We start from the raw sequence: 71,783 nt of genomic DNA, 5'->3' as shown, positions 1-71,783 counted from the left end.
AAGCTGAAAGAACCTGACTAGGACTGTCCAAGACGTGCGGTATTTGTGAGCCATGCGAAATAGCCTTAACACCACCACTTGCACTGGAGTGATTGTGTTTGTTGAAAATTGAAATTATTTTAATCAATGCTCACGGGCCACTCGAAACATTACAGTGCAGTGATGTTGACATTGTAATTCACACCTCAGTTGAGTGTAGTTCAGGATGTCGTGCAACTGTAAGTTTCAAAGAAACTTGTCAGAATCACAGATGGAAAAAAATAGCAAGCGTTCACTTCCTTGCATAAAAATGCAAATTCCGTAGTTAAATCAATCATATTTTACTTCAACAGTAGCTATACTTCTAGAAAATCTAGCAAAATAGGCTGTGATAAAACACTGCTCATGCTGGTTGTTTTGTGGCATATATGCGCAAGCAAGAAATGTGTCCTTCGTTTCTAGCTGGTATCTGAAATTTCTCTTTCGTTGCCCTTTTTGTCGCGGTAAAAGATGAACCCGGGGAATGTTAGGAATATTTTGCATGGCTCATGCAAACTGCAGGTCTTGGACAGTCCTAGGCAGGTTCTTTCTCTTTGTGGTGGGTGCAGTCTTGCAACATTACGCCTTTTCCCCACTTGTGCTGTGCTGTCGAGAGATGCCATCAATTTTGCATGAGGGCCATCTGTGAAATGTTTGACTACTGGAAGTGTTTTAAAATCTTGCATATTTTCACTGCAGTGTCCACCTAAACATTCTAAATGCAGATATCATTCTGATGTTTAGTACAACTGATGCTTTGCCGGCAGGCACAATGAAGTACCCTTTCAACAGCCAGAATGCACCTGACAGGACACACAGTGGTGGGCTCAAAGGAATGGTTCAAGCAGCTCAGCTTAAGGAACCTGTTTGTGGCATCAAGGAACCATCAACTCTTATCAAGTTGCAAGGCCTTGATCTTGTTTGAGGGCTGCCACCTGACTACATGCATTGTGTTTGGGAAGGCATGACAAAGAAAGTGACTGAATTGCGGCTATCATGTACTGGTTTTCGTGGTACATAGGCAGGCACTTGAAGTTTAATTGTGGATGCAAGATTACGTTCAGTAAGGCCACCCATAATTTTGTCAAGGTCGGGACAGCCCTTGTCAGATCGGTCATATTGGAAGGCTGCTGAATGGCGCTCTCGGCTTTTATTTTAGTATTGTCTGTCATGATGCATACTTCCTCGAGCATACATGGCACATTTTGTGCTACTTACACAAGCAGTCTTTTTTTTTGTTGAAAAATATTGTCACAGAAGCTCAAATCTGTGCCACTGAAAAGTGGCTCTTAGCATTTGTTCAGCAGACTGCAAAGCTGTACGGAGAAAGTGCAATGACATTTAGCATGCATTAGTTGTTGCATCTTTCAAAGTGCGCACAGATGTTTTATCCCTCTTTGGGGTACCTCAAGATTTCCATTTGAAGATGGCATTGGTAAGGCACTCCAGCTTGTAACAGCTGCCAAGCATGTGCCTGTTCAAATTGCTGAACAGTGCATCATGCACCAGGCCCACCGGACTGCTTCAGCACAAGTGGAACTTTCGTCTTGTCTGTTGTCTGCAAAGAAAGAGCTGGCGCACACGTATAAGAGGTGCTTTCAAACATGTGCTCTTGGACAAGCACGACCAATTCATGATATTCCACAAAATCTGAAAAGGTTTTTCGTATCATGATTTGGTACCCTCCCACAAATTTGCAAGTGCTTGAGGTGCCAGGTTGGCCCGATTGTCTTCACAGTTTTGAGTACTCTGTTCCAAGAGAAACATGCTCTTCCTATGTAAAAATGTCTCATGGCATGTACTGTTATATCTTAGCCATTTATGTTGTTTCGGGTACCATGTACTTTCACTGCCAGCAGCTGCTCACTGCACCCGGTGCATTTGATGTGCCGCCGTCATCCGCCTCCATCCGAGAACCACGTCTTGTATTGTGTTGGCGACATAACATTGCAGTGTGTTTTCTTAAATGTTGGCAACATATCATATTTGTGTGAGTTACTTATAATAATAAGGTGGAAAAGAACTAATCGGATTTTGAATGTTTATTTCATATTTCAAGATTGTAGGTACAATTGACTCTGGAAAGTGAGTTATAGAGTCAATATTAAGGTAGAGTAGTTGTATTTATGAATTCCGAATTGTGTCATCCGTCGAACTGTGTAGCAGGCTGCTATAATTGAACCGTATGTACTTTCTTCAAAATATAGGCTTGTAACTGAAAAATTATGATCCATCTTTCTGGGGCAACTGCTTTATGTCTGAGCAAAGTGCATGGCTATCACCAAAAGTGTTGCAGTGGACTGAAGCTCAAACTCATTCATCAAGTCACGAAGACTAATGCATCAGTTGATCTAATTCTGTTGTTGAGCGCATGAGAGGTGCTCAAGTCAAGCTTGGATTTTTTATTTTTTAGGATTATGAAACATGTTTACATGCATGGAAGTGATCTCATTTTTCGAGGTAATCCCTTTTCATTTTGGCAGTACAAGGATGCCAGCAGCGTAGAAAGATTTCTTTTACGTTGCAGCCATGCATGGACAGCCTACTGTATCTCATTATCCTAGTGGCAAAAAGAAATGAGTCTTGGAGTGAAGTTGGGCTTTTATAGCAAATGCTGCAGCACCTCTCATCCAAGATTATTTGTAAAGTGCCCATTGTGTGGTGCACTGTATGTGCACGCATATTTTCCTGGATGAAGAGAACCCCCATGGTCCCATGGTATTTAAGCAGGGCCGTTTCTTCCTAAGTGCACTATCTACACGTTGGAGAACCTCACAGCTGTACTTGCTCACTACTCGTGTACTTGCTCAGCTAGTCTCGCTACTAGGGAGGAAATCAAAATGATGCTACATCTATCCGCGCAAAAATTAACCCATGACCATGAGTTCACCTGCCGACTGAGTTGCTCGAAACTTCTTGTGTTGGGAAGCTTCCATATGTGTTCATTGTTTAGGCAAGTGTAACTTTTATAAATGATTCACCCACATCTTGTCATAGGTGATGACCTGGGAAATAAACCTGTCACAAAACCTTTCCTGTCACAACATTCTTCAAGCTTTATGCTAGTTTGCAGTCTACTGTGCCAATCAAAGACTGCCAGTTGTCTTGAAATCCAGTATGCACTGACATTGCGGAACATCAGGTCTTTGTGAATGATAGTATTCAGTGTCCCTTAAGAGAGATACATCTGTTCCCCAGTTGAAGCATCAGTTGGTGGTTTTCAAGGATTTGAGACTTCACAGATCCTCACAGGATTCTTGGAACTTGACTCGGGTTGGGGTCGCTTCCCGTTTCTGCTGCACTGGTGAAAGTTCCTCCAGCTGAGGAGCAGTGGTGCGTTGCTTGTACACACTTCCCTCCCTTCTAGGATGGAGTCGCGGTAGTGATTTCGAGGGTGTCATTCCCACTGTGCTCATGATGCTGCAGTCGTGTTCCGCTCTGTATCCACAAATGCAGGATAAGGGACAGTACCGCGATGTCTAGCTTGATCACTGGTGTTCCAGCTTCCTGAGAGGCTCCAGTGTTCCTGAGCGGCTTCCAATGACGTGGGGTTATCTGCTCGTATCCCAAATGTACATGGGAGTGGCACGCTGCTCATGATTAGCGTACAGCTGTTATCCTATATCGCTCAATCTTCTATGTTGTGTCTCAAAGTGCTGGGCTTGATGTGATCGCAATGTTGTCGTACTAACTTGTTAGGACCTTTAATGAGCCGCAATCTGTGCCCTAGCTTTCTCAAAACTGTTCCCTCCGTCCAGATAGGGTTCCCTCCGAAGTTTCAAAAGAAAACTGCTTGTCCGACAGTGAGTGCTCTCTACACTGTGTCCCTGTGGCAGTTTGTATAAGTTTTTGTTCTTGCTTTGGGCTGAATGTGCAGCTGGTGTTTGGCCACGGTGTGAAAGGAACAGTGTGAAAGGGTTAAGTGGCCTTACCTCTTGCTTTATGTCTACTGGTTGTTCTACTCATTGGTTGCTAACCACGTGCCACTTGTGCTCTCGGCCTTGGCAAAGACAGCATAGCTTTGTTGCATTGGTGGACAAAAGGAGCTGCTTGAAAAAAAATTTAAGATGCCTTTTGTCAGTTTTGCTGCTTTTGTGGTATGAAAGTTTATAAGGCCATGACTGGATACTGTGTAAATGACAGTGAGGGAGAATATTAAAAAATAAATATTAAGAAAATAGTACTGCTTCATTTTTGTAACATGCATTTGTGAGCCTCGACATGCTTAGAGCATGCATGGCAGAAAACCAAGAGGGTTGACTCCTATTAGAAGCGTTTGTAGTGTTAGAAAGGGGACTGTAGCAGCGATCCAAATTCACTTCTGTTAGTCAGTTATTGTAATGTTCGCTTCCTGTATACTACGCATTTTTTTCGGTTTGTTTTTTCATGGTGCCGTCAACTGTGTCTTGCACACTAGCACAAAGGGAACTTTTACTGCAAGTATGTATGGTTGTAATACTAAGTCATGCAAGTCTTAGCACTGTGCTTCACTTGGTGGCTATTGTGCACAGTGCTAGGAAGTGACATTGTCATTTTACAAGCACTTTTTCCTATGCATTTGCTTTTGTGCAATGTGGTCAATCTTTTTCATGTCTGTAATCAACGAGGAACATGTATGGCATAAATGTATGCTGTTCCAGCAGCAAACATTTGGGCAGTGTTGTGTGATGCTTTCTACAGCTGCTTCTACGTTTTGCAGTCTTTTACATTGAGACCCTTAACCTATGATGCACCAATAAAGTGATTCATTTATTATATGACAAAAAATGAAATTAAATTTGTATTGATTCTTACAAGAGGGGGAATATCCATACACAAAAAAGATATGTGTAAAATAGCTTGAATGCGCTGCCAGCGTACACGTAGAGTGGGCACGACAGCTACGGCACGAAGTCAAAGTTAAGCATAATACAATCTCCCTGCGGTGATCGACTTGCACCGAACGAAACATTGATACGCTTCCGATAACAGAGTGTAATAGTTGAGCGGCTCAGCGGGCCAGCGGGCCCAGCGATGGAGCGGAGGGGACAGCGGAGCGCAAGTTGAAAAGAAGAGTAATAGCTGAGCGACGCCCCGCTCGTTTCAGCGGATAGTACTGCTGCGCCATCTGTTGAACAAGGTTGAAGTTACTCTCGATCAAGCAGAGACTTTGGTGCGTTACCTGCCGAATAAAATTGAAGTTACTGCGAAAAAAAAATATTATTTGAAATATTAAAAAAAGAAAAGAAAAATATTAAAAAAAGAAAAGAAATACTATGCGAAAAGAACGTTCGCGTTCGCTGCCGCTTCTTGAAAACGCTCGCACGCTCGTCCGCTGCGCACGTTCCGCTGAAGAGACGAAATGAGCGGGCGAGCGGCGCGCTCCGTGAACACGCTGGATGTCCCAGCGGGTCGCGCATGCGCAGTTGGCGTCTCCGCTCGTTCGCTGGGCCCGCTGGCCCGCTGAGCCGCTCAACTATTACTCTCTATAATTGCGCTTGCGCACGACGCTCATACCGGCAGCGGAACGAAGACCGCATCCCTCGCTCCGCTACAAAGCCGACTGAGCGGAGCGTGATAGCGTGTCCAAGGTAAAATTGGCGTGTCTACTTGGCCTCATCGTCGTTTTGCAGCCGAGTTGATAGCGCGTCGCTCGCGTCTCGGCAAGACGCGCTTATCAAATGCGAAATCTACGCAGTTCCCTGCAGCATCTCAGAGCGTGAAGTCTTATAGCGGCGCGAGCGTAAGCAGCGCTCTTTACCGGTGCTCGCATATAGTTGCCGCGCGCGTCGCTCAAATCTTCTGAAATACGCCGGCATGCCGGCCAACTGACAAGGCAACTTTGGTCATGTGCGCATGCACCCGTAGACTCGCTCTTGTCTTCACGCACCTCACGCGCGTGGACGACTGTTTTCAGCGTTTACAAATAATGCCGGAGCCATGCAGAAGAGAGGGCTTCCTTGGCAACTCATCGTGACGTCTTTCCTTCTTCATTGATGGCTCACCATACCAATCTACTTGCATCGATCTTTCATGAAGATACACTTTATCGAATACCTGTGGTTTGGTGTCGCCTCGTGCCTTCATAAATGCGTGCATTAGCTAACATGCGTCGACGCCGCGACGCATTTCGCAGTGCCTATCTAATCGCGGGCGCCATATTAGCGCCCCGTCGTTAGTGTCGATCTGCTAGTCAATCGCGCACACAGCATTGCTGTCGGTGTTGTAAGGCAGCAAACAGGCTTGCTGTCGTTGCAAACAGCATTTCTGTCGGTGTCGGAAGGCAGCAAACAGGCATGCTGTCGTTGCAATACAGCATTGCTGTCGGTGTCGCAAGGCTGCAAACAGACATGCTGTCGTTGCAAACAGCATTGCTGTCGGTGTCGGAAGGCTGCAAACAGACATGCTGTCGTTGCAAACAGCATTGCTGTCGGTGTCGGGAGGCTGCAAACAGACATGCTGTCGTTGCAAACAGCATTGCTGTCGGTGTCGGAAGGCTGCAAACAGACATGCTGTCGTTGCAAACAGCATTGCTGTCGGTGTCGGAAGGCTGCAAACAGACATGCTGTCGTTGCAAACAGCATTGCTGTCGGTGTCGGAAGGCTGCAAACAGACATGCTGTCGTTGAAAACAGCATTGCTGTCGGTGTCGGAAGGCTGCAAACAGACATGCTGTCGTTGCAAACAGCATTGCTGTCGGTGTCGGAAGGCTGCAAACAGACATGCTGTCGTTGCAAACAGCATTGCTGTCGGTGTCGGAAGGCTGCAAACAGACATGCTGTCGTTGCAAACAGCATTGCTGTCGGTGTCGGAAGGCTGCAAACAGACATGCTGTCGTTGCAAACAGCATTGCTGTCGGTGTCGGAAGGCTGCAAACAGACATGCTGTCGTTGCAAACAGCATTGCTGTCGGTGTCGGAAGTCAGCAAACAGGAATTCTGTCGTTGCAGACAGCATTGCTGTCGGTGTCGGAAGGCTGCAAACAGACATGCTGTCGTTGCAAACAGCATTGCTGTCGGTGTCGGAAGGCTGCAAACAGACATGCTGTCGTTGCAAACAGCATTGCTGTCGGTGTCGGAAGGCTGCAAACAGACATGCTGTCGTTGCAAACAGCATTGCTGGCGGTGTCTGAAGTCAGCAAACAGGAATTCTGTCGTTGCAGACAGCATTGCTGTCGGTGTCGGAAGGCTGCAAACAGACATGCTGTCGTTGCAAACAGCATTGCTGTCGGTGTCGGAAGGCAGCAAACAGGAATTCTGTCGTTGCAAACAAGAATCTTGTCGTTGCCGACAAGAATGCTGTCGTTCCGACAAGAACGCTTTGACGGATTTTTTTTAGTGGGTTTTGCAGTTGAAAAGGCCATCGAAGAGGAAATACAAGAAATGCAAGGCATCCTTGAACCTTCGCACTCACCATGTCAGTCGCTGGCGGTAGTAGTTACGAAGAAAGACGGTAGCATGCGTCTGTGCATTGATTTCAGACAACTAAATCAAATCAAATCAAATCAAATTTATTTCACATTCAATACATGATGTAGGCGGCACAGACAAAAAGCCAAAATCAATTCGGCTTGACAGGGGTCTGCGCCCCTTTCAAAATTGTGTAAAAGTAAAAAAAAGAAAACAAAAAACAATAATTAGCAACAGCAATCAGACATTGTTAGGTAGCATTGTACAGTGGCAGGAGAGAAGTCTAAATATACACAATGAAAAAAGTGTGGTTCAAGCAATGTAATACAGGGAAAATCATCGTTGTTGCAGGACTGTAAGGAATGAAATAAGTAATCAGAAACCAAGTGAATTTAACAAGGACAGTAATGAGTGGGGGAGTAGCTGTGTTCCATAATTTGTGCGTGCGCGGGGTATGAACCAGGTCGCATTATGACGAGTGTTGTATTGTTTAATGTTCTTGCGTAGGCTAGATAGGTGCTCAATAAAGTGACTCCCTTGCTTTCTTTCTGTGAGGTACCGTTGCAAGAGCAGTTCATTGAATAGCAAGTTTACAGGACAAACTTGAAGTTTCTTAAAAAGGGGTTGAGTGTGTGCGTCATAAGCCGAGTTGCTAATAGCACGCACAGCTTTTTTCTGCAGTAGAGAAAGTTTAGTAATGTTTGACCCTGTTGTGTTTCCCCAGACAAGGTGACAGTATTTAAGGTGTGAAAAAAAAAAGAGACAGTTATACACTAATATTTTGACGGAAGTGGGCAGAAAAGAGCGTACCTTTGCAAGGGCACCCACGACGCCTGCAAGTTAACCGCTGAGCGAATCGACATGTTTATTCCAGGTTAAATGTTCATCAAAAATGACACCAAGGCATTTAACTGAGGAGGTTACATCCACAGTTGAGCTTCCAATAAATATACGGTCAGTAATATTAGCCCTAGAATTTTTAGGTTGAAATAGAATGGCTTTCGTTTTGTTTGTGTTAATGGTTATGAGTTTACTTGACACTATGTATTAGGCTTATTTAATGCTGAATTTGCGCAAGTCACCAGTTCACTACAGCTAGCAGACCTAAATGATAAGGTGGTATCGTCGGCATAAATAGTATATTTAGCCGCTAAAGTAATGTTTGTTATGTAGTTAATATAAACATTAAATAATAGCGGCCCAAGAATGCTCCCCTGAGGCACCTCACTTGTTACTAATTTAAGATCTGATGTATGATTTCCTATTACAACCACTTGACATCAAGACTCCAGATAGCTCTTTATATACTTAAAAATACGCCTCTAAAATCATAGGTTTCGAGTTTTCCTATGAGTGTTTCACGTTTAATACGATCGAAGGCCTTGGAAAAGTCTATGAACACCCCTAGTGTTAATAACTTTTGTTCAAATGCGTTAAGTATAAATTCTTTTTGCGTTAAGAGTTCCTGTTCCGTTGAACGTCCATTCGTGAAGCCAAATTGATCGTCGGTAAGGATGTGATGTTTTTCACAAAACGAAAGCATTCTAACGTTAATAAATCTTTCAGTACATTTATAAAAGACCGGTAGGATCGATATAGGTCTGTAATTGGATAATAGGTTCTTATCACCGCCTTTAAAAATAACCGTAACTTTCGCTACTTGCAGTGCTTTTGGAAATGTACCATTTAAAAATGCGAGGTTAAAAACATGCTCTAATACCGGGGAGGTAATATCTATGACATATTTAGCAGGGCAAATTTGCAAGCCATCAACCTCAGTGCTTCTACTGTTCCGAGAAGTTATGAATGCATTATATATCTCCTGAGCACTGGTAGGTGTTAGAAATGCACTGACAGGATTATTAGATCTAAGATGGTCCAAGCTAGCAGGATTATGAGGGCTGTTTATAGGAGAAGTGAAGTAATCATTAAACGAAATTGCAAATGAAGAACCTGATATTGGTGTGCCATTTAGATTTATTTCATGAGACTGTGGCGCATTCCGGTTTACTCTCCCTACCACGCCATTTAGCCTTTGCCAGGTGAGGTCGTTACGTTTGATTATCTGTGGATTGTGCATATAATTCTTTTTAGCCTTTCTGAGCGTATGCGTCAATTTGTTTCTGAAAGATTTAAAATTCTTGAAGTCATTTGCGTCTCTCGTTTGCAAAAATTTTCTATACAGTCTATCTTTTTGTTTTATTTGGGATAGAAGGCTCTTTGTAATCCAAGGTTTACGTACTTTTCTGTTACGCGTTATCGTTTTATTTGAAAAATTCTTGATGTAAGTGGATTTAAACGGATGTAAAAAGGAGTTATAGGCTAAACCAGGATCAATCTCATTGTATATTTCCGACCAGTCTATGTTCAGTACATCGCTTCGAAATTGTTCTAGTGAAATCGGATTGATATCTTGAAATGAGATTGGTTCTTCTTTATCGGATAAGCGACATGGTTTATGTAGGTCAGAGATAAGAAAGATTGGGAGGTGATCACTGATGTGTACTCCAATTACGCCCGAAAGCAAACTGGATGTGGGGTTGTTTGTGATGAAGAGGTCGAGTAACGTCGCAGTGTTGTTTTGGACACGAGTGGGCTCATTAATTGTTAGTGCAAGCATTTGACTCGAGCACCATTAGGAAATTACGCTGTGTCGGTGATGCCTGTAGTAAGTTTATGTTCATATCACCACCTATAACTAGCTTTGATCCAGTTTCGTTAGCCCAGCTAATAAATTTATCCAGGAATGCAAGGAATGCCGCTGTATTACCACTTGCGGGATGATATAAAACAAAGAAAACATTGTCACCGTTTGATACCGTTAGGATTTCAAAATCATCAGTCATTTCAGAGTAGTCAGCAACGATATTCAGTTTCAATGAATTGTTGGCCATGAGTAATACACCGCCCCCTTTTTTCACTCCTCGGTTTAAGAAATCTGTGGTGTAACCAGCAACCTTAAGTACTTCGTAATCATTTTGGTACCAGGTTTCAGAAATCATAACCACATCATATGTGAAGCTAAAACGTGAAAATAAATCATGCAAGTCGTCTTCTTTGTTCCGCGCAGACTGTGCGTTTAGATGAATAAAAGTTAAGCTAGACTTCATTGTTTTGTGTAACGTGCATACATCTATCGGAGTTAGGAATTTCCCCGCTATATCTGCTGATTTCAACTTGCATGCGCGAAACAGAGCCGTAAGGAAGTGTTTATGCTATTTTGTCAATGTCACATGACGCAAGCGATGTGTACTCACGTACTCGATGTGAATGTCACGATGTGAATGTCACGTACTCGCGATGGGTCAGTTTTACGCGCAAAGATTTTTCCGTCTTTGGTCCAGGCGTATTTTCATTTGACCTCTTTCTTACGTGCAACAGTTTGGCCTAGAAGCTTGTTGAGCGTCGGGCATAGGTGCTCATTTATAAATACCGTATTATGGTCAGGCAGCAGAAGATCAAATGTGTCCAGTCGTTTCTTGCGTGCTTTATCAAACACCGAGTTTCACTTTGCGCGATGCCTGAACTGCACTACAATGTTTGGGCATCCTTCGTTTTTTCCAGTGAAACGATGGCACACATCAGATGGTATCATCGGCTCTTCTATCACGTCCCCGATTTTGCTCAGTAGGCCCAAAAGGTTCTCGTTTTCTACGACTGGTATGCCTTTTACCTCTAAGTTTTTGTTTCTGGAGTATTGTTCGATTTCAGTCAACCTTTGTTCGGAGTCGCACACGAGCTCTTTTAGTGACCGGCATTCGGCAAGCAGTGTCGCATTTTCCTTTTCCAGCGCAACGTTGTCCTTTTCAATTTTAGAGCAGCGTGCGATCACTGCCTCAAATTGTGTGTTCAACATATCCATCGATGATTTGATTTCTTTGAACTCTTTGCGCAGTTCCTTTTCCATTGCACGGCGCAAGTCACGTATTTCTTGTCTGAACTCTTTCACAAGTTTTACAATTTCGGATGGCATTTTGCTAGATTACAGGCACACTTTCAATCCAGCACGCTTTCAGTTTGGCAGCAGCACCGTAAAAAAAAAGTGCAACCGCACTAACCTGTGTGGAAATCACAGCGTGAGTGCGTGCACGGGCTGCCGCTACTGCTGCCAAAGTGAAAGCCAGGCGGAACGCAGGTCGGCTTTTGTAGTCCTCCCGCCTCTTCAGAAGTGAAGCACGTGGTCCCAGATTGTGACGTCACCTCAGGAAACCACGAGCCTATCCGCTGAACGCAAAGTCATCCATCGACCAGATAGCGCCGGGCCGTAGATCAAGGCGATGCAAAAGCGAAGCTTCGTCCAACCTGTGTGGAAATCACAGCGTGAGTGCGTGCACGGGCTGCCGCTGCTGCTGCCAAAGTTGAGTGCTCATTACGGGCAATGAACCGATTCCACAGGTTGACATGATGTTCGCCAAGCTAGGAAAGAGTCGCTACTTTTCAAAGATTGATTGCACGAAAGGGTATTGGCAGGTACCAATGCAACCAGAGAGCAAGCAGATGACCGCGTTCCAGTCAGCCTCGGGTTTGTACCAGTTCCGATTCATGCCATTCGGCATCCAGACCACGCCAGCTGTCTTCACACGGCTGATGAGGAACGTAGTACACGACATCCCCAATATTTATCACTATTTTGACGACGTTCTGATTGCCACAGAAACATGGGAGCAACATATTGATACTCTCCGACGTTTTTTCCAACAAGTGAAAAACGCTGGCCTGACCATCAAACCCTCAAAAAGTGAAGTTGGATTCACTTCTGTGAAGTTTCTAGGACATATTGTAGGCCATGGTGCCTTACGTCCACAGACGGAGACACTCGAGAAAATAGAAGCCGCCATGAGGCCGACCACTAAAAAGGAGGGTCCGCTCATTTCTTGGCCTTACCGGTTATTACCGAGACTTTGTGCCAAATTATTCCGAAGTGTCAGCACCCCTCAGAGACCTGACTCGCAAGCGGCCACCAAACAAACTCGCATGGGAGACGTGCCATACGGAACCCTTCGACAAACTTCGACACTTGCTTTGTGCTCAGCCAATTCTACGGTCCCCAAATTTAGAGCAGCCGTTTGTACTGCGGACAGACGTCTCATCAACAAGCCTCGGAGCTGTCCTCCTGCAATGCCATGACGGGGTTGCAGGAGGACAGCTCCCAGGCTTGTTGCATGACCCTGTTGCACATGCAAGCCGGAAGCTACAACCCAGGCAGGCACGCTACTCTACCATAGAACGGGAAGGCCTCGCCCTTGTATGGGACATCCAAAAGTTCCACGTGTTCCTCTACGGAAAGCGTTAGAAAGTCTGTCTGCCTGGCTAAGGGCAAATAGGCTAAATTTAAACGCTAAAAAAACTAAGTACATTATATTTAGACCCCGTAATAAAACATATACAAGCGAAAAGATTATTAGCTTTCAGGGACAGCCTATTGACCGCGTTACGTCGCACAAATTCCTCGGTGTATTCTTTCACGAAAACTTAGACTGGTCTATTCATATCAACTACCTACGAAAAAGCATCGCCCGAGCAGTTGGCATACTATGCACGTTACGTCACTTATTACCAGTATGGCTAAAAAGACAAATTTACTACACAACAATACATTCGCACCTTCACTACTGCCTTCTTATCTGGGGGACAACGACAAAAACGAACCTCAGCTATTTATATTTATTGCAAAAAAGAGCTCTACGTTTAATTGAACTGCTTCCCTTTCGTTCACATACAGCTCTACTCTTCAAAAAGCATGAACTCCTAATAATTAATAACATCCGATATAAAAAATTAGCGACGGTTGTGTACCACGAAGTTAAATCCAACCCAACTGGATTTTTTAAGACATTTCTCGAAAAAGATCACAGTCACAATTTAAGACACATCATCTACAAGAAAGATACGCTTCGTACCAACTACGGTGCACAAAAATTAACATACCAAATTCCTGACTTCCTTAACGACCACCCCACCGCAATGACACTAATTGATGAAAGCTCTTCCATTCATGTCTTTAAAAAGAAGATGCATGCCTACCTTCTAAAAATCCAAAGATAACTTCACACCACTTTCAATTTCTTCTTATATTATGTAACTTGCATATGCTACGCTTGTTTGATTTCTCTTTTTAAGCTCTGTATAAGGTACTCATTTTTCTTCCGGGTTAATCACCTCAATATGTATATCTTGTATCTAATGGCATGACTTAGTTAAAAATCGCGACGTGTTTTGTTTTCCAGCCCATGTTCACCTACTATGTATGACTGATTATTCATGTGTGTAAGCGGGTGATCGGCGCTCTGTCAGGCTTTCTGAGCCTTTACGCCGATCCCCTAGGCAACTATGTAGACTGGTTGTCTGAAATAAACATTTCAATTTCAAATTTCAATTTCGTTTTGCGAACGGACCACGAACCACTTTCCTACACTAATTCCGCTAAGCATTTCAACAACAGAATGCTCCACTGGAGTTTGCTATAGTCATGGAGTATGATTTCACTGTCGAGTATATCAAAGGCAGTGATAACATTGGCGCCGACTACCTCAGCAGGGTCTGGTAGTCCCCCAAAATGACACCGACTATTGTTTATGTATGTGTCGATGGTACTGCTTTTGTGTATCGTGTGCGTGTACTTTAGAAATGTATGAACAGTGCGAACAGTCTGTGTACTTTCAAGTGTGTGCGATAAGTGCTAGTGAAACCAGTGCTCCTTCTGCAAGCCCACTCCTTAGAGCAAAGTTGCTTAAAGATAAACAACTTTCTTGGGTGAGGGGTAGTGTGGTGAAACGACGACGACGACGACATTGACTACATGTGCCGCGCGTCGAGGAAAGAAGAGAGAGCACGAGATGGCGCGGCGGAGAAGAAAAAAAAAGAAGAGGTAGAAGGCACGAGCGCAGCAGAGGCGGGTTGGAGACGGCGTTCGAAGAGCCAGGGTTCGAGAGGGTTGCTCGGGTGAACCACTGGGCAACCTCCTGACCAGTTGCGCTCCTGCGGATGTCGGTGACCAGTGCGGCGACTACCTGCCCGCGAGACTGTTCCCCCCGGCCAGTACTGTTCCTGGTTGTCTGATCTCATGCCGTTCCTCAACGTTGGAGCCGCCGCCACCGCTAACCCAGCATCTCGGCAAGTCGACCCACTACGTCTTGCTCAGCGACCAAGTCGTCCCGTCACGGTCTTCTTCTACTGAAGACGACGAGGACGTGAGCGCGAGCAAGAACCTTGTAGCGTAGGGACGTAGCACGCATCTGTTACATGTACTTTAGTCACTGTTTGATGTGTGCGTCGTTCTGTTTGTATAGTATTTTACAGAGTGCTTAGTTCTTATATATGTTATCTTCAAACTTAAACGTCTACGGCCCCATCTTTCGCCGCAACGCACTTCAACAAACGTGACGGTTCACAATCATCTCACTACAGATGCCTTGAGAAGCCTGTGAAAACGTTCAACAAGTCCATTGGACTGCGGGTGGTAAGCAGTCGTGCGAAAACGTGTCGTTCCGAGTAGTTTGAGTAGCTCGTTGAAGAGTGCCGAGTCGAACTGCCGACCGCGATCGGTGACTATTGTGGATGGGCAGCCGAACCTTGCAGTCCATGTAGACACGAAAGGAGCTGCAACAGTGGGCGCTGAGATGTCAGATATGGGTGTAGCTTCTGGCCACCGTGTATAACGGTCGATGCATGTCAGCAGGTAGCAGTAACCTTTCGAAAGTGCGAGAGGGCCGACGATGTCCAGGTGTACGGTGTCAAAACGAGCATCCGGTGGAAGAAAAGACTTTGCAGGAAAAGACTTCGACACCACAAACAGCAGCGAACCCAATCGCGAACTTGCGCGTTTAGCCGAGGCCAAACGAAATGACTAGAAAGAAGTTTCTGTGTAGCGCGTGTGCCAGGATGCGACAGGTTCTGCATGTTTTCGAATAGACGTCTGCGAAGGAATGCTAGAATGTATGGCCTAGGTGTGTCGCAGACGACGGCCGTACCATCTGGAGTCACAACGACGTCCTCCAGTTTCAGGGACGTTGACGAATTCGGGAGTGTGCGAAGTTTGGTGTCACGCTGGTGACTGGCGAGTTAGTCGACATCGATGATGAAAGGCTCCGACGTCAGCATGGAAAAGGCATTGACACGACTCAGAACGTCGGCTGGAACGTTGTCGGTGCCCTTGATGTGTCGGAACGTTGTTGTAAACTCGGAGATGTAGGAAAGGTGTCGACACTCGCCGGGCGAGCAACAGGACGCCGAACGGTTCATTGCGTGCACAAGGGCCTTGTGGTCTGTCAAGACAGTAAAAGCATGGCCTTCTAGGAAATGTATAAAATGTCTGATAGCCAGGTAAACTGCGAGTAATTCACGGCCGAAGACGCTCTAGCGGGACTGCGCAAGCTTCAGTTTCTTGGAGAAAAAGGCAAGTGGATGCCACGCATTGTCGATGAATTGCTGCAGAACTGGACCAACGGCGGCGTTTGAAGCGTCGGTCATGATGGCAGTGGGCACGTCTGGCTTTGGCTGTCTAAGCAGCGTGGCGTCATTGAGGGCAGACTTGACTCTTGTGAAAGCGTCGGTGGCCTCTTCAGTCCACTGACGCGCTTGTTTACGGTTGTTTACCAGCAGAGCGTCTAACGGAGCCATAAGTCGTGCGCAATCGGGATTGAATCAGCGGTAGAAATTGACGAATCCAAGAAATTGGTGAAGTTTGGTGAGTGTGGTCGGTCGGGGAAGGTCTTCGATGACGCGAATCTTGGACGGCAATGGTCGAATGCAGTTAGCGTCGACGACATGACCGAGGAACTCGAGTTCGGGTTGCCCGAATTCACTCTTGGCGGCGTTGATGAGAATCCGTTACTGGCAAGGCGTGAAAACAACAACCGCAAGTGTTGAAGATGTTCTTCTGCGGAAGAGCTTGCGACGAGAAGGTCGTCAATGTTTGCAAAAATGAAAGGCAGGCCTCGGGTGACGGAATCGATGAAACGCTGAAAGGACTGGCCCGCGTTCCCTAAGCCGATGGCGGTCTTGGGAATGTCTTCTTCAGCGACCGGTAGTTGATGATAGGCGCGAACGAGATCGATCTTAGAAAAGATCGTCGCACCGTGCAACGCTACCGTGAAGTCCTGAATGTTCGGGAGAGGGTAGCGACCAGGAACTGTAACGTTGTTTAGTGCCCGGTAATCACCGCATGGGCGCCAGTCTCCCGTGTTCTTAGGCACCATGTGAAGTGGTGATGCCCAATTACTGGAGGAAGGGCGGATGATATAGATAAAAGACGCAATATAGATAAAAGACGCAATATAGATAAAAGCCACTATACTCTAGGTCTTTTCATTGATTTCACAAAAGCATTCGATTGTGTAAACCATAATATTTTATTAGAAAAGCTTTCACTATACGGGATACGCGGAAACGCTCTTGAACTTTTTAAAACCTATTTGACGAACAGAAGTCAGACAGTATCAATAGGTGAAAACCAGTCTTCTTATCTCACAATTAAGACTGGTGTACCGCAAGGCAGCATTTTAGGCCCATTCTTATTTAATACATTCATTAATGACATTCCCGACATAGACACTTCACTTAACTTCGTTATTTACGCTGACGATAGCACTGTCTTATTTTCTGGTCCAGATGCAGACGTTTTGGCACAAAAATGCAACATTTTTCTTGAGAAGTTGTTTTACTGGTCCCAACAAAATAGACTTGCAGTGAATCCAACTAAAACCAAAATCATTGTATTCCGCGCAAGAAACAAGCCATTGACGATCAATCGCGCCGTTTATTATGCTGGGCAGGAAATCGAATTCGTCCACGAACACAAAATACTGGGCGTCACTTTCGAGGCCTGTTTATCTTGGGATACACAGGTGAATGTAATCTGCAAAAAACTATCTCATGCATCTGGACTGATGGCACGTTGTCGCACAATTTTTCCGACATCTGTCAAAATTCAAATATATCATGCACTCTTCCAGGCACATATCAACTACTGCAGCCTAGTATGGCAAACAACTAATAAGACAAATAGTATGAAAATCCACGTGTTACAAAAAAAGATAGTTCGATACATTGCAAACATTCCGTACTTATCACACACTGGCGTTGCATTTCACGCCTATAAGATTATGGCCTCTCATCACATATACAACTTTCGTATCTTACGCTCGTTCTATTTTTCGGCTAGCTCCATTCACGAATTCCTTACACACACAGATTCATTAAAACCCGCACTAAGTAACAAATGCACACGAAACACGGACCTGTGGTTCACACCGCGTTTCCGCACGAACTACAAGTTACAAACTCTGGAACATAATTTACCTAGTATCTTAAACAGGTACAAGCACACCATGGGCTTTACTTTGAAACAGCTTAAAGATTATTTCCGAAACATGTAGCCTTATAATGCTGTTAACTATCAGGATGCAATTGAAAATTGTACAAGTGGTATTTTAAATCGCGACTAAACTTTTCAAACCTAAATTATTGTTCGAAATGGATTTGTTATAAATTTTTACTGTTTGGTATATCTGTGATCTGTTGGTATATCTGTGATCTGTTAGTCTAATCGGTTTATTTGTGTATTTACAATATATACGTGTGTTAGTATATTGTGAGTATATGTGCAAGAATATGTGCATGTAAACTGTATGTGGTATTAATGGTTGTTTTTCTTTTTCATCAGTCTGTTTGATCTCCAGAACGTCACCACTGCTAAAAGTTTTTAGGTTGCCCGGGCCTAGTCAAGCTGTAAAAAAACAGCTTTTTGCCCAGGTATCCCTTCCAGAAATCTGTATTTTGTTTTCTGGAAAATAAAACTGTAATGAATGAATGATGCCAAGTTGCAGCATGTGTTCGAACACCACGCGAGCGATCTTGAGTTTCTCCAGGGACGGGGTTGGAAATAGACTAGTGGGCTGGAGGTGACCATGTGATGGCACACGTCATGTTGCACCGGTTGCGTCCAGTCCGGCAGGCGCGTCAAGGTGGGAAACTCGCGTAGGAGCGCGGAGAAAGGTTCGTTCAACATGACATAAATAGGCGCGATCGGTAATGTGCCTGATGATGGGACGCCGGGAACGGATAGCTGGGTCACAGAGTCGATGAGACGGCGTCGTTGAACGTCGACAAGGAATCCGTAGTTGTGCAAGAAGTCTGCTCCAATGACTGCACGACGGACATCTGCCACCAGGAAAATCCATCGGAACGCTCGTCGAAGGTTTAGCATGACGGAGCGTGACGAGAAAACTGGAATCCTGGTGCCGTTGACGGCTTGCAAAAACGACACAGGCGTCATTTTTCGGTCGGAGTGGTGGGCGGGGAGCATGCTGACGTCAGCTCCTGGGTCGACTAACCAACGTTACCCCGTAACTCTGTCCGTCACGTAGAAAAGGCGACTTGTGCGTTGGGCCGGACCCACTCGTCGCCGTTAGAGGTAGGCCGTCCTGTTTCCCTGCCAAACACAGGGACGCCGACAGTGACGAGCGTCGTTTCCAAAACGGCGGTGGTAGTAGCAAACGCCAGACGTTGTAGTTGATGTTTCATTGCGGCTGCCCCTGCGTCTTGATTTGCTGGAACTACGACTGCGTGGGCGACGAGATGACGTGCGGCGATGTTCTGCTGCACAGATGATGCGTCAGGCGCTCACACAAGGAGTCGAGCGGAGATTGCGCTGCTGAAGAGCAGGGAAGGGTTTGCAGGGCGATTGTATTGTCACCCGGAGACGGTGTCGTGGCTGCCATGGTTGGGGTGGCTACTTCCATGCCTTTGTCGGCCAAAGCGGCAAGTCCGGTAAGACCCATGGTAGAGGCTGTCGCCAGGATCATCTGCACGTTAGCCGGGCGTCGTTCGCGCAACAGCGTGTAGTCGATGGATCTCATGTTGTCTCCGAGCAGCTGCCTCAATCGGCGAAGAATTTGACTAGGGCGTCGGTCGCAGACTTCTTCAGCGGACAGAAGCTGCTGGATGCGAGAACGCTGTGAAGCTGCTGTGCTCTGTAGCAGGGCTGCCTTGAGATCGTCATAGGCGGTGGTAGACAATAGGGCGCTCAACAAATCTGCTACTTCGTCAGGGGCGCCGGGCGAGAGCGCTGCAACGGCGTAATGAAACTTTGAGGCTTGAGAGCGGCTACCTGCGACTTCAAATTGCGATTCGGCCTGAAGAAACCACGCCGAACGATTCTGGTCCCAGTACTGTGGGAGGCGGATGGCAATGGCTGAATAGGAAGACTCACCGCGTTCGTCGGAAGGGTTCTGGCCTTGAGCTCTTGTAGCGTTGGTCTGGTCCATGGTCGTCTTTACCACAGGAGCGTATGGCAGTATCACGTCCGGCTCACCAAACTGTGGCGACGAGCGACCAAGTAGACCGGTAAAGTCTCAGGCTCTCGCGGGAGAGGAAAAAATTTACTCCATCTCCCGCTCAAGGGAACCATGTGTGGATGCGAAGCAGCTGGGAGATAGAGCAGGGCGGTTAGCCTGAGCGGGAGATGGTTTCGCGGCAGCGGCCCGAGCGCTCATCGCGGCGCTGCACAGGAGAGAGAATTAAAGCCCCTTTAGAGAGAATGAGGCGCGCGCGCTCCGTCATTTTCATACCGCGGATCTACCATGGCGCCCCCAGCGGAGTATACAGCTTGAGCGGGAGATGGTTTCGCGGCAGCGGCCCGAGCGCTCATCGCGGCGCGGCACAGGAGAGAGAATTAAAGCCTCTTTAGACAGAATGAGGCGCGCGCGCTCCGTCATTTTCATACCGCGGAACTACCATGGCGCCCCCAGCGGAGCATGCAGCTTGAGCGGGAGATGGTTTCGCGGCAGTGGCCCGAGCGCTCATCGCGGCGCTGCACAGGAGAGAGAATTAAAGCCCCTTTAGAGAGAATGAGGCGCGCGCGCTCCGTCATTTTCATACCGCGGAACTACCATGGCGCCCCCAGCGGAGTATAGAGCTTGAGTGGGAGATGGTTTCGCGGCAGCTCCCCTAGCGCTCATCGCGGCGCTGCACAGGAGAGAGAAATAAAGCCCCTTTAGAGAGAATGAGGCGCGTGTGCTCCGTCATTTTCATACCGCGGAACTACCATGGCGCCCCCAGCGAAGTATACAGCTCGAGCGGGAGATGGTTTCGCGGCAGCGCCCCGAGCGCTCATCGCGGCGCTGCACAGGAGAGAGAATTAAAGCCCCTTTAGAGAGAATGAGGCGCGTGCGCTCCGTCATTTTCATACCGCGGAACTACCATGGCACCCCCAGCGGAGTATACAGCTTGAGTGGGCGATGGTTTCGCGGCAGCACCCCGAGCGCTCATCACGGCGCTGCACACGAGAGAGAATTAAAGCCCCTTTAGAGAGAATGAGGCGCGTGCGCTCCGTCATTTTCATACCGCGGAACTACCATGGCGCCCCCAGCGGAGTATACAGCTTGAGTGGGCGATGGTTTCACGGCAGCGGCCAGAGCGCTCATCGCGGCGCTGCACAGGAGAGAGAATTAAAGCCCCTTTAGAGATAATGAGGCGGGTGCGCTCCGTCATTTTCATACCGCGGAACTACCATGGCACCCCCAGCGGAGTATACAGCTTGAGTGGGCGATGGTTTCGCGGCAGCGCCCCGAGCGCTCATCGCGGCGCTGCAAGGAGAGAGAATTAAAGCCCCTTTACAGAGAATGAGGCGCGTGCGCTCCGTCATTTTCACACCGCGGAACTACCATGGCGCCGCCAGCGGAGTATACAGCTTGAGTGGGCGATGGTTTCACGGCAGCGGCCAGAGCGCTCATCGCGGCGCTGCACAGGAGAGAGAATTAAAGCCCCTTTAGAGATAATGAGGCGGGTGCGCTCCGTCATTTTCATACCGCGGAACTACCATGGCACCCCCAGCGGAGTATACAGCTTGAGTGGGCGATGGTTTCGCGGCAGCGCCCCGAGCGCTCATCGCGGCGCTGCAAGGAGAGAGAATTAAAGCCCCTTTAGAGAGAATGAGGCGCGTGCGATCCGTCATTTTCATACCGCGGAACTACCATGGCGCCTCCAGCGGAGTATACAGCTTGAGCGGGAGATGATTTCGCCGCAGCGGCCCGAGCGCTCATCGTGGCGCGGTACAGGAGAGAGAATTAAACCCCTTTAGAGAGAATGAGGCGCGTGCGCTCCGTCATTTTCATATCGCGGAACTACCATGGCGCCCCCAGCGGAGTATACAGCTTGAGCGGGAGATGGTTTCGCGGCAGCGGCCCGAGCGCTCATCGCGGCGCGGCACAGGAGAGAGAATTAAAGCCCCTTTAGAGATAATGAGGCGCGTGTGCTCCGTCATTTTCATACTGCGGAACTACCATGGCGCCCCCAGCGGAGTATACAGCTTGAGCGGGAGATGGTTTCGCGGTAGCGGCCCGAGCGCTCATCGCGGCGCGGCACAGGAGAGAGAGTTAAAGCCCCTTTAGAGATAATGAGGCGCGTGCGCTCCGTCATTTTCATATCGCGGAACTACCATGGCGCCCCCAGCGGAGCATAAAGCTTGAGCGGGAGATGGTTTCGCGGCAGCGGCCCGAGCGCTCATCGCGGCGCGGTACAGGAGAGAGAATTAAACCCCTTTAGAGAGAATGAGGCGCGTGCGCTCAGTCATTTTCATATCGCGGAACTACCATGGCGCCCCCAGCGGAGTATACAGCTTGAGCGGGAGATGGTTTCGCGGCAGCGGCCCGAGCGCTCATCGCGGCCCGGCACAGGAGAGAGAATTAAAGCCCCTTTAGAGATAATGAGGCGCGTGCGCTCCGTCATTTTCATATTGCGGAACTACCATGGCGCCCCCAGCGGAGTATACAGCTCGAGCGGGAGATGGTTTCGCGGCAGCGCCCCGAGCGCTCATCGCGGCGCTGTACAGAAGAGAGAATTAAAGCCCCTTTAGAGAGAATGAGGCGCGTGCGCTCCGTCATTTTCATACCGCGGAACTACCACGGCGCCCCCAGCGGAGTATACAGCTTGAGTGGGCGATGGTTTCGCGGCAGCGCCCCGAGCGCTCATCGCGCCGCTGCACAGGAGAGAGAAATAAAGCCCCTTTAGAGAGAATGAGGCGCGTGCGCTCCGTCATTTTCACACCGCGGAACTACCATGGCGCCCCCAGCGGAGTATACAGCTTGAGTGGGCGATGGTTTCGCGGCAGCGCCCCGAGCGCTCATCGCGGCGCTGTACAGGAGAGAGAATTAAAGCCCCTTTAGAGAGAATGAGGCGCGTGCGCTCCGTCATTTTCATACCGCGGAACTACCATGGCGCCCCCAGCGAAGTATACAGCTCGAGCGGGAGATGGTTTCGCGGCAGCGCCCCGAGCGCTCATCGCGGCGCTGTACAGGAGAGAGAATTAAAGCCCCTTTAGAGAGAATGAGGCGCGTGCGCTCCGTCATTTTCATACCGCGGAACTACCACGGCGCCCCCAGCGGAGTATACAGCTTGAGTGGGCGATGGTTTCGCGGCAGCGCCCCTAGCGCTCATCGCGGCGCTGCACAGAAGAGAGAATTAAAGCCCCTTTAGAGATAATGAGGCGCGTGCGCTCCATCATTTTCATACCGCGCAACGACCATGGCGCCCCCAGCGGAGCATACAGCTTGAGTGGGCGATGGTTTCGCGGCAGCGCCCCGAGCGCTCATCGCGGCGCTGCACAGGAGAGAGAATTAAAGCCTCTTTAGAGAGAATGAGGCGCGTGCGCTCCATCATTTTCATACCGCGGAACTACCGTGGCGCCCCCAGCGGAGTATACAGCTTGAGTGGGCGATGGTTTCGCGGCAGCGCCCCGAGCGCTCATCGCGGCGCTGCACAGGAGAGAGAATTAAAGCCCCTTTAGAGAGAATGAGGCGCGTGCGCTCCGTCATTTTCATACCGCGGAACTACCATGGCACCCCCAGCGGAGTATACAGCTTGAGTGGGCGATGGTTTCGCGGCAGCGCCCCGAGCGCTCATCGCGGCGCTGCACAGGAGAGAATTAAAGCCCCTTTAGAGAGAATGAGGCGCGTGCGCTCCGTCATTTTCATACCGCGGAACTACCATGGCGCCCCCAGCGGAGTATACAGCTTGAGTGGGCGATGGTTTCACGGCAGCGGCCCGAGCGCTCATCGCGGCGCTGCACGGGAGAGAGAATTAAAGCCCCTTTAGAGATAATGAGGCGCGTGCGCTCCGTCATTTTCATACCGCGGAACTACCATGGCACCCCAGTGGAGTATACAGCTTGAGTGGGCGATGGTTTCGCGGCAGCGCCCCGAGCGCTCATCGCGGCGCTGCAAGGAGAGAGAATTAAAGCCCCTTTAGAGAGAATGAGGCGCGTGCAATCCGTCATTTTCATACCGCGGAACTACCATGGCGCCCCCAGCGGAGTATACAGCTTGAGCGGGAGATGATTTCGCCACAGCAGCCCGAGCGCTCATCGCGGCGCGGTACAGGAGAGAGAATTAAACCCCTTTAGAGAGAATGAGGCGCGTGCGCTCCGACATTTTCATATCGCGGAACTACCATGGCGCCCCCAGCGGAGTATACAGCTTGAGCGGGAGATGGTTTCGCGGCAGCGGCCCGATCGCTCATCGCGGCGCGGCACAGGAGAGAGAATTAAAGCCCCTTTAGAGAGAATGAGGCGCGTGCGCTCCGTCATTTTCATACCGCGGAACTACCATGGCGCCCCCAGCGGAGTATACAGCTTGAGTGGGCGATGGTTTCGCGGCAGCGCCCCTAGCGCTCATCGCGGCGCTGCACAGAAGAGAGAATTGAAGCCCCTTTAGAGATAATGAGGTGCGTGCGCTCCATAATTTTCATACCGCGCAACTACCATGGTGCCCCCAGCGGAGTATACAGCTTGAGTGGGCGATGGTTTCGCGGCAGCGCCCCGAGCGCTAATCGCGGCGCTGCACAGGAGAGAGAATTAAAGCCTCTTTAGAGAGAATGAGGCGCGTGCGCTCCATCATTTTCATACCGCGGAACTACCGTGGCGCCCCCAGCGGAGTATACAGCTTGAGTGGGCGATGGTTTCGCGGCAGCGCCCCGAGCGCTCATCGCGGCGCTGCACAGGAGAGAGAATTAAAGCCCCTTTAGAGAGAATGAGGCGCGTGCGCTCCGTCATTTTCATACCGCGGAACTACCATGGCGCCCCCAGCGGAGTATACAGCTTGAGTGGGCGATGGTTTCGCGGCAGCGCCCCGAGCGCTCATCGCGGCGCTGCACAGGAGAGAGAATTAAAGCCCCTTTAGAGAGAATGAGGCGCGTGCGCTCCGTCATTTTCATACCGCGGAACTACCATGGCGCCCCCAGCGGAGTATACAGCTTGAGTGGGCGATGGTTTCGCGGCAGCGCCCCGAGCGCTCATCGCGGCGCTGCACAGGAGAGAGAATTAAAGCCCCTTTAGAGAGAATGAGGCGCGTGCGCTCCGTCATTTTCATACCGCGGAACTACCATGGCGCCCCCAGCGGAGTATACAGCTTGAGTGGGCGATGGTTTCGCGGCAGCGCCCCGAGCGCTCATCGCGGCGCTGTACAGGAGAGAGAATTAAAGCCCCTTTAGAGAGAATGAGGCGCGTGCGCTCCGTCATTTTCATACCGCGGAACTACCACTGGCGCCCCCAGCGGAGTATACAGCTTGAGTGGGCGATGGTTTCGCGGCAGCGCCCCGAGCGCTCATCGCGGCGCTGCACAGGAGAGAGAATTAAAGCCCCTTTAGAGATAATGAGGCGCGTGCGCTCCGTCATTTTCATACCGCGGAACTACCATGGCGCCCCCAGCGGAGTATACAGCTTGAGTGGGCGATGGTTTCGCGGCAGCGCCCCGAGCGCTCATCGCGGCGCTGCACAGGAGAGAGAATTAAAGCCCCTTTAGAGAGAATGAGGCGCGTGCGCTCCGTCATTTTCATACCGCGGAACTACCATGGCGCCCCCAGCGGAGTATACAGCTTGAGTGGGCGATGGTTTCGCGGCAGCGCCCCGAGCGCTCATCGCGGCGCTGCACAGGAGAGAGAATTAAAGCCCCTTTAGAGAGAATGAGGCGCGTGCGCTCCGTCATTTTCATACCGCGGAACTACCATGGCACCCCCAGCGGAGTATACAGCTTGAGTGGGCGATGGTTTCGCGGCAGCGCCCCGAGCGCTCATCGCGGCGCTGCACAGGAGAGAGAATTAAAGCCCCTTTAGAGAGAATGAGGCGCGTGCGCTCCGTCATTTTCATACCGCGGAACTACCATGGCGCCCCCAGCGGAGTATACAGCTTGAGTGGGCGATGGTTTCAGCGGCAGCGGCCCGAGCGCTCATCGCGGCGCTGCACAGGAGAGAGAATTAAAGCCCCTTTAGAGATAATGAGGCGCGTGCGCTCCGTCATTTTCATACCGCGGAACTACCATGGCACCCCAGCGGAGTATACAGCTTGAGTGGGCGATGGTTTCGCGGCAGCGCCCCGAGCGCTCATCGCGGCGCTGCACAGGAGAGAGAATTAAAGCCCCTTTAGAGAGAATGAGGCGCGTGCGCTCCGTCATTTTCATACCGCGGAACTACCATGGCGCCCCCAGCGGAGTATGCAGCTTGAGCGGGAGATGATTTCGCGGCAGCAGCCCGACCGCTCATCGCGGCGCGGTACAGGAGAGAGAATTAAAGCCCCTTTAGAGAGAATGAGGCGCGTGCGCTCCGATCATTTTCATATCGCGGAACTACCATGGCGCCCCCAGCGGAGTATACAGCTTGAGCGGGAGATGGTTTCGCGGCAGCGGCCCGAGCGCTCATCGCGGCGCGGCACAGGAGAGAGAATTAAAGCCCCTTTAGAGAGAATGAGGCGCGTGCGCTCCGTCATTTTCATACCGCGGAACTACCATGGCGCCCCCAGCGGAGTATACAGCTTGAGTGGGCGATGGTTTCGCGGCAGCGCCCGAGCGCTCATCGCGGCGCTGCACAGGAGAGAGAATTAAGCCCCTTTAGAGATAATGAGGCGCGTGCGCTCCATCATTTTCATACCGCGGAACTACCATGGCGCCCCCAGCGGAGTATACAGCTTGAGTGGGCGATGGTTTCGCGGCAGCGCCCCGAGCGCTAATCGCGGCGCTGCACAGGAGAGAGAATTAAAGCCCTTTAGAGAGAATGAGGCGCGTGCGCTCCATCATTTTCATACCGCGGAACTACCGTGGCGCCCCCAGCGGAGTATACAGCTTGAGTGGGCGATGGTTTCGCGGCAGCGCCCCGAGCGCTCATCGCGGCGCTGCACAGGAGAGAGAATTAAAGCCCCTTTAGAGAGAATGAGGCGCGTGCGCTCCGTCATTTTCATACCGCGGAACTACCATGGCACCCCCAGCGGAGTATACAGCTTGAGTGGGCGATGGTTTCGCGGCAGCGCCCCGAGCGCTCATCGCGGCGCTGCACAGGAGAGAGAATTAAAGCCCCTTTAGAGAGAATGAGGCGCGTGCGCTCCGTCATTTTCATACCGCGGAACTACCATGGCGCCCCCAGCGGAGTATACAGCTTGAGTGGGCGATGGTTTCACGGCAGCGGCCCGAGCGCTCATCGCGGCGCTGCACAGGAGAGAGAATTAAAGCCCCTTTAGAGATAATGAGGCGCGTGCGCTCCGTCATTTTCATACCGCGGAACTACCATGGCGCCCCCAGCGGAGTATACAGCTTGAGTGGGCGATGGTTTCGCGGCAGCGCCCCGAGCGCTCATCGCGGCGCGGCACAGGAGAGAGAATTAAAGCCCCTTTAGAGAGAATGAGGCGCGTGCGCTCCGTCATTTTCATACCGCGGAACTACCATGGCGCCCCCAGCGGAGTATACAGCTTGAGTGGGCGATGGTTTCGCGGCAGCGGCCCCGAGCGCTCATCGCGGCGCTGCACAGGAGAGAGAATTAAAGCCCCTTTAGAGAGAATGAGGCGCGTGCGCTCCGTCATTTTCATACTGCGGAACTACCATGGCGCCCCCAGCGGAGTATACAGCTTGAGCGGGAGATGGTTTCGCGGTAGCGGCCCGAGCGCTCATCGCGGCGCGGCACAGGAGAGAGAGTTAAAGCCCCTTTAGAGATAATGAGGCGCGTGCGCTCCGTCATTTTCATATCGCGGAACTACCATGGCGCCCCCAGCGGAGTATAAAGCTTGAGCGGGAGATGGTTTCGCGGCAGCGGCCCGAGCGCTCATCGCGGCGCGGCACAGGAGAGAGAATTAAAGCCCCTTTAGAGATAATGAGGCGCGTGCGCTCCGTCATTTTCATACCGCGGAACTACCATGGCGCCCCCAGCGGAGTATACAGCTTGAGCGGGAGATGGTTTCGCGGCAGCGGCCCGATCGCTCATCGCGGCGCGGCACAGGAGAGAGAATTAAAGCCCCTTTAGAGAGAATGAGGCACGTGCGCTCCGTCATTTTCATACCGCGGAACTACCATGGCGCCCCCAGCGGAGTATACAGCTTGAGTGGGCGATGGTTTCGCGGCAGCGGCCCGAGCGCTCATCGCGGCGCTGCACGGGAGAGAGAATTAAAGCCCCTTTAGAGATAATGAGGCGCGTGCGCTCCGTCATTTTCATACCGCGGAACTACCATGGCACCCCAGTGGAGTATACAGCTTGAGTGGGCGATGGTTTCGCGGCAGCGCCCCGAGCGCTCATCGCGGCGCTGCAAGGAGAGAGAATTAAAGCCCCTTTAGAGAGAATGAGGCGCGTGCAATCCGTCATTTTCATACCGCGGAACTACCATGGCGCCCCCAGCGGAGTATACAGCTTGAGCGGGAGATGATTTCGCCACAGCAGCCCGAGCGCTCATCGCGGCGCGGTACAGGAGAGAGAATTAAACCCCTTTAGAGAGAATGAGGCGCGTGCGCTCCGACATTTTCATATCGCGGAACTACCATGGCGCCCCCAGCGGAGTATACAGCTTGAGCGGGAGATGGTTTCGCGGCAGCGGCCCGATCGCTCATCGCGGCGCGGCACAGGAGAGAGAATTAAAGCCCCTTTAGAGAGAATGAGGCGCGTGCGCTCCGTCATTTTCATACCGCGGAACTACCATGGCGCCCCCAGCGGAGTATACAGCTTGAGTGGGCGATGGTTTCGCGGCAGCGCCCCTAGCGCTCATCGCGGCGCTGCACAGAAGAGAGAATTGAAGCCCCTTTAGAGATAATGAGGTGCGTGCGCTCCATAATTTTCATACCGCGCAACTACCATGGTGCCCCCAGCGGAGTATACAGCTTGAGTGGGCGATGGTTTCGCGGCAGCGCCCCGAGCGCTAATCGCGGCGCTGCACAGGAGAGAGAATTAAAGCCTCTTTAGAGAGAATGAGGCGCGTGCGCTCCATCATTTTCATACCGCGGAACTACCGTGGCGCCCCCAGCGGAGTATACAGCTTGAGTGGGCGATGGTTTCGCGGCAGCGCCCCGAGCGCTCATCGCAGCGCTGCACAGGAGAGAGAATTAAAGCCCCTTTAGAGAGAATGAGGCGCGTGCGCTCCGTCATTTTCATACCGCGGAACTACCATGACACCCCCAGCGGAGTATACAGCTTGAGTGGGCGATGGTTTCGCGGCAGCGCCCCGAGCGCTCATCGCGGCGCTGCACAGGAGAGAGAATTAAAGCCCCTTTAGAGAGAATGAGGCGCGTGTGCTCCGTCATTTTCATACCGCGGAACTACCATGGCGCCCCCAGCGGAGTATACAGCTTGAGTGGGCGATGGTTTCACGGCAGCGGCCCGAGCGCTCATCGCGGCGCTGCACAGGAGAGAGAATTAAAGCCCCTTTAGAGATAATGAGGCGCGTGCGCTGCGTCATTTTCATACCGCGGAACTACCATGGCGCCCCCAGCGGAGTATACAGCTTGAGTGGGCGATGGTTTCGCGGCAGCGCCCCGAGCGCTTATCGCGGCGCGGCAAGGAGAGAGAATTAAAGCGCCTTTAGAGAGAATGAGGCGCGTGCGCTCCATCATTTTCATACCGCGGAACTACCGTGGCGCCCCCAGCGGAGTATACAGCTTGAGTGGGCGATGGTTTCGCGGCAGCGCCCCGAGCGCTCATCGCGGCGCTGCACAGGAGAGAGAATTAAAGCCCCTTTAGAGAGAATGAGGCGCGTGCGCTCCGTCATTTTCATACCGCGGAACTACCATGGCACCCCCAGCGGAGTATACAGCTTGAGTGGGCGATGGTTTCGCGGCAGCGCCCCGAGCGCTCATCGCGGCGCTGCACAGGAGAGAGAATTAAAGCCCCTTTAGAGAGAATGAGGCGCGTGCGCTCCGTCATTTTCATACCGCGGAACTACCATGGCGCCCCCAGCGGAGTATACAGCTTGAGTGGGCGATGGTTTCACGGCAGCGGCCCGAGCGCTCATCGCGGCGCTGCACGGGAGAGAGAATTAAAGCCCCTTTAGAGATAATGAGGCGCGTGCGCTCCGTCATTTTCATACCGCGGAACTACCATGGCACCCCAGTGGAGTATACAGCTTGAGTGGGCGATGGTTTCGCGGCAGCGCCCCTAGCGCTCATCGCGGTGCTGCAAGGAGAGAGAATTAAAGCCCCTTTAGAGAGAATGAGGCGCGTGCAATCCGTCATTTTCATACCGCGGAACTACCATGGCGCCCCCAGCGGAGTATACAGCTTGAGCGGGAGATGATTTCGCCGCAGCGGCCCGAGCGCTCATCGCGGCGCGGTACAGGAGAGAGAATTAAACCCCTTTAGAGAGAATGAGGCGCGTGCGCTCCGTCATTTTCATATCGCGGAACTACCATGGCGCCCCCAGCGGAGTATACAGCTTGAGCGGGAGATGGTTTCGCGGCAGCGGACCGAGCGCTCGTCGCGGCGCGGCACAGGAGAGAGAATTAAAGCCCCTTTAGAGATAATGAGGCGCGTGCGCTCCGTCATTTTCATACTGCGGAACTACCATGGCGCCCCCAGCGGAGTATACAGCTTGAGCGGGAGATGGTTTCGCGGTAGCGGCCCGAGCGCTCATCGCGGCGCGGCACAGGAGAGAGAGTTAAAGCCCCTTTAGAGATAATGAGGCGCGTGCGCTCCGTCATTTTCATATCGCGGAACTACCATGGCGCCCCCAGCGGAGTATAAAGCTTGAGCGGGAGATGGTTTCGCGGCAGCGGCCCGAGCGCTCATCGCGGCGCGGCACAGGAGAGAGAATTAAAGCCCCTTTAGAGATAATGAGGCGCGTGCGCTCCGTCATTTTCATACCGCGGAACTACCATGGCGCCCCCAGCGGAGTATACAGCTTGAGCGGGAGATGGTTTCGCGGCAGCGGCCCGATCGCTCATCGCGGCGCGGCACAGGAGAGAGAATTAAAGCCCCTTTAGAGAGAATGAGGCACGTGCGCTCCGTCATTTTCATACCGCGGAACTACCATGGCGCCCCCAGCGGAGTATACAGCTTGAGTGGGCGATGGTTTCGCGGCAGCGCCCCTAGCGCTCATCGCGGCGCTACACAGAAGAGAGAATTAAAGCCCCTTTAGAGATAATGAGGTGCGTGCGCTCCATCATTTTCATACCGCGGAACTACCATGGCGCCCCCAGCGGAGTATACAGCTTGAGTGGGCGATGGTTTCGCGGCAGCGCCCCGAGCGCTAATCGCGGCGCTGCACAGGAGAGAGAATTAAAGCCTCTTTAGAGAGAATGAGGCGCGTGCGCTCCATCATTTTCATACCGCGGAACTACCGTGGCGCCCCCAGCGGAGTATACAGCTTGAGTGGGCGATGGTTTCACGGCAGCGGCCCGAGCGCTCATCGCGGCGCTACACAGAAGAGAGAATTAAAGCCCCTTTAGAGATAATGAGGTGCGTGCGCTCCGTCATTTTCATACTGCGGAACTACCATGGCGCCCCCAGCGGAGTATACAGCTTGAGTGGGCGATGGTTTCACGGCAGCGGCCCGAGCGCTCATCGCGGCGCTACACAGAAGAGAGAATTAAAGCCCCTTTAGAGATAATGAGGTGCGTGCGCTCCGTCATTTTCATACTGCGGAACTACCATGGCGCCCCCAGCGGAGTATACAGCTTGAGTGGGCGATGGTTTCGCGGCAGCGCCCCGAGCGCTAATCGCGGCGCTGCACAGGAGAGAGAATTAAAGCCTCTTTAGAGAGAATGAGGCGCGTGCGCTCCATCATTTTCATACCGCGGAACTACCGTGGCGCCCCCAGCGGAGTATACAGCTTGAGTGGGCGATGGTTTCGCGGCAGCGCCCCGAGCGCTCATCGCAGCGCTGCACAGGAGAGAGAATTAAAGCGCCTTTAGAGAGAATGAGGCGCGTGCGCTCTGTCATTTTCATACCGCGGAACTACCATGGCACCCCCAGCGGAGTATACAGCTTGAGTGGGCGATGGTTTCGCGGCAGTGCCCCGAGCGCTCATCGCGGTGCTGCACAGAAGAGAGAATTAAAGCCCCTTTAGAGAGAATGAGGCGCGTGTGCTCCGTCATTTTCATACCGCGGAACTACCATGGCGCCCCCAGCGGAGTATACAGCTTGAGTGGGCGATGGTTTCACGGCAGCGGCCCGAGCGCTCATCGCGGCGCTGCACAGGAGAGAGAATTAAAGCCCCTTTAGAGATAATGAGGCGCGTGCGCTCCGTCATTTTCATACCGCGGAACTACCATGGCGCCCCCAGCGGAGTATACAGCTTGAGTGGGCGATGGTTTCGCGGCAGCGCCCCGAGCGCTCATCGCGGCGCTGCAAGGAGAGAGAATTAAAGCCCCTTTAGAGAGAATGAGGCGCGTGCGCTCCGTCATTTTCATACCGCGGAACTACCATGGCGCCCCCAGCGGAGTATACAGCTTGAGCGGGAGATGATTTCGCCGCAGCGGCCCGAGCGCTCATCGCGGCGCGGTACAGGAGAGAGAATTAAACCCCTTTAGAGAGAATGAGGCGCGTGCGCTCCGTCATTTTCATATCGCGGAACTACCATGGCGCCCCCAGCTGAGTATACAGCTTGAGCGGGAGATGGTTTCGCGGCAGCGGCCCGAGCGCTCATCGCGGCGCGGCACAGGAGAGAGAATTAAAGCCCCTTTAGAGATAATGAGGCGCGTGCGCTCCGTCATTTTCATATTGCGGAACTACCATGGCGCCCCCAGCGGAGTATACAGCTTGAGCGGGAGATGGTTTCGCGGTAGCGGCCCGAGCGCTCATCGCGGCTCGGCACAGGAGAGAGAGTTAAAGCCCCTTTAGAGATAATGAGGCGCGTGCACTCCGTCATTTTCATATCGCGGAACTACCATGGCGCCCCCAGCGGAGTATAAAGCTTGAGCGGGAGATGGTTTGCGGGCAGCGGCCCGAGCGCTCATCGCGGCGCGGCACAGGAGAGAGAATTAAAGCCCCTTTAGAGATAATGAGGCGCGTGTGCTCCGTCATTTTCATACCGCGGAACTACCATGGCGCCCCCAGCGGAGTATACAGCTTGAGCGGGAGATGGTTTCGCGGCAGCGCCCCTAGCGCTCATCGCGGCGCTGCACAGAAGAGAGAATTAAAGCCCCTTTAGAGATAATGAGGTGCGTGCGCTCCATAATTTTCATACCGCGCAACTACCATGGCGCCCCCAGCGGAGTATACAGCTTGAGTGGGCGATGGTTTCGCGGCAGCGCCCCGAGCGCTAATCGCGGCGCTGCACAGGAGAGAAAATTGAAGCCCCTTTAGAGATAATAGACAGTTTTAGCAGACCGATTTTACGGTCCGCTCGCGTCCCGCTCATCCGCTTGGCCTTAGCGGAGCGACAACGCGCTATTCGTGTTTTAGCTAACCGTGTCTCCGGCGCGGTCGAGCGGAGGCCTATCTCTTGGCTTGCAGCGCCATCTGGCAATTTCGCCCAATACTGCGTTAAAAAAGAAACGCAATAATTTTGTTTCTTTTTACTACAGTAATGCGAAGGCTTTATTGAAATAGCGTTAATTAATTTATTTTTGTGTTTTTGTTGCGGAAACTTGACGCGTGACCATTTTTTTCATAAACGCGCCCCTTGGCTTGGCTGCAAGCTACAATTATCCAATCCAGAGTGCCTGGTGCCCTGTGATTTTCTGCAGCTGCCGTCCTGTGATCCTCTTCGAATTTTTTTGCAAACGTGCTACGTACGTCATCCGAACAAGAATGCAGAGTGTGTTGCAAGACCCCTTTCTTCTCTCACAACTGCGGTGGAGAGACATCGAGGACCTGCTTGTAACAGAAGTGTTTTCGGTGAAGCGGCGTGAACCCCTTTCGGCTAGTGGGCTTCTGAACATCGATCTTATGAATGCTGGCGTGTTTCGCACATACTTTCGATTCGAAAAAAACGATATAGGCAGGTTGAAGACCGCTTTGCTGATACCGGACACCATTTACACTGCTCAGAGGATAACTGTGTCGGGAGAAGAGGCACTTTGCATAACTTTGCGCAGGCTTGCGTACCCGAACAGGTTGAGTGATCTGGAGAGCCTTTTTGGGAGGCACTACTCTGTGATTTCAGTGGTGACTAACCATGTGCTTGGGCACATAGAAAACAACTTTGGGCACCTTCTCCGCGACGTCAACAACCACAAGTGGCTGGATCTCGCTGCCTTGCAAGAATTCTCACACGTAAGCAACATGTCCTAATTTGTACATTTGTCTGTTCAAGCAGGATTTTCCCATTGGATGATAGCATTTATGCAAAGCGCAGACTCGACTATGCCGGAGCTAGGTCATAGAAATATTTCATATAACAGAGTATTCGAAATGTACACTTCATTATGTGTGCTAAGAAAATGTGTTAAATGAGACAAATGCGCTTCATCCTTATATACCAAGCTGTTTCTGTGTTATATATCTTATTGTGTGGATTTGTGCGGTTGTGTTAGTGATTCTGTCTATCTTATATTTGTGTAGCAAACGTACTGCGCTGACAATTTTTGGTTCCTGTACGAGCCTAATTAAAAGAGACGCACGTTATTTTACCTAGAAGTTTCACTCACACTTTTTCCACAGGCCCATTTCCTAGCCTACTCAGCTAAGGTTCCGTATGGGTGCTCCTTAAAGTCTGACTGCTGATTTATTAAAATTTTCTTTTATTCCCACTTGCAGGCCATTCATTCAAAGGGAGCGCCCCTCACCAACTGCTGGGGATTCATTGATGGCACGGCACGCCCTATATGCCGGCCTTCACAAAACCAGAAAATATTTTTTTCTGGGCCAAGCGCACCCATGCCGTCAAGTACCAATCTATAATGTGCCCTAATGGAATCATTGCCCAGCTGAGGGCACCGTACTATGGCAGTCGACACGATTCAGGTACTTTTTTTTCAGCAATTGGCCAACGTGCTTTGTTTAATGAAAAAAAGAAAAAGAACAGCCTGCAGATGAATCGCCCAGTGGAAATGAATGTTATGCGAAGAAGTGTGCGGGGAGCCTACCAAGTTAACGAAACGACCATGAGAGCACCAAGACGTAGGCAGCTGTTTCGTGACTTAAATGGCACGCATGTCGTGACCTATCATTTATGTTCATGATACACTCTTGTCATACTATGTCAGTTTTGGTACCTACCAAGTTAACCAAACGACCATGAGAACACAAGACGTAGGCGGCTGTTTCATGACCTACATGACACACGTATCATGATAATCATGTCATGACCTATCATTTATGTTCGTGATACACCCTTATTATACTATGCCAATTTTCGTACATACCTGCATACCAACTTAACAAAACGACCTAGAAAGCACCAAGACGTAGGTGGCTAGATAGACAGATATAGTCGAAATGGAAAATGTCCGGTAAGGAATGCTTCGCATTAATAAAAGGAAACAGTAGTTGCTGAAGGATAAATCTGGCACCAGAGTCTTACTCAAGTTGTCGCCAGCACCGGCAAGTCGTTATGGTGTATTGATAGACAAGAATGTATTCAGAGTGGTAGAACTGAATATTTGCTAACAAGGGAAAATGACACAGTCAATGGTATATGGAGAATGGTTTTTGCTAAGTCACTTTGTTCAAGCATTGTCGCCAGGCTTTTTCCTTGTTTACAAAGCGTGCATTTTTCTTAACAATCCATCTTTTAATGGCCCCTGTGCTTTGTTAAGAATAAGACTACATACTTGTTAACACTGACGTGAACACATTTTTGCCTCGTTTTCCGTTCTAGGCATACTGCGAAGAAGCAACACCTACCCGCAGCTGGAGAGGCTTGTGAAGAGGCACCATTATTGCCTCTACGGTGATCCAGCATATCCCTTGAGGCCCCTTTTTCTGAAGCCGTACGGTGGCACTTGTCTCACTGATGCGCAGCAAGCTTTTAACAAATCCATGAGTTCGGTGAGACAGGCCGTCGAGTGGGGCTTTGGAAAAATTGTCGGGCTGTTTGCATTTGTTGATTTAAAAAAAAACCAGAAAGTATTTGTCCAAAATGTACCTCGCATGTACAAAGTGACCGGCATACTTTCAAACCGCCACACCTGTGTATATGGTTCACAGGTTTCTGAATACTTTGGTGTAGCGCCTCCGTGTCTGGGGGACTATCTCACATGCAAAGAATAATAAAGTGTCTGTGTGTCACACAACATGTGTGAACTCAAAAAATATTGCACTTGATTCGTTCATACAAATCTGCACAGTACAACCAGCCTCTCATATGCCTTTCAGAAAATACTAAAATCCTTTTAAACCAGTTATCGGCAGTCCTGTAGGCATTACGTAATCAAGGATTAGAGAGCAAACAGGGGTAGCTGATGTAATAGTTGACGTTAAGAAGAAATTGAGCTGGACAGGCCATGTAAGGCAAAGAACAGATAATGAAGTGGTTCATTAGAGGTGCAGAATGGGTGCCAAGGGAAGTGCATGCGAGGACGGCATAGAATGAGGTGCTGTTATTAAGTCGGGGAATGTGCACGCATAAGTTCGAATCAGCTAATTCAAGAGTGGTGTAAATGAAAATCATAGGAAGAGGCCATCGTACTGCAGTGGAAATAAAATGAGGCTGATGAAATTCTTAGCAGGTATTAAAAAAGTAGCACATTAAGGTGATGTGCACATAGCTACTGAGAAAGAGGTGGTCCAAGGTATGTTTAGTAAATTGGCATGAAAACACTATTTGAGTGACACACCATAGAAAGCAATGTATTTCACAAATCAAATACATGAGCATTCTTCACGGTCATTTCGTTCCAAGCGTTCCATCAGCCGCTGCCTTTCTTCTCTTCACACCTGTTTTGGCGAAAAGCAATGAATAATGAAATAGTGGATAGCGATAGATATTTTGCAAACGATTAAGTGCACAGTCAACACTGACTTACTATAAATGTGCTTAGCACAATGTACAAGAGCATGTCGTGTCTCTTCTCTGTGTCATTTCTTCAATTCCTTCATGTTCTTAGCAGCAAGAAAAGCACCTACTTGCCCAAAAAACAAGTTCTTTTAAACAGCGATAAACAGCGACTGCGGGTACATTTCAAAAAATTAATTCTGGTACTGAACACACTACTTTTGTGTCAAAGCATGTAGGCCTTAGATGCAGGAATAAATGGAATAAACCTGGAATTGTAAAATGGAATTGTCACGCTGCACGGCGCAGCCGAAGGAAGAACAAGGGTGCGCGAGCAGCTGGCCGCTGCCTGTTGGGCTTGGATGACCGTCCTGTCCCTTGCGCTACGCTAACCATCCATCATTGTTGTAAATAAATCCATCCCATTCATTACAATATTATCATCTGGCACTAATGAGACGCTGGTAAGTGTACATTCAAACTAGAGTACATTTCGAATGCAATAACTAGCACAAACTCCTAGATGAATATTTCTCACATACCTGTGTTTTTCCTCTTCAAACATGAGACGCCTCTCGTCGTATTCGAGTCTCCTTTTCGTTAGGGCAAGTTCTTCCTTTCGAAGCAGAAATTCGTGTTCCTCTCGTTTTGCCAGAAACTCTAATGCTAAAGACTGTAGGGCTCTCAATCCTGTGAATGAAAAAAAAAACATTGGTAAACTTGTCTGCTCTTATAAACTAGGTGTTTCAGCGAACGCTTTCAAAAATTTTGAAATGTTGACTGTGACAGGTAGCGCAATTCTAGCGCATGAGCTGGTCTACTCTCAGAGGCAGACATTACTTGCACAAAAATTGAAATGCATAATCGAGTAATGAAAAAAATAACTCATTTAGAGTTTAATAATTGCCGTGTCGACCATATTTCAATTTACAGGATGACACCAGTTTTGAAATATTTATTCCCGAACTTTCTCGCAGAAATGCCTTGGTTACTTTTGGGCTTCATATCATAGTGCATTCAGTTTAACAACATGCTTCAAAGAGTACAAACTGTTTCACCCAGAAAAAAAACAATGTACGAATTGTGCACAACCACCTGCAACCAAGAAAAAATTGTTTCAATGCAATGAGGTAGTGGTGCCCTATGAATGGGTAGATCCTGCACAGGTGGTATGCCAATAGGGTTCTTGCAGTAGCTGTGAGAGATCGTGGCATTGCTCTTTTGCGGTGAAAGCAACATTTTTTTATTTGCTTGCCTGTGGCATCATGATAATTTGTAGCATTACAGCACTTTGCAACATTGCACTGAAGCCTTCTTTAATGAAGAAAAAATTCCAGAATTTATGTGGTTTCGAACAACGAGCTCCACGGATCTGAAACAGGTGCTCTACACTACTGTGCGACGGCAGTGCATAAAAGATGAACAAAAGTTGCGTTGCTATGAGTTCTGCAATGAATTTAGGTGGTGACAATAAAGCTGCCCATAAGATGTTTCATTTCACTCTTCCCTCCAGTCATGCTTGGACTAAGTTGCACTGCACATTTAGACGCTATACATTACTATTTTTGTTACCTCTTGGAGCTGCTAGAGCATAACGACGCTTCCTTTGAACCTGCTGCCTTTCCTGCAGCTGTGGTCCTAAAGCCTCAGCATCATCAGACACCTGTGTTGTGCAGTCATCAGCTGGCCCGTTGTCTTCACGCAACGAAGTGTGGCAAATCACTCTTTCGGGGGCAGGCAATTCCTCCTTTTGGTCGTACAGGCCCAAAAGAAGTTGTGATGCAGGTGATCGGCTTTCTGCAAATGAAATGCAGTGAAATTTAAAAATATAAGATACAGCAATACTGAAATGTTGCGCATTGGAAGCCAGAACTGCGAGTAAGTGATAAATTGGGTACCTTAGACTTCAAAATTCGTGATACGTGACTCATACATTATGTTTCTGGTGATGTTAGCAGTTGCTTTAGTCCTCTATAATTGCATATACAACAGTAAGATGCAGTTGAGATGAGCTTAATGAGCATTGATGATTAGCCTTGTTTATAATGAAGACTCAAGAAGTTTCATCGCAGTCACACGCGAGGACAAGCAAGTGGACTCACAAACACTACTGTTTCTTGACTTGCTTGTCCCTGTCTAGCCACTGTATTGAATCATTCTTAAACTTAAATGCGAGCATGTTTGGGTTCTGGAAAAGCGCAGACACCAACAAAGCAGTTGACAATGCAAACGGAACAAAAGCACTCAAATGTGCACATCAAGCAGTGAGGCTTGATTCTGCACACATGAATAAAAATTTATAAAAACGAATGACAGTACTAGCAACTGGCTGCTCTCTTTAAAACAAATAAAACCACGGTTTTTTACACCGGCATCTTTTAAATGAGCAGTGAATTCTGCTACTTCATCATAAATACACTAACGCAGTGAGCAAAGTATATATAGCTACAACCAAAGCTATCATCGCTTAGTCTATGTACTGATTTGAGCACTTACCTTGAGCGCATGTGAATCTAACCTACAGCATCCACTCAAGGCCCACACCATTATAATTGTCGGATAATACAATAAGCATTCAACTATACTCTAGAGCATAATTTTCGTCATCTTGGGGCTGTACACATGTCAACAAACAGCCACCAAACCCTAAGAAGCAATTATGCATGCTTATAAGTGTCAAATAATTGTTATCACCTGGAAGAGTGCACACGAGCTATTTGCATTATAGTACACATTTAAATAAAGCTGCACCGCAGACAGTGATAACGTTAGTGAAATTGTAAGGCTACACCGCTCACCACTCGTCTCTCCATTTCCGGACTGACTTTCTGGCGAAGTCACAAGCAAAGAGTCAGCAGCGGAGTCGCTCAGTTGCTGCGCGACACGCAGTTCGGCGGCGGCTGTCCGTGGAGCATGACAAGCCTGCTTCCCCGTCGTCCCATTTCCTTTTCTCGGCTTAGTCCGAGGCTCGTAGCCGTGTTCACGGGCCAGATCGGATACTTCTTGCAGCAGCTGCTGCAGCTCTCCGTACTGCTCTTCTGTTCAAGACCTGGCAGTAGTGCAAAGCGCATGTTGGCCACTCAGTTGGTGTCACGAAAACATGCATGCCGTATAGACCGGAACGTCGTCGCCGCCCCGCTCACAAGCCGTGGCGCGATGTCGCTCTGAGCCGTCAAGGCTAATTATGCGTCGTGCCACACAAAATAGTGACCGATTAGACAACAAATTCACTTACCTGCGGAGGTTGGCCGTGTCTTCCCGCCGGAAATATCCCAGAAGCAGCTCCATGCGCTCTCTTACGGCTCGCAGCGTGAGCTCCCGGTTTATGGCTGCCATGACATGTTTTAAAACGTCCTCTCACAAGCGTGGGTCTGCGAACGGATTAACTGCGACCACTTCACGTAGAAGGCACAAGTCTTCGTTCTTGCGAAAGTGCTTGCGCTTTGGGCGCTGAGTAGCTGTGTCGCCAGAGCAGATACTCGCACTCGCGGCACCGGGGGCAGCCATTTTGTCTGTCTCTCTCGCCGCGCTGGAGCGCTCCGCTGGGCTAGCTTTCTAGCGGAACGGAGGCACCCCTCCGCTCACGCGCTCGCTGGCAGAGCGGAGCGGAGAGAAGAAAACGTTCTGCTAAAACTGCCTAATGAGGCGCGTGCGCCCTGTCATTTTCATATCGCGGAACTACCATGGCGCCCCCAGCGGAGTATACAGCTTGAGCGGGAGATGGTTTCGCGGTAGCGGCCCGAGCGCTCATAGCGGCGCGGCACAGGAGAGAGAATTAAAGCCCCTTTAGAGAGAATGAGGCGCGCGCGCTCCGTCATTTTCATACCGCGGATCCACCATGGCGCCCCCAGCGGAGTATACAGCTTGAGCGGGAGATGGTTTCGCGGCAGCGGCCCGAGCGCTCATAGCGGCGCGGCACAGGAGAGAGAATTAAAGCCCTTTAGAGAGAATGAGGCGCGCGCGCTCCGTCATTTTCATACCGCGGATCCACCATGGCGCCCCCAGCGGAGTATACAGCTTGAGCGGGAGATGGTTTCGCGGCAGCGGCCCGAGCGCTCATAGCGGCGCGGCACAGGAGAGAGAATTAAAGCCCCTTTAGAGAGAATGAGGCGCGCGCGCTCCGTCATTTTCATACCGCGGATCCACCATGGCGCCCCCAGCGGAGTATACAGCTTGAGCGGGAGATGGTTTCGCGGCAGCGGCCCGAGCGCTCATAGCGGCGCGGCACAGGAGAGAGAATTAAAGCCCCTTTAGAGAGAATGAGGCGCGCGCGCTCCGTCATTTTCATACCGCGGATCCACCATGGCGCCCCCAGCGGAGTATACAGCTTGAGCGGGAGATGGTTTCGCGGCAGCGGCCCGAGCGCTCATAGCGGCGCGGCACAGGAGAGAGAATTAAAGCCCCTTTAGAGAGAATGAGGCGCGCGCGCTCCGTCATTTTCATACCGCGGATCCACCATGGCGCCCCCAGCGGAGTATACAGCTTGAGCGGGAGATGGTTTCGCGGCAGCGGCCCGAGCGCTCATAGCGGCGCGGCACAGGAGAGAGAATTAAAGCCCCTTTAGAGAGAATGAGGCGCGCGCGCTCCGTCATTTTCATACCGCGGATCCACCATGGCGCCCCCAGCGGAGTATACAGCTTGAGCGGGAGATGGTTTCGCGGCAGCGGCCCGAGCGCTCATAGCGGCGCGGCACAGGAGAGAGAATTAAAGCCCCTTTAGAGAGAATGAGGCGCGCGCGCTCCGTCATTTTCATACCGCGGATCCACCATGGCGCCCCCAGCGGAGTATACAGCTTGAGCGGGAGATGGTTTCGCGGCAGCGGCCCGAGCGCTCATAGCGGCGCGGCACAGGAGAGAGAATTAAAGCCCCTTTAGAGAGAATGAGGCGCGCGCGCTCCGTCATTTTCATACCGCGGATCCACCATGGCGCCCCCAGCGGAGTATACAGCTTGAGCGGGAGATGGTTTCGCGGCAGCGGCCCGAGCGCTCATCGCGGCGCGGCACAGGAGAGAGAATTAAAGCCCCTTTAGAGAAAATGAGGCGCGCGCGCTCCGTCATTTTCATACCGCGGATCCACCATGGCGCCCCCAGCGGAGTATACAGCTTGAGCGGGAGATGGTTTCGCGGTAGCGGCCCGAGCGCTCATCGCGGCGCGGCACAGGAGAGAGAATTAAAGCCCCTTTAGAGAGAATGAGGCGCGCGCGCTCCGTCATTTTCATACCGCGGATCCACCATGGCGCCCCCAGCGGAGTATACAGCTTGAGCGGGAGATGGTTTCGCGGCAGCGGCCCGAGCGCTCATAGCGGCGCGGCACAGGAGAGAGAATTAAAGCCCCTTTAGAGAGAATGAGGCGCGCGCGCTCCGTCATTTTCATACCGCGGATCCACCATGGCGCCCCCAGCGGAGTATACAGCTTGAGCGGGAGATGGTTTCGCGGCAGCGGCCCGAGCGCTCATAGCGGCGCGGCACAGGAGAGAGAATTAAAGCCCCTTTAGAGAGAATGAGGCGCGCGCGCTCCGTCATTTTCATACCGCGGATCCACCATGGCGCCCCCAGCGGAGTATACAGCTTGAGCGGGAGATGGTTTCGCGGCAGCGGCCCGAGCGCTCATAGCGGCGCGGCACAGGAGAGAGAATTAAAGCCTCTTTAGAGAGAATGAGGCGCGCGCGCTCCGTCATTTTCATACCGCGGAACTACCATGGCGCCCCCAGCGGAGCATGCAGCTCTTGCACCACCTGTCGTGCGCGCCGCTCTAGATTCCTAAAGGAGAGAAAGGGGGAAGCGTAGGAGAGGAGATAGAGGGAGAGGGGACGCGCATGCGCTGTGGGGGTGTGGCACACGGGCGCCGCTCCGTAGAGGATTCCTAGAGGAGAGAAAGGGGGGAGCGTAGGAAAAGAGAGAGAGGGCGAGGGGACGCGCATCCGCTGTGGGGGTGTGGCACGCGGGCGCTGCTCCGTAGAGGATTCCTAGAGGAGGGAAAGGAGGGAGCGTAGGAAAGGAGAGAGGGGGGAGGGGACGCGCATTGCGCTGTGGGGGTATGGGACGCGGGAGGGATGGACAGAGCCGCCGGCAAGAATGCTTCGCATTTAAAACCGACAACCGATCACTTAGCGTAGCATTTTATTGCAATTGCAATTATATGGACACTCCAAAGCAGATTTCTGCCGTAGGCGTCGCCGTCGACGTCTCTGTGAGGTTCCGTATGACGTGAACGGCAATGCAATCGTCGCCGTGCTCCGGACGCTGTATGTGCGAGTGAAAGGGCGCGTGGGACGCTCGCTTTCACGGGGAGCGAACGCACGTCGGAGAGCAAACGCGCGTTCAGCGCCGTGCTCCCTGAAGTGCTGATAAGTGGTTCTTGAGGGAAAGGGAAAGGTTGGCGCTAACTTCTGCAGCCCTGCAGAATTAAGCGTCTCTTTCCTCCTTTCCATATATAGAGAGCAAACGCAAATTTTTCCGTCGGGCGAAAGGCTCTGGGGGGACGGGAGGGAGGGAGGGGAGGCGACGTTTAGCTGCGGCGCCAAATTCGTATTTATATAAAAAACGCCGCGCGCGTTCGGTGCGAACGCGGGCAAAACGCCGACAGCGTCGACAACAGTTCTGCGCATTGCTGGTACTGCTGCATGTCCAAGTTTATACAGCTGATAAAACTACTATCCTTACTCCGTATAGCTCTCTACTAATTTTCTATCGCAATTGGTGCTTCGCCTTTCGAGTGAAACTGCGACAAATTTTTTTATCTGTTTTGGAACGCTAGCCTGTGCCAGCCGCTCGTGCCTCGTGTAGGCGCGAGCGTCTACGTAATTTTTATGCGACGCCGATGCTGCTGCCGTTATGTAGGGTATCACAGATCGGTGAACTCACTCAAGGGTCAGCTCACTTGGACCGACCCGTGAGGCTCAGTTCGTGGGAGCTTGACTGAGTAGAGTTTTTCTCAGTCTACGGACAAATGCGACACCATGGAATAAATCAGTATGTCGCTGCATCTCAAAATCTAAAAAAAAGAAGACTGGGATACACAAATGTCATGCTGTCTGTAGATATCTTGTAGGTTTCATGATAGTTTAATAACAGACTCAGTAATGACAGGACGTGTTTATACGAGTTTATGAAGTAATACGTGTAATGCAAACTCATGATCAACATTGCTTCTCTCTTGTTAGTCATGGCTTTTACCTACTGATACGTCAGTGCACTTGATTAGATGTGGATGTGCAAGAACCATCCGCACATGAAACAATGCTATCATTCGAAGGAATGGATGCAACTGGCTGACTTTACTGCACGACATTGCTTTGTTTTGGTTAAATGTGTTACCTACTGCTTATAAAAAAGGTGTTTGCCGGCTATCCACCTTGATGCATGTGTTTTACAGGAGAGAGGGAGAGCTGTTTACGGCAAAGTAGTTTCGAGTACTTACTGTCATGTAGCAGCATAAACAAAATAAATTCCATGCAAGTATAATATGCAATTATCCTTTAAATGGGGGGTTAAGGCAGCTGCAGTAAGAATACAAAATCTGTATCATATTGGAGGTTTATAGGTTCCCGCTAGAAAAAAAAATTATACATCAGAGAAAAAAACGCCATAAAGATGTTTAAATGATGTTTATCGTGCATTAACGCTTTGAAAATAATTTCACGATGCTGTTTGTTCTTTGTTAAAGGGATACTTAACAAACCTTTGCCGCCGAGATGAAAACCTAAATGAAAGCTTGGGTGCTGAAATTGGTTGAAACAACCTTGTTTTAAGGCAGAAAGTAGCGGAAAATAATGAATGTATTGCATTTTTCGTAGAATACTGCGTCCAGCGGCTGCACCGTGAACTAGAGCAACTGACGTGTCTGTGACATACGTGTACCGGACAGCGGCGCGCGAGCATCCCACCGCACCAAGGGCAGCGAACGACGTCTCACTTGCTCGCGGCCGCATACTTGTTTTCGCACTTGTGCTGAAGCCTTTTACATCGCCGTTTGTGTTGTGTGTCAATTCGAACAGTGAAGCACTTGGCACAACGCAGGAGAATGCGCTGCTACGCGCCAGGGACCTTTCCGGCAGAGCTTCGAACCGACCGAGTTTCTGTGCTCCGAGGACAGCGATTCACGAGCCGTGCTTTGCTGCAGCGAAAGGTGGACCCGAAACGCGATGCGTGTAGCGCCCGACGCACCACAGGCTCGTGGTATCGGCGTGTGTACACACAACGCGCCAATCTCCGCCGTGTACACTATGGAGAAACCCGAACAATTTCTAAACAACTTCAACGCCTTGTTACAACGCCTGCGGCTAGAAGCGCGTACACGTGACGTTACGGCGGTCGGCGCGCAGCCACCGCGCGCTCACAATCCACCAACAAACAACACAGCCATGCATTAAAAAATATGTGAAATGAACACTGCGTACCCGAACAGTCGCGTCTCGCAAGTTGAATTTCGATGCTTTCCGCATTTTCTTTCCAGTATCCGTTTAAAACATTAAATGTTCTCGTCGAAAATTTGTTACCATACATAGTTTCCACGTTCGCGTTGCGAGCTTGATAAGCACTTTCGTCTCGCAGCGGAAATAACAGAACCTTCGAATGAGACACTTAACTTACGGAGAAAGATGCAAGGAAAAGCGGACACGAACAGAATGCAAGTAAATTCGGCGTTGGCGACTGCAATGCGACCATAATCGCACTTATGTGAACAGGCACACGCATGAAATGTTCGGATTTTTTTTTTTTCACTTCCGTTAATCTGCGATGCTCTTGATATACTTGTTTTACTTCATCACATGATTGAAGTGAATACTGTGTTCTATTAATTTGTATATAAGCTATCTTGTTCCCTTTTCTTGTTCTTTTTTTTGTTCATGAAATGCTGGTTTACCAACGCCCTCCGGAATCCTAAACAGGAAGGAATATTAAAATCAAGTGCAATTTCTTCCTAAACACCAAGCGACCACGAGTGCAATTACCAACTGCAATAAAATAAGCCATGCCTATCCACTGCTTATTAGCGGCGATAAGTGGCGTCCTCTCGCGAGAGACGTCACGGGCAGGACGACGCTCGCTCCGGCTCGCCCGTTCGCTTCGTGCATGCTCGGGCCAGGCGTGCTTCCTCAAAGACTGCTGTGACGCCTAAAGGCGTGAAAATGTGCTGCTTGCACGCATCGAAGCTAGTTGCAGGGGTTCGCGAAGCAGAGGTGCGCCGTGTCTGTTCATCTAAAGTGCGTAAAAGCAATGTCTGCCAATTCAGTATGGAAAATTTTAATTGTACGAAGCTTCGCTCCAAAGTTAACATTCCTTTTGTACTTAGTTATGGCAGACATTTCGTTTTACATGGTACAGCAATACTGGTATTTGGTGTCAACTTTATATATAAATCGGTATGTTAGAGTAGGATGCCTACGAAGCTTTCATCAAGCTTCCTATTGCTCCGTTGAGTTGTTCTACTCAAATGTGCGTACTGCAGTAATGCGTCGAAACAAGAGTTTTACAAAAAATATTTCCCACTACTTTCATCCTTTCTCCGAAACAGCCACCCAGAAAAAGCATTCTACATGGGACACGACTGTGCTTCGTGTATGTTTGTCAATCACCTCAAAGATTCGTGGTCCAGAGCCAAGCCATGCAATGTTTCATAGTGGCCTGAAGCGGTCTTTATCGACAGTATGGTAGACATATCTCACGCAATGTACGTAACCAACAATTATTATGACGTTATCCCGAGGGGCGCATTGTTCGCGAAACCCTTCCGTTCACTTCCAATTGGGAACCACGAAGGAGTCCTTTGCAGCGCCACTTGGAACGCCTATAACATACGCGAGGCACTAGAGTGCCGCCTCTTTCCGGCAGCTTCGTTATGCAACATCGTTACGGTGGCTTGATGGGTAGTTGTGCCGTCCGCCGGACACGAAGAGTAGTTCAGCGCTTCTCCGCATCATGACGACAAAATTGGCGCTGCGGTCGGGGGTTTATCGCAGGCGGCGCGCGTCGTCTGCTGCTGTGGCCACGTTACATTGCAACTGCGGCATATTTACCATCGTATTTAAACTAAAACCACATTGACAGTGGCATCATAGAGAGTTACAAATTGCTCAACACAGCAGAGCTCTGTCACTCGCGAAGGTAACGTACTTGCCTTTTCCGTCACCTGTTTGTTTCCCCGTTTGATATTCAAGAATATAAGAGCTATTAACGCTGTTTAATTCGATAAACACGTTAAACTTGAGTTTACGAGGAGAAGTTGAAATTCTGCATGGACGAAATAGTCCTTCATCAGTTCGTCTAAAGCGAGAAAGGCCACGTTTGCTTTGCAGAATAGATGTGTACAGTAGTATGCAGGGGCTGTAGGCGAACGTGCCGGGCGTATTCTCATACCACGGAATGCGCATGAAAAATTCTTTGGTTTGAAGGGATGTAAAACACAATGGCATAAATATTGATATTCGTACAACTAAAATTCTTTCGTTCAAATTCCTCGAATGTGTTATTATAAATTTATAAATATATTCTAAACTTGTTCATGATGAAGGAAAAAAGTACTTTCGTCGGGTGATTGTGTACGATCAGAGCAGTAGCTTGTAGCATGAAAAATCGTATATATGTATATTTGAATGCAACAATTATTTAGGTAATTCTTCGGTCACACACGCAAACCATGCAGCAACGCACACCAAGCTTTTATTGCAACTACGGCTTTAAATGCCACACTTCGCTGCATCACAGCGCTCAAAATGCACGCAGCGTAAGGTGCTGCTTCTTTTCTGAAGTACGCTCAGGAGCCGAGTTTTGGTCGTCACAAGGAAGGCGAGCAATGTGCTGTTCGTAATTTCAATTTTATGCTGCTCCCAACCGATGACTCCTGAACGCTTCAGCTGGCGAAAGGAAAAGAGATGCCAGCGGCAGGGCATATCTGCAAGTCGTAGCGTTGTAAACCGCGGCCGCTGCACTTGAAGCTGAATATTTTGCACGCACAAACATTTCGGCGGCCGTCTTTGAGCAGGTTCATTTCTTCACTTGTCAACAAATACTCATTCTTCACCTGTAGAACACGCGACATTTTCATTCGCATCCTATTTGCTTGGAGCGTGTGTAAGTTTGGCCAATGTCTCCAGAGGAGGCATTGGTTTGGCTCACTGTCTCATCCGGATTATTTCAACGGCCGACATGCCGTTGGAGCCTCGCTAGTTCTTTTTCTAGAAATTTTCTTTAATATGTAAGGCGCAGCGTCGGGTAGCTACGAAGGAAGTGTCACTCTAACATACGTACGCGATCGGAATCTGCACAATCTTCCTGCCGGTCATACGCTCGATGACATGCTCCTTGAAGTGGCGCTGGCACATCACTAATGCGGTTGAAACATTTTTTTTTCAGCACGGCGAAGGGCAAGCTCACGTCTATCGGAAAGTTCTGGGTCTCAGCGTATCGAAACCAATGATTATTTCGCGCGTGGCTTGCATGTTTGTAGCCGAACTTACAGTTTGGCACGGAGCAAGTGGTGCCCTTCCGGCTTGTTTTCTTCTATGCAGGAACACTTTCACTCTGTTCCGGAGTCTAACGACCTTGATATTCACGTTCATCACCCTCAGTCTTCACTTGGCTCCTTAAACGTCTAAGGAAATTACAAGAACTCGGAGAACTATCGTGACTGCGAGCGCAGCGTTCCGTGAAGGTCCCGTGTTAACAGAAGATATAAATGACCGCTTTTGAAAATTACTCATTGCAACAAGAAACATTGCGCTTTTAAGAACTCTCTCAACATAATTTAACCATTTTCTTTCAGGTTTTACTGTGAAAACCTATTACTTTAAATACAACAGGCGCGCAATAACAACACTCTCAGTAGCAGACGAAGCGCGCTTCACGGCAAACCTCTGACCGCAGCGCCACTCCTGCTTTCATGATGCGGAGAAGCAGTGAACTACTCCGGTCGGCACACCTACCAATCTAGCCACCGTAACATCGTCACGCAACTACCGTCTCCATGACGATGTCTCCAACCACAATGGTGTTTAGTTATACGAGTAGAGAACTATTCGCTACGTCAGCCCATAAAAGACCCCCTCGTATACCCGCCTCATAAAGAAGACACTTCGCTTAAAAAGTTGCGCCTACAGCTGTGTCAGTTTCGCCAAGCAGATCGGTCAGAACGGTTCCCCAAGCAACCAGCAGCGCTAAATTGTTGAACTGAGCAGAGCGTGTAGCACTGTGAAGAGAATAAATATTCGTCCATACCTTTTTGTGCACGGCAAACAGCTTAAAGCCTGTTACTTTAGCTTTACTTAAAATTACCGCCGCTTATTAAAATTAACCGGTTAAAAACGGCTTAATTTTGAGAAGCAGTTCAGAAAGCAAACGGTACTGGCAGAATCTATATACTGATGTGTTTAGTCCTCTGGTTACTGCCGAACGTTTCTGCGAATAAATGCGAACATTCGATATGTTGCCACAGCTCATCGTAAGCAACCAAGATTTAGCGGGTTAAAATCAAGGTTGTAGAAGTCATATGTCGCCAGCGTTTCTTACGTGATTGTTGCGCAGCTGCAGAGAGAACTGCGCACTTGAAAGCCACATCAGCTGACCTGGAATGTTGCCCCGGAATCCCAACCAGCGTGCCTTCTTTTATTTATGTTTTTCAAATAAATTTTTACTCGCTCACTCTAGAAAGGAAGCTCTTTCAAAAAATTTTGACAAACGAAGACATCGTCAAAAACATAGGGAACGAGAGCGAACAAACGGAAACGTTGCAGAAGACGCGCGGGCCGAACTGTAGCAGACGAGAGGCGCAAATCCTTGCCATGCGAGCAGTTTGTTCGTTCGCGGGGCCCAGCGTGAGAGCAAGCATCTCCGTGTGGCGGCAGGAAGCAGCACGCATAAACGGTGCCACGCCGCACCAGGGCAGGTAAACGACCCCCGCGTGACCTTGATCGTAGGAGGGTGAGTGCTCAAATGAACCCCTCTCTCTCGGCTTCGTGCACCCGCTGCCGACGGTCGGCCGGCCGCGTTGTGACCGCGGTGGTGATGGCACCGTTGCAACTGCTGCTGCTCGGTGGCTGTGCCGCGATGGCGTCGGCAAGCCTCCAGTCTCGTCCGCTTCCCGAGCCTACAATGCACGAAGACCGCCAGGCGCTGCTGCGCAAGAAAGCGCACCACCACCTGATCGAGAGTGAGTAGCGCCTCTCATTCTAGGCTGCAGTCCTGAATGCACTCTTCTTTCGCATTGGCGCAGGCTGCACGGCCTCATTGGCTCCTTCTGTCTTGTATCCAGCTCGTAACGAGGTCTCGCTTTCCTGTGCGAACTTAGGAAGCAAAGTGTGGCTGGCAAATTGGCTATCAACTAAAGTACCGACGAAGATTAAACGAGATCATCTCACGTGCGGCACCGCACCACCTCTTCTGTGATCTCCGTCGTGTCGTGGTGGTGATGCTGCCGTGGTGAAATAGTCCCTACTCTCACACATAGTCAGCCGGCTTGCAAACTATAATTCCACACAGAGCTAATCCCAAATACGTGTACAGTTAGTATGGCCGCTGCTCAACAGCCGATCAAGTTAGTTGCGATTTGAACTGTTCTTCAATATCTACAAAGGTACCGGATGGATTTGTGCCACCAGCGACATTCACATAATGAATGCAAGTTTCATATCGCCCCTAATGGGTCATTCACTAAAAGCGCAAGAGTGCAGGAGCCACATTAACTTATATAAACACTCATTCATTCCCAAGACAGTACGCGATAACAACAAATTGTCATATGAAATTGGTCATTTAGGACAAACATTGTGTGCTTTAGATAAGAAAGTGTGAGTTTGTCCTTCTCGATTCATAGTTTGCAATGTTAGCTTTACGCGTAATGTTGTAATAATTGCAGCGTTATTTGTCAATAGTGTCAGTTCCATCAGGGGCCGTAACAGGAAGGGCATCTTAGTAGGATAATCAATGCCTACATGCAATATACCAAATGTAAAACCAACATGAAGTAAGATAAATAAAATGTACACAATATAAAACTTGGACAAGTTTAAGGTAAACAGTTTGCGTTAATGAAAGTCAACAACAGTCTGAAAGCTATAAATACTAATAAAAAAATTTGCGCGGAAACTGCCCACTTGTCATAGTGCGTGTATACATTACTCACGAAGTCTATGCCCTTGAAACCAAGGCCGCCGTATTTTAGGAGATAAGGAACTCGAAAGAATACCACGCTCGGTATAACGATCTCCCCAGTAAACTCGTTTTTACCACCAATCTTGCAAGTCAAAGAAATGTTTTTACAGTTCTTGCTCGCCTGGCTTCCTCTTCAGAAGCTGCCATTCTCTGGCTAAGCGCGTTCCTTGCCCCCCGTGTTGCCAAGTCCGAGTGGCCACATGGGTGGTGTCGTGCCGGGAGTGTTGTGAAAAGCGTTTCATATACAAATGTACCTAATTTACACGAAGGGCTCCATGACGATTGAAGCTTACTACAACACGCTAACGTCTTTGCATGTCCGAGCGTCTAGCTGGTCGAGCGTCTCACAACACTCGAGGTTAGAGCACTGCACGGGCTCGGGCTTACCCGAAAGCCCAAGCCCGGCCCGGCCCACGGGCCGGGCCGGGCCGGGTAGAGGAGTTTTTTCACGGGCTCGGGCCGGGCTCGGGCACGGCGTGTGCTTTTTGACTCGGGCCCGGGCCGGGCTCGGGCTTTCTCCGAGTTATTCTCGGGCTTCTCAACTCTGAAAAACATGTATTTTTCGGTCTCGGGCCGGGTTCAAGCCGGTTTCGAGTCGGGCTCGGGCCGGGCTCGGGCTTAAGGTAAAGGGGTGGCGGGCCGGGCCGGGCGGGTAACGTAGATTATTTCCGGGCCCGGGCCGGGCCCGGGTCTCGCCATAAAAGTTTTGATCGGGCTCGGGCGGGCCACCCAATGTGAAAACGGGCCCGGGCCGCAAAAATCGGCCCGTGCAGTGCTCTACTCGAGGTCCTTTTTTTATGCCGTAAATTTCCCCCTTTCACTCGATGAGGGAATTGACTGCAGTTCCTCTTGGCCAATCACAAACTTTGACCAGTCAGCAATATCCCGCCCATGAGGTGGCACCGTTCCCCGCCGGGCTCCGCCTCTAATGTCGCCAGATCGCCCCCGCACACCACGCAACTTGGGAATCAACGTCGACGGGGTTCTCACGAGAATGTTCGGCGTTGGACCCGTGCAAGTGTTAGTGGCCTCTGCGCAATGGTCAGTTTGACAGGGCCCGGAGACTGGCCTTCGCGGAAACCACCGTTTCTAGGGAAGACTGTTGTCGTCTCGGAAGGGGGTCTTCCGGCTTGCGCGTCACAGTCGGCACCGGACCTCGTCGTAGTCTTGGCGGGCGCTGGTGCTTCCCGGAAACACCCCAAAAGCGACGTTGTCATTTTAGCCCCGCACGAGGCCCATTGCAGCCTGGGGTCCCAGAACTCGTCTCGCCCACCAGCTCTGGGCGGTCGAACTGCCGCAGATACGATACAATTTCTCGTTCATTGGTGACGCTGAATTAGTCGCCAGCTCCTTGGCCTCGAGGAAATGACGAAGCGTGCACTCCACAGCTGCCGGTGAAGCATTCTTTGTCCCGAAGGACACCTGTGCTGCTCGGTGAGGCCAAATCGCCCACGAGAAATTCAAAAGGTCGATCCGCCGTGGTTTCCATATCGGGCGTCTGCTCCGTGGAGGCTAGCGAGACTTTTTACAGCGTCCGCGCTTGGTTCCATGTTCTTGGTCGTGCGAGATTTATATAGGCTCAGTACTGAATAAAAAAATGTCACAGTTTCGCCCTAAGGGCGAAGCAATGAATGCGATAGCAACGCAGCAATGTCATACGAAGTAAGGTGAGCGTCTTTGGTAGCAATATGAATTGTAGTAAACATGAGCTGATTAAGTAAGCAGGTGTGCTGCGGCGTAAGTAGACCGACATGAAGAGAGACTCGATGACCACGAGAAGGCGCGTGTGAAACGGTGGTGTTGATGAGAAGCGCTTCCGGTGGGCAGCGCGTGCGAGGGACACACCTGTAGCGCTGCACTGCCGATCCGGGCAGCATTGCATGTGTAGCGTGCGTTGGAAAATGTGGCCCGACTATTACTAACTGAATAAACAAGGGTGGTGTGAGCGCGCACAAACAAACATGAATAGATCCCACTGAATGACTGCAGACAATGACTGTCAAAACGCTGGCAGCGAGCCCGTATGCCGCAGCGGGCGAAGGTACGTGCGGTCTATCGCTTAAACGGAAACTGAGCGGCGAATGCACGGCGCATAAAGGTCAGAGCCGTGTGGAGATAAGAGACGGTGCGGACGAGTGACGAGCGCGGTTGTTGGCAGAGTAGAAGTGCGCCCCCCCCCCCCCCCCCGCTCCCTCCGGCGCTGGCTTCCTGCTTCCTTGCTTGCGCGTGGGTGATTGAGTGCGTTCGCTCTCCGTGATAGCGCGCGTCCCCGCACGCTTCCGCTCGGGCATGCGGCGCGCGGCGAAGATTTTATCTATAGGGAACCTCACGGCGACGACGACGGCGACGGCAGAAATCCGGTTGAAGTGTCCATATAATTGCTATCGCAATAAAAAGCTTTAATGATTATACACAAACTGTATAATGCGTTGGTTTAGATCAATTTGTTTTTCCTTGCGTTTCATTTCGGGTTTTTGTGCAGACCGTCACGGCCAACGTTCTTAGACATACCTCAGTTTCACAGCTGCGTATGCGCGCCCACTGGTCGAATGGCCACAGCGGCTGTCACTGGAACCACCGGCGCGGCAGTCGCGTCTTTCCTCACGCGCCATCTGCTGTGATGCCCCAACTTGCACCGCTTGTCCGTCGGTAAATGGCGACGCAGACTCTCAGTTTTGGGACAAAACAGCCGTGCTTAAGTGACGGCACTGTGTCTGTGCATCTTTGTCAGCGTGTATTGCGGTCGCGTCTCTCTTCATCCAGGGGGCCACGGTGTGCCGTGTGATTGCAGTCCCCCCCCCCCCTCTCTCTGCACCGCTTGCTCGTCAGTGATTGTAGTTTAGAGGCCCCCTCAAAGTTTCATGCCAAGGAGGAGGCGAAAGCATATTGCCCTGTATCGACCGCGAAAAGAGACGTACATGTAGCTGGTGCCTCGAAGCTGAAGCTCTACTGCGCGAATAAACGGTCGCGCGCGATGATTGTGCTTTCGAGCCAGATTTTCAAAAGCGCCATATTGCCCTTCTGGAAGCTTATTGCTAACATGTGTGTAATAAGCACGACGAACGCCGGTGTAGAAGCAGCAGTAGTAAGAGCGAATGCCTTTTTACAGTCACTCACGGATATAAAAAGATGTAGGTTCAATGTGATCGGAAGGAAGTAGCAAGAACCGATTCTAAAACACGACATTCATTGCTAGTCAAAGGTTTATTTTCTTTTCGACGCAGATTGCGACGTCTTTTATTTACTTGCGCAACCTTTCTTTGGACTTCGCCCTCTTTTCTGGCGGGTTGCGTGCACGTGCTGTGTAAACGATTGTCTTGTCTTTTTTTTTTCTTTTTTTTTAGGTGCATGCGCATGACCATATAGAACTGGATTAGGCATGTCAAGCTTTACAAATAATCGCATACAAATGCAGGCACTCACAGATAGTGTCTCCACGTAGTTTATTTAGCCTGACTCCAGAATGAATCGCCGGAAACAGAATTCGCTCAAATGTGTGAGGAGTAAATGTTTAATTATGTACGCGTTGAACAGCGGTTTCAGGATACGGCCTCATATGTCTGCGACGAGGCTTGCACGTACACTCGAAGCCGGCGGCATTTTTCTTTACCATGCACGCTTCTGGTCTCGCTTGAGGGTTGTGTTTGGAGGCTTGCTCGAACGAAATTGCCTCTGGAGATGTAGATAACACTTCTGTAAGTACTGTGCACTACACTGTTTCTGGTGCACATATGATCTTATATGGCGCCGTTTTACTTTGGCTTGATGTTATGCACACCCGTGCTTAATTTTCAAGCCGCCTGCTTCTCTAAGGATGATTTCAACTAGGTATTTGAGGGCAGTATACGCTAGAAATAGCGTTTTGCGGATTTTCTTGTAGCCTTTCATGGAGCAAATTAAAGGCCATACTCATCAAGGATACCGTTTCCATACCTCTAAAGAAGCTCACCTACGAGTTGTCGCATCCTCATACGCTGGTGGATGGCATCGTCTTCAATAAATTTAAGCTTCCAGAATACAGAAGACAAAGTCACGGTCGTGAGCTTGTTGATCACAGTCAGTAGCGCATACTTCTAACGCAAGCACAACACTATTTCAAGCACATTTGGTTTGAACCTGAAGCGCATCACTGCAAACCTGCGCCGAAGTGCAACACTCGAGCTCCGTTACTTGGTGAACTTCGCTGCTACGTCACATTTCTTGGCTGGGAGATGTGTTGATGAAGACCGGGAAGCGAGCCATTAATACTCCACGCGAGGAATATATATATGAACGAGAAGAAAGGGAGCCGAGGGGCCCGATTTTTATTAATCATAAGAAGCCAACAAACAATCACACCAAGAACGACAGGGGCGTAGCCAGGGGGGGGCACCCCCGCCCCCCACTTACCCGCCCTTTGTTCTCGTCGCTTCGTGCTGACATACTTCAAGATACCGGTGCTACTATCACAATTTCATTACTGGGCGCTTCCGTTTGGCTTGGCATTTTACAGCGAATCATGTCTGCATATGGAAAGGAACTGTCACGGTGTTTGTCAAGGCTTTGACACTATGTGAGGTTTTGGCCTAGAATGTGACGGCCGCATTCTGAAGCAACAAATGCGGCAGCCGCATTTTACATGAAGGCGAAAATGCCCGAAGCCCGTTTACTTATGGCGTTTTTCACTGGTCTATCTGGGGCACAATTCCACGGCGGCAAATCCAAATTTCGCTGGTGGAGCTGGAGCGGGTTCGCGCTTTCCACTGGTCCTTTCGGATCAACTCGCTCCGCGGCGGATCGCTCTCACTTGCTCCGGTGGCGAGGCGCAGATTCGGGCGGAAATAGGACGAGAAGTATACGTCACTTCCGCTCGCTGAGAGACGGCGATTTCGGTGGCCGTGGAAACACACAGAGCGCAAGTCGATTTTTGTGACGTGCGCGTACAGACTTCCGGTACGATCCAGCGCAGAGCAGGTTCGCTCTCCGCTGGCGGATTAGGATTGGTGAAATGCGAGCACTCGCTCCATGATTTCGGCGGCTGCTCCAGATCGACCAGTGAAAAACACCATTAGGTGCTCGTTAAAACCCCAGGTGCACTCTAAAAAAAAGGGAGTGAGAATGGAGCAACGGGCTCTGTTTCTCCTTCAGGCCAGCGAGTTCCTCCTTCGAGCAAGGTTCACGCGCTGCGCCCTCTTGCGGCAATCGTAAATGGAGGAACTTTCCTCCCTTAGCGCGAGCACCCCGGGACCTGAAAATGAGTTGCGCCGTGATCCCGTGTAGCGCATTGCGATTTCATCGGCTGCGACCGATCGGTTCCATCTCTACGAGCACCATAGGCGATCACTTCACCCACTGACTGTGTTTGAGTGCCTTCAATGTGCTGCGTGGATACTTCATCGCGCAACGATGCGCATGCGATATCATGAACGTCGGTGGAGGAAGGTTGATCGCAAAACAGGCAAGTTATTTTATTCTCGATCATTGGTATGCGCATACGAATTGCTCTCAGCAATAGGCTATATACATTTTAGACGCAGTCCTGTTAGACAGTATTTACTGCACCGAGATGCAAGCAAGACCTTAAAATGTATTGGTAATCTAGATCTTCTTGCTCATGTAGGGGATAATGCTTAAGGATATTTCTTTTCTTTATTCTGGCGGTACATGCGGCTGTCGTGCGATTATTATTAGTGCGAAAGTGCCTATTAAGTTGCGTTAACAAAAACAAATATGTGTAAACGCGTACGTGTAATGAAAGCGGTGCAGAAAGTGACCGATAGTATCCCGAAATCGATCGCCACTGAAATTTATAGCCGCAGTGGCTATGGTGCTTTATTTCCTTATGGTCGCGGCTTCGACTCCGGTTCCTGTGGCCGATTGCGGTGGGGGCGGAATTTGAAAGCAACTGTAGTCTCTTGTCAAGTTTTTATGCAAATTGTAACATATTATTCTACAGCTATTTAACTATATGTTGTTTACGTGGTTCAAAGCAAAGGCCAAGTGATCTGATTTGATTTTCATGCACCATGCTGCATCATATTCGGTTTGAAAAAAACTTTGTCCACTTTTTTCAGTGTCATGCGTTACTGCATTTGAGAATGACATTTTCACAATTCAATTTTTTATTCCTTTTAGAATACATGGCTAACTGGAACAAGCACGAGACCTTTATATGTACATCATCGAAGTGGAAGTTCAGCACATCAAAAGACGCGACTTAATTGCTTCTATAACCTGCATGGCTTCTGAAAATAAATACAGACGCCAGAGCCAACCATAAATGACACAATTGCCGATTTTGTTGTGTTTGCTGCTTTGTTGTGATGTCTTGCAATAATTAATTGTTTCATGAATTTCCATCAATGTTGTTGAATGCCACCAATCTTGACTGCTTAAAAATTACCGAGATTGCTGGCAAAGGTGTGTGATAATAAAGCAATCTTGCCATGCTGTAATAAAGTGTGCATTTATTTAATCTTGCCTCCGTCACTATCTTAATTTAAAATTGATTTCAAACGAAAGCAAACTTAACGTGTTGTCAGCCAAACTGGCAAGCTTTACAGGTGAGATGTTGCATGTTCAGAGGTCACGAGCATTAGGTGTTATGCATCAAAAATGCTTTCGAATCGTTGTTGTCCTGAATTAGTTTTTAGCTACTCCTTCATGAAATCCCTCTTTCCCACTAGTCCACATAATTATCAGCCTTACTTTGCCGTGCCAGTCCTTAAAAGCCTATACATAGTTGTGTTATACATCTACTGCTTGTAATAAATTATCAACACGCCCAAATTGCCATTTAAGAGTCTGTCACCTTTTACTAGCTAATAACATAATAAATCTGCACAATTCAAAAGTACTGCCATCCAATGATTTTTAAAGAATTGCACTACAATGATTAAAAACGAAAGTAATGTAATTAACATATAACAAAAGTAAAAACAAATATACTATGATGAACAAAAGCACACTACCTGAGCAAGAAACTGTTTTAAGACTCTGTGGAAGAAATAAGCAGGTGTCTGCCACAGTTTCAATAAGGCATCACAATTTTCTGATCAAATACATTATGGTTCTTCCATAAGCAAAAAAACAAAAAAGTACACTTCTACAACATTGTATGCAAAGCCAACTAGTAATACGTACAGTGGCACAGTTGATGTCTGCAAATCAATACATAGCAATTCTTTATTGTAACTTGCCTTACAAATAAAATCGACCGTGGTGACTATTATCCATCTGTAACACTCGAAGATGCAGGCAATAGGGCACATAAATAGAAAGCATGTGGCACCTAAAGGGGCCATGACAAACCACAGCCTTCAACAACGCACCACATGTATTTGTATGCGTTCCACCTCGTCAACCCGTGTTCAATGTCACCAGCAGCCATAAGAAAAGATGGGTTTCGGCATGTGTGCATCAAAGCATTGTTCAGAAGTTATATCTTGACAAATAAGCAAAACAGGGGCGAAATATCCATTTTTTCAATGTGCAGAAACGATGCGAAAGCCAGCCATTGAGCATCCTGAAGGGAAGGTGCCTGTGACATATAAATGCCATCAGAAGTATATGCCGTTAGGATCCGCTTTTAAGTGCCTTTTTGTGCCTACATGAAAGTGAACTTTGAAGAGTGCTGGTTTCTCAGTGGCTTTGGGATGCCTGAATGCCAAGTACACCATGCAATCAGGGTTGCCTTCAGGAATGTACTCTGCATATATTTGGGGAAGCAGCCGAAAGAGGCACCATTTTTGGCTTGCTGATCCCCTAAGGCTGGCTTTGCCACTACGAAATGCGTCCCTAATGGCAGGAGGTATGGCCTTTTTGTCATGAAAGCCATACTTGAAGGACAATTTTTTTCCAAGGTCCTGCTTGCAGATCACTCCGTCAGCAACTAAACCTTCCAAAACGTGGGGAAGAACACAGTCAATACCCCCTTCAAGTATGTCATGCATGGCATCAGGAGGTAATTGTTCAGTGACATCAAACTCTTCAAGGCCTTGCAATGGCGATACATTTGTAATGCCGTACAAGGGCCCATTTATAGCTGGGTCAAGTGTGAATGCTTTAAGGTGGCTCTTGTGTGCTGCACTTGTCCTCTCGATACAGTCACCCAAATTATGCAGCATCCGCAATTGTCTGTGCTGAGCTGAGCAGTAATGGCAGACTGTGCCGCTGCTAAAGCAGCACTGGAGACCTGCCAAGAGGTGCATTGAGAGGTTATCTCCAGAGAATGCCACAGTCACAACATTAAAGTACAGACTGCCAGTGCCCCCTCCATTCTTTTATATTAAATTTAGGTCCTGCACGAGTGGCAGTAGCACTTAGGCCAGGCCATGCCGTAGCATGACACGGTACTCCACAACTAGAAGCAAGTGAATGGCACTGAGTTTTGACCGATGCCGAGGATGCAGATTCAAAATAGAAAAGTTAACTGGTAAAATTTTGTGCCGTCCAGCAGAACCACCTTGAGGGTTTACAAGCTCCAGCTCATCAGTGTACAAAAGCAGAAATATAGTGCCATGACTGGAATCCTGTGCAAGCTGACGGTACTGACTGAATGCATTGCCATCAGCAAAGTCATAGAGCACATCTTGCGATTTTGACACGGACTGTGAAATGCATTCTAGCAAGTCCTCGCATTTCAGGAAATTTGTTAACAGTTTAGAGATAGAAATATAACATGTAAAGTCTTTGTAACTGCCAGTCTGCAGTGGCATCTGAGTAGCTTCAGTGTAAATAAAGTGCTCCGAAATGTATTTTTTTTTCTCATGTGAGTACTTGTCAAGTCGGAAAATATATTGACAACAATATCCGCAGCATTCAGTTACATTCAGTTGGCATGCCAGGTTTTCTATTGTGCACGGTACCACATTTTTTCCTCTAGGAGCTTTGCAGTTTTTTTTAACATCCCTTCTATGACATCATGAATGAGGGCTTTCACAAGGGTGAAAATTTCATCTGTGGTACTCAACGGTAGCTGCAACTTTTCCATGATTCTGATGTAGAACATCGCTATCTGCTTCCCTGATTGTCGCAATGATGTCAAAGTTTGAAGCAGTGTCATCACTGTTTGTATCTGATGAAGTTGAGGCATCAGTTACGATGCATTTTCTCCAGTTGCTACCATAGCCAAAGTCAGGTGTATGCTCATCGGCGCTAATGCCAGCGGCCTTTGTGTGAAAGCGATACACGTGCTTCTTGTAGGCGAAGTAACGGCGAAATGATGCCGCGCAATTCTCTATTTCACATAATACACAGAAATACGGCTAACAACTGAGGACGTCTTCTGAAACGTTCCACTTCAGTGATATTTCGCTTCTCGCCTTCAGGCACTGAGGACGTGACGGCCGCATTTAGGCGGAAAGTAAAAACGCTCGTATAGTGCATTGGATGCACGTTTAAGAACCTCGAAAATACATTATAGAATTTCTTTCTATGCTAAACTATAATGCACGATATAGATTGTTCAATGGTTCTTTTTGTCTCAACATCTATACGCATGTATGCTGGGACAGTGCCTCCTTTATTTTTAGAAAAAGAGAGGAGGCGCTGGCTGGGAGTGACATCGTCGACGCAGCACCGGCAACTAGGAGAGCGCTTTTCAACTGGGTCATACCATTTGAAAGGTAAGTAATCGTGCTTGCTAACTACACTCGCATTGTGCGTGCTCCTCGTGTGTGCACAGAGTGCGTGAGCGTAGGAAATGGTACTCCCACGACAACAGTAATACCTGTGCTGATCCTTGCTGAGTGCCGGTTGGCAGAATTTAGTTATGCAAGTTTGTTGCCTCAATGCAACATTGAAAATCTTGATAAGCGTCTTCTTCCGATGAGAAATATTACGTTCGGAAATAATCGTGATCATGTGCGCCTGTGCGTGAGCTCCCCCTTTTCTGCTGAAGTTGCATAATAGCGACCCATGTGCTTTTTCACCGATTCTTACTGCAATCCCGTTTGCTCGCTTATAAATGCTTCGACGTCGTAAATAATCTCTGCTTATGAGGTTTTCGGTTTACGAGCAGTTTATGAGAAAAAAATCACAGCTTGCTACTAGTACAGCTTACTTTTTAAGACAAGGCGTGTTGACATAACTTATACGCAACTAAACATGACAGGGAAGTTGCTTATGAAAGAAAAAAGAAATTAATTGTTATGTAAAGAAACATTTGTTTGTGATGTGCTGCTCCTGTGTGTGTTGAAAATTTTACTGAGATGAAGGGGCCCTATTATCATGTGCACTGTTGCCACCCTGCACTAGTGCAAACATTGTTTTCGTGACTATTTTTAGGTGCTCCTCGCATGTATTCACCATGTGACAGCTTTAATGGGCTACTGCTATAAGTCAACACATAACAGAGGGGACTCCTTGGCTATGGCCGCCATGGTGCAACGTGTAATCTGGATGGTCGAGTCAGGTATATATGAAGTGTACGTGTTCCAAATAGTAGGATCTCAGTATCATTCGTTGATAAGTTAGTCGACGTATTACTCAACACAGCTTACTAAATTGACTAAATATTTATGCAACTCGCTGCTTATTTGTGTTCATAGCTGTTTTGCACACATTATCACGTTCTATAAGAAAACTAGACCCAACATGTTGTGATGAGTATTATTTCTTTCAACAATCGCTTGGCTGCTATTAACATTTCATTTTTGCTAAGTACACAGTGTGTTCATTACTTTTTATTTTGGTTTCATTGTTTTGAAACTGTTTTTCATGCTGTAGCTTTTATTTCCGATTTTCATCTGTTTATGATACACGCTCGTGCAGTATCTAAGTGTAGTGGGCCAAATTTGTCACAGGTCTAAGCGCACGGCGTGCTTAGCATTGTTTAACATATTTACAATTATTTGTCTTGTTCCCAGAATAAATACCACTGGCAAATGCACATTTGACGAGCTTGGAACTTCTTGAAATGATACATGAAAGCCAGTATTCACTGTGCTGCAGCTACTACACCAGTGAGGTGTTTTCTAGTAAGCTTGCTATTTTATTTTATATTCATGGCAAGCTATTCCGATGCATGCAAGTAGGCATTGTAGCAGTTGCGAGTCTGTCCAGTTACATTGTTTTTCACTTTACGTCAATACAGCATAAACCGCAGAGTTAGCTGGTAAATAGTTCAGTGTATTGATACTGTCTCATTAAAGAAACACACTACTTCGCACATAGTGCTTAAATGTCTGCTTGCTCTTATGGCATTTGCTGGTTATTGCAGTGTTGCTCATCAAATGCATTTGATTTCAACATGACCACACAGAACATTCTGATTGACACTAGTGTAATTTTAATAGTGATAATCAACCAGCCAAGGCTTAATTCTACAGCTCTCAAGAATTATTTCTAATACCTTGGGTTCCTTTCCACGTGTTCTGTTTCATCCTGTGTTTCATCAACACAGTGGGCAGTCCTTTAAAATTATTCATTCTACTTGGCGCTGTTCAGGTACAAAATGTTAACCAGCAAGCCCAAATTATAATGCTATCGGTAAGACTTTCTATTACTGGGTGGATGAATTCAAAGTGCTATATGTTATTGTAAAAGTATTTTTGACAAAAATACCGGTGTCTAGAACAAGCACCATATGCACTGCAACTCTTATAGTGTTAAGTTGGGTAGGCAAGTACCTATGCTAAGTATACTTGTGCATATACTTTCTACATATTAGCTAGTGTTTTAGCTACATGAAAGAGCATATGTTGTGACTGCTGAAGTCAAATTTATGATTGATGTGCCTGCCTGTTTTTGTTGTGCACTTACTGCTGTGGTGTCTTAAGCATTGTAGCCATGTGACAACTGAAGTATTGCAACAATGTGTAAGCTAGCTTGCACCTACTATTGCTACAGTATGCCAACAGATACCTATCACCATATTTGTGCATTTTCTGAGAACCAGCTGTGTTGGCTATGTGCAATTTGTAGTATCCTTATGAGTTTGCCGGTCAGTTCACGTAACTTTTGATGACATAATTTACAGAGAGGGAAGGGAAACAGTACAACATGAATGCTGTTAAAAAGGGACTTTTTATTTTGATGGAAGGATTCAAAATAACAATAAAACTGGATGTGTGCTTATATCTTGCGCAAGTCCTATCAGAGGCAAGGCAGAAGTTGTAATACAAAGGCATAAAATCACGATAAACAGTATTTGCATTAAAAAAGGTGGATAAGCACAGACTAATTTTGTTCGCTTGTCATCAAGAAAGGTTGCTTTTTCATGCATTGATAACGGGGCTGGCTTACACGTATCATTTATGTGGCATGCCTCACTGATTTCTCTTGGCACTCTTTCCCCGTTTGTGAAAACAGATGAACAATCTTAATCCGACCTGAAGCCCTATCATGACAATTCACGGCCATGTTGAGCGAGCATACTGGACTTTCGAGTGAAATGTGATGATTATTTGGCACGTATTTAGATAACAGCCAGTCTGTCCTGTATACATTTGACCACCTGTGAAAGGAATACAGCACACTGCCACGCACACTAGACAAATTTGGTGGTATCCTTAACCAAGCAAACCTCGCTTGCCTGCTCCCCTTTCTCAATTCACTTGTGGACTGTTGTGCATAGCAGCCCACAGGTGAAGTGAGAAAGGCATCCAGGCAAGCGAGGCTTGCTTAGTTAGAGATACCACCAAATTTGTCTTGTGTCCGTCAGTGCTAGTGTGGTCTATTCCTTTGATCATCTGTATATTTGGTCGAATGTACATGGGATCCAGGAGAACACGTTAATCATCACATTTCATTTGAAAGGCCAGTATGCTCGCTCGACATGGCCGTGCATTGTCATGATAGAGCTTGAGGCCGGATTAAGATTGTTCATCGGTTTTCACAAACGGGGAAAGAGTGCCAAGATAAATCAGTGAGGCATACCACACAAACGAGACATGTGAGCCAGCCCCGTTATCAATGCATGAAAAAGCACCCTTTTTTGATGACAAGGGAACGAAATCAGTCTGTGCTTATCCACCTTTTTTAATGCAAATACTGCTTATCGTGATTTTATGCCTTTGTATTACAACTTCAGCCTTCCCTCTGATAGGACTTGCGCAAGATATAAGTACACATCCAGTCTTATTGTTATTTTGAATCCTTCCATCAAAATAAAAGTCCCTTTTTAACAGCATTCATGTTGTACTGTTTCCCTTCCCTCTCTGTAAATTATGTCATCAAAAGTTACGTGAACTGACCAGCAAACTCATAAGGATACTACAAATTGCACATAGCCAACACAGCTGGTTCTCAGAAAATGCACAAATATGGTGATAGGTATCTGTTGGAATACTGTAGCAATAGTAGGTGCAAGCTAGCTTACACATTGTTGCAATATTTCAGTTGTCACATGGCTACAATGCTAAGACACCACAGCAGTAAGTGCACAACAAAAACAGGCAGGCACATCAATCATAAATTTGACTTCAGCAGTCACAACATACGCTCTTTCATGTAGCTAAAATACTAGCTAATATGTAGAAAGTATATGTGCAAGTATACTTGGCATAGATACTTGCCTACCCAACTTAACACTATAAGAGTTGCAGTGCATATGGTGCTTGTTCTAGACACCGGTATTTTTGTCAAAAATACTTTTACAATTACATATAGCACTTTGTATTCATCCACCCAGTAATAGAAGTCTTACCGATAGCATTATAATTTCGACTTGCTGGTTAACATTTTCTACCTGAACAGCGCCAAGTAGAATGAATAATTTTAAAGGACTGCCCACTGTGCTGATGAAACACAGGATGAAACAGAACACATGGAAAGGAACCCAAAATATTAGAAATAATTCTTGAGAGCTGTAGAATTAAGCCTTGGCTGGTTGATTATCACTATTAAAATTACACTAGTGTCAATCAGAATGTTCTGTGTGGTCATGTTGAAATCAAATGCATTTGATGAGCAACACTGCAATAACCAGCAAATGCCTAAGAGCAAGCAGACATTTAAGCACTATGTGTGAAGTAGTGTGTTTCTTTAATGAGACAGTATCAATACACTGAACTATTTACCAGCTAACTCTGCTGTCTATGCTGTATTGACGTAAAGTGAAAAACAATGTAACTGGACAGACTCGCAATTGCTACAATGCCTACTTGCATGCATCGGAATAGCTTGCCATGAATATAAAATAAAATAGCAAGCTTACTAGAAAACACCTCACTGGTGTAGTAGCTACGCACAGTGAATACTGGCCTTCATGTATAATTTCAATAAGTTCCAAGCTCGTCGAATGTACATTTGGCAGTGGCATTTATTCTGGGAACAAGACAAATAATTGTAAATGTTAAACAATGCTAAGCACGCCGTGTGCTTAGACCTGTGACAAATTTGGCCCACTACACTTTGAATTCTTACATACGCAGATACTGCACGAGCGTGTAGCATAAACAGATGAAAATCGGAAATAAAAGCTACAGCATGAAAAACAGTTTCAGAACAATGAAACCAAAATAAAAAGTAATGAACACACTGTGTACTTAGCAAAAATGTAATGTTAATCGCAGCCAAGTGATTGTTGAAAGAAAAAATACTCATCACAACATGTTGGGTCTAGTTTTCTTATAGAACATGATAATGTGCGCAAAACAACTATGAACACAAATAAGCAGCAAGTTGCATAAATATTTAGTTAATTTAGGAAGCTGTGTTGAGTAATATGTCGACTAACTTATCGACGAATGATACCGAGATCCTATTTGGAACACGTACACTTTATACATACCTGACTCGACCATCCAGATTACACGTTGCACCACGGCAGCCATAGCCAAGGAGTCCCCTCCGTTATGTGGTCACAGCCTCGCCACTATAAAATAAGTTGTGTTAACTTATAGCAGTAGCCCATTAAAGCTGTCACATGGTGAACACATGCGAGGAGCACCTAAATATAGTCATGAAAACAATGTTTGCACTAGTGCAGGGTGGCAACAGTGCACATGATAATAGGGCCCCTTCATCTCAGTAAAATTTTCAACACACACAGGAGCAGCACATCACAAACAAATGTTTCTTTACACAACAATTCATTTCTTTTTTCTTTCATAAGCAACTTTCCTGTCATGTTTAGTTGCGTATAAGTTATGTCAACAAACCTTGTCTTAAAAAGTAAGCTGTACTAGTAGCAAGCTGTGATTTTTTTCTCATAAACTGCTCGTAAACCGAAAACCTCATAAGCAGATTATTTACGACGTCGAAGCATTTATAAGCGAGGAAACGGGATTGCAGTAAGAATCGGTGAAGCACATGGGTCGCTATTATGCAACTTCAGCAGAAAAGCACAGGAGCACATGATGATCATGATTATTTCCGAACGTAATATTTCTCATCGGAAGAAGACGCTTATCAAGATTTTCAATTTCGCATTGAGGCAATAAACTCGCATAACTAAATTCTGCCAACCGGCGCTCAGCAAGCATCAGCACAGGTATTACTGTTGTCGTGGGAGTACCATTTCCTACGTTCACGCATTCTGTGCACACATGGGGAGCACGCACAATACGCGTGTAGTTAGCAAGCACGATTACTTACCTTTCAAACGGTACGACGCGGTCTAAAAGCGCTCTCCAAGTTGCCGGTGCTGCATCGACGATGTTAGTCCCAGCCAGCGCCTCCTCTATATTTCTAAAAATAAAGGAGACGCTATCGCAGCATACATGCCGCTGCGTAGTGGACGAGCTCAGGCACGCTAATAATTCGCATGCTTTCCTTGCGCCATGCACACAACTTTCCGCAACGTGACACAAAGGCAACGCACTACCCGGCACGAAAATCGTTGGTCCACATTTGCCTGGCGCGCCACGCATAAGGCGAGTTTGCAGCAAGACACAAGCTATCTTCTCGCACTATTATTGAAGCTAACTACGTCACATTTCATTACCGCAAACACAAAAACACACGATCAAACGCACGCACATCCAACAAGCACGTTGTAGACGGAGGAATGACAACGGCGCCACCTGCACACTAGTGAGGCTGTGGTGGCCTCCGTGATACATGATTAACTAGCCGTGTTGCGCCCAACTATGTTGCGAGGCAAAACGGTTAATTCTGTAATGTATTTTCGAGGTCCTTAAACGTGCATTCAATGCACTGTACGAGCGTTTTTACTTTCTGCCTAAAAGCGGCCGTCACGTCCTCGAGCCCAGCGGTAGGGTGGCTAGCGTCGCAACGCCGTAGCCACGGGACTACGTTAAAACCCTGTAATTAAACCGTTCAAAATTCTGCATCTTTATATTAAAAGGTCTGTGTGCATTGCCAGCACCTGTAATACCACCTAACACGTTTAGCTTTGTCTTACCAGCAATTGTTTAACTTGGCAGAAAACTGATTTGCATTCCGGCACGATTGGGGGGTCGCATTTCGTGACTATATAAGATCGTACGCAGGTACACAAAGCGTGTAAAAAAAAATGAACCGTGTCGTCATATGCGAATGTGTGCGAGTTCGTTCTGTCAGTGCTCTATGAATTGTGTCAATGAATCTGTTTGATTACGTGTGTATAAGTCTATGTATGCTTGTTAATGTGACCCTGTGTATTATATAAACCGAACAGTGTGACTATGCGCGTGTGTTGTCGATTGTCAAGTGCTCTATGAATTGAATGCGTATGTGTACATTTGAATACTGCTCTAAGTGAATTGAATGACCAGTGTAGTAAAGCTCTGTTAATTAATTGTTATATTATAATGTCTGAGAATTAATAGAATGTTATATAAAATGTGTGTCATAATATTATAATAATAATACGTTCACAAATGTTTCGCGTGTGGGAAAAATCTTTTTGTAATACAATTTTTTAAAATCTTTTATTGCCTGTAGCCTCCGAGACCATTGCTCAGTGCGTGCGAATCTCGAAGCCTTGTATTGGCGCCCCTAGTAGCTTCAATCCTAGTTGTTAAGCCTATAGTCGTGTTGCTGGCTTCACTTGCCTGGAGTCGGCCATGTTGGTTTTGGAAAGGGAGTAACAGTTGCTCCCAGCCATGAGGGAGGAAAGTTCCTCCATTTAAAGACGAACATAGGGGACATCGCCGTTCCTCCTTTAAAGGAGCAAGGGTCACTCCTTTTTTTTTTTTTATGAGTGTGGTCGAAATATCCGGTATACATTTCCGCCGTTTCCCATCAGTTGCCGGTTAGGCCGCGCTCGCGCAGGATGTAGTCTGCGCGAGAAACGTCTCTTGTTTGCGACTGCGCCTCTACGGAAGGCTGGTAGTTACTGTTCTGTTGTTGAATCCCAAACCAGCAATTACGGAAGGCTGGTAGTTGCTGCTGTTTTGTGGAATCCCAAACCAGCAATGTACACACGAAGGGGTTGATGCCAGCAGTGAAATTCCACCGACTCGCAACAGAATGCACGAAACAGACAGCCGACAAGCATGGATTACGGCTGTGCGCAGTACAGCGTAAGTAAACCCTTGTTGCATGCAATGACAGTTCTTGTCGGAGTTGACGCGTCCTGAGAAATTGATTATGTGCACTAGGCACTGAACAAGACCGGAGTTGATTCCTGCATCATTAGTACACCAATCAGTCGAGATTCTGTGAGGTAAAAGGCCCTCTCCTGTTTGCACCGGCGTAAGTGAAGCAGAAATGAGTTGAACGCACTACTTAAAATGCGTACACATGCCATATATATGCTGTGCGGGGAAATATTGTGTACAATTCTGAATCTGTTGACGTAAAGGCAAATGACGGCTGTACGCTCGCACACAGCGGAAGACACAGCGGCCCATTCAGTTGCCGCAGGAAATTCAACACTCTCGTATGAGGGAGCAGGGCGACGAGAGCTTCGAAAAAAAAAGCATGACGCGTTTTTGCGCGTATTTAAGTTTTCTAGCGGAAACACGCAGCGAACAAGCTATTGCTCTGGGAGTAGGTATAGCCAGGTCACGCGTGGCACTTTAACGTGTATAGCCGTCGTTGACTTGTGAAACGCACTTCGCCCCGACGAGGACGACGCCATCTACGCTTAGCGGAGATTAACGATGTCTTCTCCGATCGGGCGGGTCGTCTCAACGATGCGCTTTCGAAGACTGGTCCATTCAGTGGCGCGATGAGAGACCGTTGCTCCAACTGTACCTGTCGTACTTACGGTATGTTACTGAGCTTATTTTACTTAATTTCTTCACACGCACACGTGAGGGGGGGTCCCATGTCTTTGATATACATGTATAGAGTCTGCTTAAACTACCGATATTTGGTATCGATCACATCATGTAGAGGAAAGCGGACGCTCCCCTACGTCCTCTTGCTCTACCGGTCACCCCTGGAGCTCCGCTCTGGTCGACGGTTGTGCTCGCCAACACCAGTCATGGCACAAACCACCGCATCCGCTGCTGCCACCTCCTCAGCTCCGCCAGCTGGGCCTATTAAAGACGATAGTCTTTCTTGGGGAACTTAAACGCTGAAAATTTGGTCTGTCTGTCTGTCTGTCTGTCTGTCTGTTTGTCTGTCTGTCACCCGATTCAGCCACCCGGCCAAAGTTGGACCACTTGCTTACCGCCCACACTACTTAAACTGGTACGGCTGTTCATACTTGTGAACGTTATCGATCACAAAGTAAATATTACGCATATCTGAGGCGCAACATCACTAGGTAAGTATTAGGAGGTGTGTTCCTTTAATGGAAAAAGTTGTCGCAGTTTCACCTGAAAGGCGAAGCATCAATTGCGATAGCAAATTTGTAGATAGCTATACGGAGTAATGATAGTAGCTTTATCAGCTGTATAAACTTGGACATGCAGCAGCACCGGCAACACGCAGAACTGTTGTCGACGCCCTCGGCGTTTTGCCCGCGTTCGCACAAAATGCGTGCGGCGTTAGTGACTGTTGCCGGAGCCTCTGATATAAATAGGCACTTGGTGCCGCAGCTAAACGTCGCCTCCCTTCGCTTCCCCTCACCCCGACGGCCTTTCGTGCGTTAGAAGAAGGCGCGTTTGCTCTACATATATGGTGATGGTAAAGGAGGAAAGAGACGCCTACTTCTGCAGCCCTTAAGGGAGCACGGCACAGAACGCGCGTTTGTTCTCCGCCGTGCGTTAACTCCCCGTGAAAGCGCGCGTCCCTCGCGCCCTTTCACTCGCACATACAGCGTTCGGCGACGCGCGGCGACGATTTCATCTCCATTGACGTCATACGGAACCTCACGGCGACGCCGACGGCAGAAATCTGCTTTGGAGTGTCCATATAATTGCTATCGCAATAAAATACACAGATACGTAACTCTAAAACCCCTAGTTTCTTAAGCTGCGCTGAAAATGCCATGCTATGCGCGCCGACGAACGCCGTTCCCCGACTTCGCGCAGACGAGCGCCCTGTGCCCTCGAGGAAGGAAACCCTCTGCACAAGCTCATGTTTCCCGATGTATTGCCAGATGGCTTCCATGTCTCACGCAGCGCCTCCTCAATTTTATCAATGCCAGCCAGATGCGGTCGATTCAACATAAAGGAAGCGCTGTCTGAGGCAGGGCAAAACATAAATGGCCGCTTGATGAAATAATGCGGTAAAATGAAATCTGTTCAAACAAACCTTCATGCCAGGACAGAAATGGTACGAGGACAGCATCACGGGTGGCCGCGGATCAGACCAGCACTCATGTAGTACGGCCGGCAGAAGACTATCGTCTTTCGACGACATTTGCAGCGAAGCACGCAGATACGCGGCAAATTTTTTGGTCCGTCACCGCAACGCGACCTTCAGGTTTTTTAGGAGAGAAGCTCCTTATAGCGGCACCCGTTCCGTCCCCGTCGTAGTAGTAGTATTGTGTAACCAGTCTGAGAAAAATTAGAAAAAAAATTCCGAAGTTGTGTCCGTAGCACGGACTCGAACCAGGGACCCCTCGCTTCCGAGCGCGCGGCGTTAGCCCACTACGCCACGAAGCGCACATAGACGCACGCCCCACGATGGCAATAAATACCCAACATTAACGAAAGGCCGCGTTTCTATCGCGTTTCTAACGCGTTTGTGCTAGCGCGTTACGGCCCGTGTAAGAAGCTGGTGTAAGACGCTGTGGCCTCTCCACCTTACCTTCAACGCGTTTCGAACGCGCTGCCCAAGGCTACAGTGTACCAAGGTGGTGGCAAGTCAAGTTCAAGTCGAGGAGCGTTTATGAATACGGGGGGTATACTCTCTCAGCAGTCATGTGATGGCGTCGGCAAACGCGGTGCACGTTCCGGCATGTGTAAATGGCTGCGTAAGACGCTGTGGCCGCTCCCCCTTACTAGAGAGTACTGCACGTTTCTAACGCGTTTGTGTTAGCGTCCCCTTAAGCGGGAGATCCGATGATTCCCTCCAGAGCTTCGCCCACTCATCATCATTCACCCCGTGGATATGCTGTGATTTTTTCTGGCCTTCGCGGCGAAGACGTGGAAGACTGGCTTGACCAGTACGACAGGGTGAGCGCTTGCAACCATTGGGACGAGTCACACAAGCTCCGCAATGTTGCCTTCTAGCTGAGGCAGGTCGCCCAAACTTGGCTTTTCAACCATGAGCGCGACTTCCCTGATTGCCCAGCATTTACTGCGCAGCTGCGACAGATATTTGGCACCTTTGCTGGGCGCTCCGAAGTAGCGAAAAAGAAGCTCGCTACGCGCATCCAGGAAGCCGAGGAATCCTATACATCTTAGATTGGAGACGTTCTGGCTCTCTTCCGTCGCGCTCAAAGTGGCATGCCCGAAGTGGAACGTATCCGCCATATCCTGAAGGGTGTAAGGACTGTGTGGCGGAGACAACCACCGCAAGGCCGAGAGATGGCGCCACCGGACAGAGCGACATCATCATCACCGATACGGAGCCGAGAGATGGCGTCACTGGACGGAGCGACATGGTGAGCACGGAGAAGGAGTGGTGGGGAGGCCGAGGGGTCACTCTAGCCGAGGAGAGAGAATGAAGGGTTGTACTTCTTCGAGACGCGGTGTGCACGCTTCCTTCCTGACAAGTGGGGGCTCGTCCGGGATTGAAAATGGATAGCGTGAATGTTCCGGAGGAAGTAGTGCAGTACCAGACAGACGGATCGCCCATCCAGCGGGAACAGGTCGCCTCCTTCCTGCGGCAACGAGGGATGACCGCCACCGTGACTACGGTAGGCCTAGGGGTACCGGTAGCTGCGTCGCAGCCGCCTGCCGTGACTTGCACGCC

General features: G+C 48.8%; 1 long non-coding RNA gene and 1 pseudogene across 1 annotated transcript; one reads left to right on the top strand and one right to left on the bottom strand.

The window, feature by feature from the left end:
- The first annotated feature begins 32,948 nt into the window (after positions 1 to 32,948).
- Positions 32,949 to 35,874, top strand: LOC119439900 (uncharacterized). Its single transcript, XR_007465793.1, has 3 exons — positions 32,949 to 33,851; positions 34,335 to 34,541; positions 35,398 to 35,874. It is a non-coding gene; the product is annotated as an uncharacterized LOC119439900 (long non-coding RNA).
- Positions 35,875 to 36,912: 1,038 nt separating this feature from the next.
- Positions 36,913 to 39,849, bottom strand: LOC125942854 (uncharacterized; annotated as a pseudogene).
- Between the last annotated feature and the right edge of the window lie 31,934 nt (positions 39,850 to 71,783).

The sequence above is a fragment of the Dermacentor silvarum genome, chromosome 2 (assembly GCF_013339745.2).
Source record: "Dermacentor silvarum isolate Dsil-2018 chromosome 2, BIME_Dsil_1.4, whole genome shotgun sequence".
Lineage (NCBI taxonomy): Eukaryota > Metazoa > Arthropoda > Arachnida > Ixodida > Ixodidae > Dermacentor > Dermacentor silvarum.
This window is presented reverse-complemented; position numbering and strand designations above follow the sequence as displayed.